Source organism: Triturus cristatus, chromosome 2_2, assembly GCF_964204655.1.
Source record: "Triturus cristatus chromosome 2_2, aTriCri1.1, whole genome shotgun sequence".
Lineage (NCBI taxonomy): Eukaryota > Metazoa > Chordata > Amphibia > Caudata > Salamandridae > Triturus > Triturus cristatus.
Window position 1 is genome coordinate 392,841,323 of NC_140582.1, and position 72,089 is coordinate 392,913,411.

Below are 72,089 nucleotides of genomic sequence, written 5' to 3' on the forward strand. Positions count from 1 at the left end.
TCAATACGCCTTTCCCTATATATATTAAACATATTTCAACTTTACAGAAACACACGCTCACTGGATGATGTCATCAGTGATGTCATCAGTGATGTTATTTGAGATGTCATCAGTGATGTCATCAGTGATGTCACTTACCATGTCATGAGTGATGTAATATGTGACGTCATCAGCAGTGCATTGCGGGGGCATGAGTTATAGTTAGCTGAAATAACTATAAAGGGGGAATTTCACTGGTTTTGTACGAGTGAAATATCCAACTATAACTTTCCCTAAAACCTATGTTTTTCACAGTGAATTTTGAAAGGTTTATTAAATGCTAATTTCTAACTATAACGTGCCTGAAACCTATGTTTTTTTCAGTGAATGTTTATATAAACAACTTTTTTTTTAATTATCATAAAAAACTAAAGTTGCTTTAAGCAATAAAAGAATACATTTTTCTCGAAAGTATGTGTCTGAGATCCTATCTGCAAAAAAAATAAAAACATTCTGCAATGACCACATCTGTTTCCCGACTGGGGAAAACTTTAAAGAGATTCATTTCCATGTGAACCGCTGTTTATATAAACAAGTATCAGTCTTGCCGCCTCATTCTGTACCAGCTGTAGCTTAGCTACAGCGGACTTATTAATATCAAGGCAGAGTGCATTGCAGTAGTCCAGCCTGGAAGAGATCAAGGCTGGAGCCACTTGATTGCATGCCAGCAGATGAATAAAAAGAAACACCTTCCTATCTATGATATTTTGGACTTTCTTCTAGCCCTGCTTTGTGTATTGGGCCTTTTATCAAGTTCTAATGAGTATTGCCAGCCTGGTGCAAACAAACGGTAATTGTGCAGTGTATTTTTATCACCCGTTTTAACATAAGATGAAAAAAACTGCTTTGGACTTTCTTTTGTTTCAACTTGTGAAGGTGAAGGTATTTCAGAAAGCTATGTCTCAGGGCAGTGCTATTGATTTATTTACCATCATTTCATGGTGCAGTGCATGACACACATATTAACTCCATAACTGAAAGTGCATACTAGCAATTGTGATTGCTGAGGTCTGTCAAACCTTTCATCAGGGAGAAAGAAAATAGAGTTGATGCACACGCTTTAAAATAAATGCATAGTTCAATAAGTCAGATGCAGCACACAGCTTCCATTCTTCTTAGTTTATTAGCGAAATTCTTCCACTCCCCAACGCGTTTCGTCGTTTAGAGGGGATTATCCCATACGACTTCCTCAGGGCTGGAAGTAACACAAATAACATATGTATAGAAAGATGGCGGCAAACAAAAACACAGAAAATTACAACAAACAATAACTGTGACTCAAAGCAAAGAGACAAACGGTTCAAGAGACAGGCAAAATTATAAGACAATATCAGTAAGTAGTGTGAAAATAACGGTGTAAAGCATGAATCTAAAACAGCATATCATTAAAGAGAAGCACAAAATAATAAGTAATGGCAGTGAGAAAATACCTCTCGAGAAACTACTCACCAACCCGTGTGAGTCTGATATTATGAATAGTTAAAAAAGAATAATCTGTACCTCAATTATTTGAAGAACTGCAAACCTAAAACAATAAAATGACTCACTTTTAGTCATTGCGTCACACATGAGGCACGATCAATCATGAGACCCAAAAAATCCAAAAATATACCTGTTGAAACTGGAAAATGATCCTACGTTCTAATACCACATATAAAAGCAGCCAAATCATAAGGTGGCCATCCGAGTAAAAAGGCCTGAGTTGAAAGCACCTAAAACAATGATAAATTGAATTCAATAACACTAGAAAAACATAAATATACCAAAACATAGGCTGCAAGACCATTCTATCTCACTTACCCAAAGTAGTATTCTCAGTATAGATTTCACAATTATCCAATCACCAAAGATTCTTATCAAGAGGCCTCCACTTAACGTAGTCAGTGCCCTAAAATTAGAGTATTTCGAATTAGCAATTCTCCTAGTTTTATTACAGTACACGCATACGGGAGGACGCTCGCGCCGTTTAAACTTACCAAAACGTACAGCTTCTGCAATCCCGAGTACAGGAGACAGGCAACGCCGCCGGCTACTTCCGTAGTCTAATAAAAAACACTGGTCATAGAAAAGGTGACTAACACCAAAGTAAAAAAGGGGCGCCATGTTGAAACTTCAACTTATACTTGAAAGTGCATTGGAGGCGCCATACAAACCACAAAATACAATTCTTTGAAATGAAGATAAAGCCTCATTGATCATTTTGTTTACATGATCAAAGGCAAAGGTTGAAACCAATGCACTTTCAGGTATAATTTGAAGTTTCAACATGGCGCCCCTATTTTACTTTGGTGTTAGTCACCTTTTCTATGACCAGTGTTTGTTATTAGACTACGGAAGTAGCCGGCGGCGTTGCCTGTCTCCTGTACTCGGGATTGCAGAAGCCGTACGTTTTGGTAAGTTTAAACGGCGCGAGCGTCCTCCCGTATACGTGTACTGTAATAAAACGAGGAGAATTGCTAATTCGAAATACTCTAATTTTAGGGCACTGACTACGTTAAGTGGGGGCCTCTTGATAAGAATCTTTGGTGATTGGATAATTGTGAAATCTATACTGAGAATACTACTTTGGGTAAGTGAGATAGAATGGTCTTGCAGCCTATGTTTTGGTATATTTATGTTTTTCTAGTGTTATTGAATTCAATTTATCATTGTTTTAGGTGCTTTCAACTCAGGCCTTTTTACTCGGATGGCCACCTTATGATTTGGCTGCTTTTATATGTGGTATTAGAACGTAGGATCATTTTCCAGTTTCAACAGGTATATTTTTTGATTTTTTGGGTCTCATGATTGATCGTGCCTCATGTGTGACGCAATGACTAAAAGTGAGTCATTTTATTGTTTTAGGTTTGCAGTTCTTCAAATAATTGAGGTACAGATTATTCTTTTTTAACTATTCATAATATCAGACTCACACGGGTTGGTGAGTAGTTTCTCGAGAGGTATTTTCTCACTGCCATTACTTATTATTTTGTGCTTCTCTTTAATGATATGCTGTTTTAGATTCATGCTTTACACCGTTATTTTCACACTACTTACTGATATTGTCTTATAATTTCGCCTGTCTCTTGAACCGTTTGTCTCTTTGCTTTGAGTCACAGTTATTGTTTGTTGTAATTTTCTGTGTTTTTGTTTGCCGCCATCTTTCTATACATATGTTATTTGTGTTACTTCCAGCCCTGAGGAAGTCGTATGGGATAATCCCCTCTAAACGACGAAACGCGTTGGGGAGTGGAAGAATTTCGCTAATAAACTAAGAAGAATGGAAGCTGTGTGCTGCATCTGACTTATTGAACTATGCATTTATTTTAAAGCGTGTGCATCAATTCTATTTTCTTGCATCCATATCAATCTTGTATTGAGCTTTGTGGGATTTTGGGTGTTGTTCCCACAGTTGTTGGCATCGCTGTGAATTTGGTTTTCATATGTTTGATTCTGTGCAATTTTGTTGGTAGCGCCATTTGCCTTTCACACCCTGTGATTTGTTTGTACCAGGGAGAAAGGTTTTAAACAGGAAGTAACCGTGTTTGCTCTCATGATTTAATCTATACTCACTGGACATCCAACTGTTCGACGAGCTCCTTGCACTACTAGATGGATGTATGAGGACATAGAACATAAAGCCTAGAAATCTTTTAACAATACTCGTCCACTATCTCTCTCTCCCCTCCCCATGCTGTCCTTACAGTACCTACTCATTTTGATACAGAGCACTCCAACAATGTGTGCCTGAAACTATTATCTACTCACACCCTCCATATTGTATTATTCCCTATGTTCCCTATGTGCAATAGTAAATTGAATTTTTCAAAGTAAGCACAGCCTTTAAGTTATGTTTATTATTTCCTTGAAAAATGTTAAAAGATTATATTCTCTTGACTCGTATATCCACATATTGTGGGGTAAAGAATGCAAATTGTATATTGCATGCACTTGGGCAGACAATTTAGTACTCCAATGGATGTAAAGAACTTTGAGGCTTCCAGGGTCAAGTTCCTGCTGTAGATAACCTCCAAGAATATACTAGCGACATTACAGTTTATTGTCGTGATCTATCGGGATGAAATTTAAGTTCATAGGAAATATATTTTGAATAATGTATTTAATATACTTATTACGCGCTAAGTACCCCCAGTGCATCTTCAACACAGGGACACGTTACACAACATGAAACACATGATTAGATTAAACAAAAGCATTTTTAATTTCTAATATTGTCATGACTGGTTCTCTCAGAGCGGTGAGTTCATCAGAAATATTGGACCTCTTCTCCTAGTTCAACTTAGCAGAAAAAAAAGTTTAATTAGTATAAGAAGCTAGCCACGTGGGTGTTTCCTCTTTTGCATAAATATGTGGCTTTAACCCGGCCACGGCGAGCACCGCTGCTGAACCTTTGCGGATCCGCCCCTGACCACATGGCAGGATTGCGGAATGGGTGGCCTGGAGGTTACCCTGCAGACGGAGAACAGTGGGGAACTGTGGCGCTCTTTTACCCCTTTTTAACAACTTTGCAAGAAAAGGTACTTTGCGGCAAATATCCCACTTGGGAGTTATCTTTATGGACTACTGGTTCCATGATGCAATGGGGCTCACTTGAACCAACTTCCTGTTTAATTAAACTAAAAAAATGGACTAACTTCCTGTTTAATTAAAATAAAGGGTGGACTAAAATGGAACCGAGTTTGTTTGCTGCATTTGCTTCCTGGGATCCATGATTAACGGATGTCTTTCCCGAAACGCGTCGGATCAATGCTTTGAAGGGGGCGCGCATTGATCTCCACTGGCCTGGCAGGGGCCTTTTTCCTATCTGCCCGGGAGTGCTAGCCACGTGGGTGTTTCCTCTTTTGCATAAATATGTGGCTTTAACCCGGCCACGGCGAGCACCGCTGCTGGACCTTTGCGGATCCGCCCCTGACCACATGGCAGGATTGCGGAACGGGTGGCCTGGAGGTTACCCTGCAGATGGAGAACAGTGGGGAACTGTGGCGCTCTTTTACCCCTTTTTAACAACTTTGCAAGAAAAGGTACTTTGCGGCAAATATCCCACTTGGGAGTTATCTTTCTGGACTACTGGTTCCATGATGCAAGGGGGCTCACTTGAACCAACTTCCTGTTTAATTAAACAAAAAAATGGACTAACTTCCTGTTTAATTAAAATAAAGGGTGGACTAAAATGGAACCGAGTTTGTTTGCTGCATTTGCTTCCTGGGATCCATGATGAAGGGATGTCTTTCCCGAAACGCGTCGGATCAATGCTTTGAAGGGGGCGCGCATTGATCTCCACTGGCCTGGCAGGGGCCTTTTTCCTATCTGCCCGGGAGTGCTAGCCACGTGGGTGTTTCCTCTTTTGCATAAATATGTGGCTTTAACCCGGCCACGGCGAGCACCGCTGCTGGACCTTTGCGGATCCGCCCCTGACCACATGGCAGGATTGCGGAACGGGTGGCCTGGAGGTTACCCTGCAGATGGAGAACAGTGGGGAACTGTGGCGCTCTTTTACCCCTTTTTAACAACTTTGCAAGAAAAGGTACTTTGCGGCAAATATCCCACTTGGGAGTTATCTTTCTGGACTACTGGTTCCATGATGCAAGGGGGCTCACTTGAACCAACTTCCTGTTTAATTAAACAAAAAAATGGACTAACTTCCTGTTTAATTAAAATAAAGGGTGGACTAAAATGGAACCGAGTTTGTTTGCTGCATTTGCTTCCTGGGATCCATGATGAAGGGATGTCTTTCCCGAAACGCGTCGGATCAATGCTTTGAAGGGGGCGCGCATTGATCTCCACTGGCCTGGCAGGGGCCTTTATCCTATCTGCCTGGGAGTGCTAGCCACGTGGGTGTTTCCTCTCTTGCATAAATATGTGGCTTTAACCCGGCCACGGCAAGCACCGCTGCTGGATCTTTGCGGATCCGCCCCTGACCACATGGCAGGATTGCGGAAAGGGTGGCCTGGAGGTTACCCTGCAGACAGAGAACAGTGGGGAACTGTGGTGCTCTTTTACCCCTTTTTAACAACTTTGCAAGAAAAGGTACTTTGCGGCAAATATCCCACTTGGGAGTTATCTTTCTGGACTACTGGTTCCATGATGCAATGGGGCTCACTTGAACCAACTTCCTGTTTAATTAAACTAAAAAATGGACTAACTTCCTGTTTAATTAAAATAAAGGGTGGACTAAAATGGAACCGAGTTTGTTTGCTGCATTTGCTTCCTGGGATCCATGATGAAGGGATGTCTTTCCCGAAACGCGTCGGATCAATGCTTTGAAGGGGGCGCGCATTGATCTCCACTGGCCTGGCAGGGGCCTTTATCCTATCTGCCTGGGAGTGCTAGCCACGTGGGTGTTTCCTCTTTTGCGTAGTATAAGAAGATTCAGGAATTTTTCCTTGAAACGCCTGAAAATTCAATTTTACTTTGCATTTTTTCTCTCTATTATAGTTGTACTACTTTCAGATATTTAGGAAAAGAGTGAGAACAGTGGTGTTCTTTTTTAATTGATTCTATTTTTCATAAAACAACTGTCCATGTCATAACACGAGAATATGAACAAACATTGTTTTCTAATGATAACAATGCAGTTGGATACATATGCACATTTCTTGCTGGTACAATGGCCTGCTTATAAACACAGTGGGGCAGATCTATATTGGAGATGCGCCACTTTTACGCCGCCGTTGCGTCACTTTTGTGACGCAGCGGCGGTGTAAACCCTGAGCCACGTTGCGCCATATTTACATCGTGACGCATCTATGGAGATGCATCACGATGTAAAGCCCTGCGCCACGTAAAACCTGCGTCAGGTTTCACGTGGGCGTGTCGACAGAGGGGGGGGCGTTCCGTCGCAGGAACGCCCCTGAAAAGTGACTCAGTCAAATCTATAAGATTTGACTGAGTCACTTTCCCAATGCTGATGCGCCAAAACCCTGCGCCTACTTGAAGCAGGCGTAAGGCTTGACGCACCATGTTAGGGATAGGGTAGGTTGGAACAGTGCTGGAGTTGCGTCGCGCTTGCGACGCAACTGAAGCACTGCGCCAACCTTACGCCATCGGATGCGTCACGCATCTGTTTATTCCTGCACCATGATGCGCCGCATTGTAAATGCGGCGCATCATGTGTGGCGCAAGGGTAAACTTGCGTGACGAATCATTCCTGGCGCATCCTTGCTGATTTGCAGGGATGCGCCAGGAAACATAAATCTGCCCCAGTAGTTGTAAATGCAACGTATTAGATGAGGTCAATTTAAAACAGGGATATTGGCATAGTGTAAAATGACTCACCAGGAGGTCTCCTGTAGCAGAACATTACTCCTAATTCAATCGGTTTAGATACCGCTGTGTTCTTTGTGAGTCGACTACTGAGGTTGTGCAGGACTGGGTGGGTGCAGGGACCCGAGGTGTTTTAAGGCATGAGCAAAGTGAACAATAGCCCTGGGCCACCCAACTTCCAGAGGGCCCCCTGGAAGAGTGAACTTTCCATCTCTCTCTGTCTCGCTCTGTCTCTCTCACACCTCTGTATATTGATTGATACATTTAATATACCCAGGTCATTTTAAATAATGAACTTCAGTGCGTTTTAAGTTTAAGAGACTCAGATGTCACTATGTATTTCAAATGTCCTTTTTCATTACTGATTAAACACCATCACTATTCATCTTCTTTTTTAGTAACTTTACTTAGAAATTTTGTTTGATACAAAAACAATCAGATTAAAAGGCCTATCAAAATTACACCAGGTACATAATACAACATAGCCATAGATTTATTACATCCTAAATTGTATTTATCGAAAATTAACATTTGGAATATATTTGAATGGCAGAGAGACACGGGCATAAAATCACCATTTAACAGAGCATTTTCATTTTTAGTGTTCGCCTACACAGCGCTTGCGCTGTACTTGTGAAATCTCTTGTATTTAATAGAAGGCTCTTATCAGCTCCCAATGGTCGAATTACTGTGTTCATTCGCTTTTGTGTGAACTTCCCCTGGCTGCATGCATTTGCGATACTTCTACTTAAGCTATTCACACTGTTTGAGTCCCATTCACTGTCAAGATAAGATCTCTTCCCATGGAAAAGGCAGACAGCTTCTAACAGTATGCTGGAATGCTTACTTTTTATTACTTAGTTGTGTAAAGCAGATGCGTTAGCCTTCAGAAAGTTTGTAGCATTTCCTGTTCATGCCGCAGTACCTTTATTTGCACTTTGTAGGCATTATCAGACTGATTTATTTCAACCTAATCTATTTGGTCATTAAGATCCAATTCTAAATGTTGTAATACACATTGCACATTAAAAAGAAAGTTAATATACAAGAGCTATGATATATTTTACTACCAAACAGGCGGCCAGAAGTGAAGTTACATTGCAGACAACAGGGTCATGATTTGAATAGTGCAGCAGGTGCAGTAGAATCAGGCCCTCAAGTTGTCAGAACTCCTCTACACAGATAATATTGCTATATTTGCCTTCTAAACAGGCAGTCATAATTGCAGTTATCTTGTAGTTAAAAGGGACTTGATTTGAAAGGTGCAGCAGGTGCAGTGGCACATCATCCAAAAGCACTAGGAACCCCACTAAACCCAGATTATTGCAAAAATGTTAAACTAACCCGGCAGTCACAAGTGCAGATACCTTGCAGACAACAGTGTCATATTTCAATGGTGCAGCAGGTGCAGTGACACCGGGACCAAAAGCTCTAGGTACCCCAAAAAACACCTATAATTGCTATATTTTACTACTAAACAGGCAGTCACAGGTGCAGCTCTGTTCCAGACAACAGGGACAAGATTTGAACGGTGCCGCAGGTGCAGTGGCACAGGGCCCAAAAGTTGTCAGAACTACTCTAAACTACTCTAAACACCTAATACTGCTATAGTTTACTACTATACAGGTAGTCACAATTGCAGTTACCTTGCAGCTGAAAGAGGTTTGATTTAAATGGTGCAGCAGGTGCAGTGGTTCCGGGGCCAACAATTGTCACTTTATTGGCCCCACTAGTAACAGCACAATTTATTGCCTTTTTTTTACATAAACAAGTCATACCACTTTAACAGACTTTCTGTAACTTGTATTGTACAACTACTCAGCAAGCTACAACTTACAACAAAAACAGATTATTAATCGCATAGGATAAACCTATTGCATTTACAAATGCTTGTTCTTAATATAGATGTGGAATGGAGCCAAAATCTTATCACGTTTAGCCATTTTGTCCCTAATTATTGCTATCAGTTTCTCCATCCCGTATATTTTCTACAGCTCTGACCACCATAGAGCTATTAAAAGATTAATCTGTCAGATTCCATATGTCAATTATAACTAGAATGGATGCCAAAGGCGTATGTGATATCAACTTCCCCACCGAGGTTTTAACAGGATACATACTCTCTTCACTCGTGTCACCAAAGAGAAGTAACAACGGATCCAACTCCAATCCAATATTTGTTATTACTTTTATGTCAGTTACAATTTATTTCCTTTCCATTCATTTCCGTTCAATTACTTTATTGTGGTCACAAGGACCACAAAAGTTCATAGTCATAAAAATCACAAGAACTATACACAATTGAATCATAAAATTGTATGTAAGCATACAGTTAATTCAAGACACAATAAAAAAATAACTGTACAACTAAAATCCTATTGGAAAGATGGGAAAACCTTAAATCTGCATTATCTAATAAAGACTTGAAGACCTTCTGGGCAATAGTTAGTTCAGGTAACTCTGAAGGGAAGCCAGCTATTGAGCCAAACATATCATCTAAAGTATGGGAGAATCATTTCCAGTTTCTAATCACCAATAAGGAAGTCATGACTGCAAATGTCGAACTCCCAAGAACACCCACTGAGTCTGCCCAGGTGATGGACTCAGTGATCACTTTGCCCGACGTGCTACTCTGTATTCTTCTATAGCACCCTCTGGCAAGTGGTGTCAGCGTGCATCACATTACAGCAAAAGGTGGAGACGGATTGTCTTGGTTACATTAACATCAACATATTATACAAAACAGTGCTGATGGGATATCTCAGGTTGCATTTAAAAAGTAGAGATAGGTTCCTTTAGTGTCATAATGTACACATAGATAGCCTTTGTGATGGACAGTTCCTTTTACTTTAGAGTGACAGAGAATGGAGATCCAAGCAGTAGCCATTTATAACCATTTGGGGAATTAGCAAAGAGTGGGGTGAACAGAGCAAGATTAGGTAGGAGGGGGTATATTGAAAGAGGAGGTTTGGAGGCTTCATATGAGAGTATTTTAGGAGAGTCCTGGCAGAGAAAAAGCAAGAGGGGGAATTAAGGAGGAGATCATAGGAGCATAATTTAACTGAGCAACACAAAGGGAAGAGAGTGTAGTGACATTGAAAGTAGATTTAGAGGAGCAGGAATGAGCTGATAAGGCTTTGGGTAGTCGAATGAAGGTGAAGAGTGGTAAAAGGAAGAAGAGGCAGAATAGCGGAAAGAGGACTTCTGATAAGGAGGATAGCGGAAGAGACCTTAGAAAGAATTGAGGCAGAGGGATAGGTCGGGGTGTAGCGGGATTTGGAAAACAGAGCATCAAATAGATTTGAGGTGGAGGAAGGGCATAGGAGGAGGAGATAAAATAAATGGAAGAAACCAAAGGGTCTAGGCTCTCATCAACTCATAGATCAGGTTCTGTTTGAAAATAAATGTTTTCAGTTCTTTTTCTGAACATCTGTAGGCATTGTCTGCATCTTATTTTAGCTGGGAGGGAGTTCCACTGAAATGGTATGCTCTAGAATAGGATTCAGAAATGGCAGGATGCTTTACACTACTAAAGCCAAGATGAGATCGAGAAAGTCTTTGCTTTTAAGTGGTTTCCTCAAGAGATTGTTATAGCGGAGCATAGAAAAGTTGGCTGGGTGTAGTGAATGGATTTCTACAGGTCACTCTGAAAATGATGACATCTAGTAGTAGCAAAGGTATATATCACCATCTATCATCCATGGGAAACAACCTTTACAACGCATTATATATATATATATATGTGTGTGTTGAATGTATGTGTTGTAATGTCATACATTCATCATCCATACATTCTTGAATAACTCATTCCGCGAGGAAGATTGGGTCCTATCCAACATATGAAAACAGTGTCTTATGTTCTAATGTTCCAGAAGGAATATCGGGTTTTAAAACTATATGCAACAGTGGGAATCAGAACAAGGCAATCAGTCCTGACCTGCTTCTATTAGTGTTATATTGTTGGAACATGGACGACAAAAGCATTTCTTTAATACATTTCCACTTTCTGCCTCAAATTCATAACAAATATGGTACGACCATTTGAGAGCACTCCTTCTCTACCCTAACCCAAGGCTTAGTATAACGCATTTTGGACCACTCCGTTGCTGACTGCAATTCAGCTACCTGAATATATCCTCTCACAGTGGGCAAACCTAACCAACCTCATAAAGCAGCATATAATGTTTTTGCAACCAGAGGAGAATGAGTGCTCCATAGAAAGGACAACGTTTTTTAACGTCTTCTGAGAAAATACGCAGGATTATATTTGACTCATGGAAAGTATTCTAGGAAGAACATTGATAATTATGCTTTCAATGCTGACAAAACATATAGCTCAAATCCCTATCTATATTGAACTTTATACTGACCAGCCAGCAAGGGGGAAATATTTACTGTATATAATTCACACTTCATGCTCAGGATATTTACCCACAGATGTTTACGCATGCTATTGGTCCAGTTTACACTATTGTTCGTCAACACTGATTCGAGGCTCTCTGAAAAACTCTCTACCTGCATTCTGACTGATATATTAAAATGTACATATTAAAATGTACGTTGAAGCTCAAGACCTTAGAAACGTCATGAACCCCAATATGAAGGGCCAGAAGTGAGCACTAGCTTTCAATTATGTTGTCCCACTTTAATGCTTGTGATGTAAAGATTAGCGTTTATTTGGTATATTATGGGTTCTAACATGAGCATTAAGACCATGGGGGGCAGGAAACGTCCCATTCTTGTTATCCTTAATAAAGTGATAGTGTTAGCAAGTAGGCCATTCATTTTAATCTTAGTCGATGAGGGCAAAATTAGCCAACATATAGATCTTGATGTCATGGCCCAGATTGGTTCTATTTAGAAAATGCATGCTTCAAATATTGCCTACGACCCTGTCAAATAATTTTCTGTATTTATGGCATTATCTATGGCCTTTGTCCAGCATTAGAATAAACGCTAAACAAATATTCTCCCAGAAATGCTTTTCGTTATAAAATCTCCTGACAAGTGATCATCAGCTGAGGACAAACTTCAGCCAGCGTACAGATAAAAATCTACTTAAATATTTTAACATCATAACATTACAAGGCAATAGGACTGTATGAACCACGCATTTTAGGGCCTTTTTCAGACTTAAATAGCAGTGTTAACATGAACTCTAACATCAAACTGATTACATCTTTGGATAGGAGGGAAAGATTGAAAATATTCGACCAATCTTCAACTAGGTGTTCCCAGTATGCTTTATAAAAGGAGGATGTGAAGCCATCTGTACATGGTGCATTTTTGTCACCTAAACGTTTTATGACCTCTTTAACTTCTGCGATTGAGACTCTCTGATCTATAGATTTAACTGTCTTGGGATCAATAGGAGGGAAAAGAAATAAGCTGTCTACTGAAGGACCTCTCCATTGCAGTGGAAGTCCAAGGCTACACCTCCCCAATAGGAACCACCTTAATGTTTATAATAATTGTCTGGCCCAGGTCCCTGGGTTACTGGGTTGGCCCTTTTTCTTTAATTGTGTGCTGAAGGACATCTTTTTCGCAACACACCTGCCAATTTAGGGTTGTGCGAAACGTATGTAATTTTCTGTCGCATAATTAAGCGTAAGAACAGCAAAATTATGTGGCATAATGTGTATTTACGGGAAATGCATCTCACACTCAGAAAACCCTATTTGGGACATTTAGGCAAAAATTCATATTGAAAATGTAATTTCGAGCTGATTTTCAGGCCCCCACATTCAAAACACTGTCTCCCACATTCAGATTTGTAGTTCTGCATTAAAAAATTACCCGAACGATCCATTCAGGTAAAAAAATCTGCCTAAATGTTTGCTGACTGCCCATGTTAAAGGTACTGCTGCTCATGTTCAAAACACTGCCACTTGCATTTGGATTTGTAGTTTTGTATTAAAAAATTACCTGAACAGTCAGCTTGGGTAAGAGAATCTACCTGAAATGCTGCTTGTGTTCAAAAATTATATGGTGCGTTAAAATGTCTCCCTGCATTACACAATGTGGTGTAATGGTGCAGCCTCAGTTATTTCACGTAAAAATCTCATTACATGGAATGACAAAATTATGCCAATTATGCCAGCGTGGTTAAAATTTCATCCAGACCTACTAACTATTCAGAGTAGTAGAAGTGCAAATTAATTTTAATCACTCCTACCATGTGAGACAGTAGCTCTGTTTATAATGCTAGCAATATTTTTGTTCTGATCCTATATGCCAAATGAAGATCTGCTTTCTCATTGTATAAATGCGTAGTATACATTATTTTATGTATATATTATCTTACAAGTATCAGTTCCAGTTCTTCATTCATTTTGCAGATTTCACTCTACTTCTTTTGCAGAAATCTTTAATAAGCTGTTGTGTCAGCAGGGTTAACTTTATTTTAAGTCTCCTCTCCCTCCAATCAACAGTTTCATGAATCTATCGGAATGTGCTGTAAACACTTTGCATTCCAGGTCACATTCCATGTTGTGTCATTTTCTCCAAATTAATATTCAAGCTCTTTCCTAAATGTAGAGCAGTGTTATGGAAAGAAGTATGTTTAATTTTACATTAAGGGATCAACTGGATCTCTCTACCTTTAATGTCAGTCTCCGGAATGGTCCAACAGTGTCCTGTGTCTCAATGACCCTTGGCAGCACCAAAGATCTAAGAATATTACTTAAATAATCTCTCTTGGCGCACGACGTATGGGCATTTGGGTAAAAGGTGGAGCCCCACTCTTTATGATGTCAAGCTTTCCATATGTCAAACAAATCTAGATCTTCCATTCTCTTTGTGAGGTTGGGTGTAGTGCTGGATTGAAACATTCAAGTGAGTGATCCCAAATAGTATTCAAAGCAGCATTCAGGTCTCTTTCCAACAGTTTTGTCGCATAGTGAATTTCCCTATTAGTGGGGATAAGTAAGTTTAGAACCCTTCACTACTCTCATTGGGTTCATGTTCTGTGTTTTAGTTAGGTCCACTTAAAAACGCTGCTATCTTTTACTGTGAACATGTTTCTTACCTTGCCTTCCCTTTCACACAATAACCTTTTACACACATTTACATGCATGACAATGTCGAATAAGTTTCTGTGAAACTGATTTCCCGCCATAATCCGCTGCACTTAGCATTATCATGACTCCTTGAACACCATGTACAAGGCTTTGACACACATGGTGCAAATGTCGCTCTATTTTTCATCCACAAGGTGACATGGCTATCTATAGCCTATAACAATGCTAGCTTGCACAGGACTCTCAAGGGTGCTTTTCAATATATATAAACAACCATTTCTGGGTTTAGTTAGAAGAGCGCTTTGCTGACATTGGTGATGTCTCTCTATGCTGCAGCTTTGACCCAGCAGCTTGCTGATATTTCTGCAACGGTGTCCAGCTCGTGACCAAGATGGGGCCGTGCATTCTAATCCCTTCAGGTAACCGCGCTGGGTCATTCAGTATGGGGATTCTTGGCAGAACACATATATACATGCCCTAGATGTTTAGGTTAGGGACTGCATAGTAGGAGTACATGCAATTTTCTATACTGTTTTATACGCTTGCCTATATACATAGTCTTATCACAATGGTGGAGGTTTTTATTCTATTCAGTATCCTGGTGCTTTGAAAAACGTTCATCTGCTTCTGTCTATTGATCATTGCAGCACATATTTTCTTTACAAGAATCACGTTTGAAAAAACCCCCACTGTGTATTTCTTGCATATTTTTCCAAGAGTAAAATAGAACAAGTGACTGAGCAGAGGGTTTTTTAGATCTGTGACCATGATCTCTGGGGATCATGGTTGTCATGTTCAGTGGTTGCGAGAACCATTTGTTACCCACCTAGGTTTCAGGGTACTTATGGTGGCACTATGATCTAGCTGGTCTAATGGACAACATATCCTGAGGGGGTGCATAGAACCATGGTAGCACGATCCCAAATGTTATGCTGTCCATAAACACGCAGTTCCTACCGTAGGGTGGAAACTACATGACATGGTGCCACCAACATTGGTTAGGTACTTATTATAAGGATCAACTGAGTAATTCCATTGTGCCTTCTTAGCGACCCCTAATTACCTCCAAACTGGAGACGTGTGTGGTGGTAGGGAACATCCTCCTCAGCTGAGTAGGTAAAAGCTATGTATTGGCTGTAGGCTGTTCAAAATTGAAATTTCAAAGGATTTACTTCCCAGCGTGTATACCCACTCTGTAATTTATTCCTATCTCCTGTCTGGAGATGAAGGTCCCCGGGCATTAAACGTAGCAGAGAACTGTAGACATGCAGTCACTCTGAAACTATTACACCATGGTCTCTCAATCAGGGGTGGAGATGTTACTTTCTTGATTGAGGCACACAAAGCATTTAGGACAGAGGTGTTCTATTCTTGGGTTCCATTCTTGACTGCAGACAATGTTACACAATTATTTCACACCAACCCTGAGAATGAAATACCAAATGTGTACACTCCATATGAAGAAATAGGAGTTCCTCTCACATACCAAGAACACATAAATTGGCTTGAAGGTGCCCTCTCACACAACACAAAATGTTAGACTCTGTCCACTCAGTAGTGAATTAGCAAATTGGCCAGCATTAGCCAGTTACACACCGCATCCTAATGTTGATAATTTACACGCAGCAAAGGTGTGAACACTATACAAAGATTTAGTAACAATATATAGAAATATTACACAGTACTTTGAAAATCAGGTCAAAATATTCAGATCCATACACCACACCACCCCCTCGTAGTCCTACCATTTTTCCTCAAAATCAAAATACACACTTATATTATATCTTATATAAAATAGCCGCCCCCTTTGTCTTATTAGGTGCTATAGAATGAATTTGTCCTGGTATCGGTTTCAGCACAGACAAAAAAGATCTTTATTTTCTTAGAGCATTGCTAAATCAACTTTTTTTGAGTATCACAATTTCAGTGAAGTTTTCTTTTTCACATGGAGTTAATGTCTTCCACAGTTAGAGTAATAACCTTGAGGAAAGTCATGCTCTGGGCATTGTGTCACTCTTAATCCCTAACTAAGGCTATCTCGTAATATGTATGGAGTGATACCTCTAAGGCATTAACCTTCCCTGACTGCTTCACTGAGTGTGTTCTGCAACCAATGAAGAATAATAACAATTGTGTTTTAGAAGCACTCAGATATAAAATCATGCCTCTGTATCTTTATATTACAAACAAATCTAGTCTCTATTAAGTACACTCACCAAATATTTTTTCATTAACCACGGGAGAAAAAGCTCACAATTCAAGGCACTGACTCTAGCTACAGCAATCCATGTCACTCACCTACCTTCAACTGTATATCTCAGCCTGGTAGCTTCATCCTTCTCTCTTAGCTTGAATGTCACTCAGCTCAAGGCCTTGGGCATCAGTGGAAGCAACTGGCCAAATACCTGGTGCAGTGTTTGCTCAGGCTCTGCTTTTGGTAGGTCGTCAGCCATTTTGATTATGAAACAAAATGCTTTGGTGATGAACAGGTTACAACACCGACATTCTTGTGTCTCTGCTCACACCATTTAGCATACTGTTCTGAGTATTCCTGGCTGCAGCATTGCCTCCTCCTCATGATCATGTGCATCTTGTGCAACAATTAAAGCATAAACAATGTTTTAGTGGCTCCACCAAGACTTGGTGCCTGGAGCTCAACAAGGACTTGTGTTGCTGTGTCCTAAATTACCAACTGGGAAGGCAATGAATGCACTCCTACAGAGATTGGCATTCAGTGTATACAGTTTTAAAGAGAAATCATATGCCTAGCCCGGTAGCTGTAGCAAACACAAAGAGCCCAATTCATAGAACTAACTTAAGGCAAAATCCTAAACTTACTAACATTTTGGTATTCACAGAAGGCACTTACTCATTTTGGTATTCACAGAAGGCACTTACGCATTTCGGTATTCACAGAAGTTAGGAGTCTTAACTTTAGGACTCCTAAATGCCTTCTGTGAATACCGAAAGTCTTAAAGTTAGGATTTTTCTCAGTTTAGGAGTAGTAAAGTTAGCTACTCCTAAACTGAGAAAAATCCTAACTTTAAGACTTTCGGAATTCACAGAAGGCATTTAGGAGTCCTAAAGTTAGGAGTCCTAACTTTACTACTCCTAACCTTAGAAAAATCCTAACTTTAAGACTTTCGGTATTCACAGAAGGCATTTAGGTGTCCTAAAGTTCTTCTGTGAATACCAAAATGAGTAAGTGCCTTCTGTGAATACCAAAATGGTAGTAAGTTTAGGATTTTGTCTTAAGTTAGTTCTATGAATCAGGCCCAATAAGATGATGGATGGAGTGCTGAAACTTTTAAAGCACTCATCCCAGTCTAGAGATCTGGGTCCAATCCATCATTCTTCTGCTCATTATGCCACCCCAGTTTGGACCAAGCCATATGCAAATCAGCCTTGACCCTGGTCCTCATGGTAACAGTCGAGCCTGAGCTGCCAGGCCATGTCCTCCCTTGACCATAAACAAGCATGCAAAGACCGGTTTTGGTGTATCACCCATCATCAGACAAGTTTCCACTGGGTGGTTCAAGGTAGGCAGAGTCCACAACCTCTGTCCCATCCTGTTAATTTCCATTTCTCAACAGCCGTCATTAGCCCTGGTTTGCCAAGCCCCATTCTCTAATAAAGCCTTCCTTATTTGCACAAGACATTAAGGGCTGTGGCCGAAATTTGAACAACCAATTCATCAATTAAAAAAAAAAATAGGTTAAACAGTAGGCAAATATATTTTCATGGATCTCAGAATATCTTTTGATGGGGAGTGGGTGGTGTTTGGATGTAACACTTGTTTAGTGTAAATCTTTTTATGTTTATTTGATAATTGGAGTCCTCTTTTAAGCAGCATGTTGTATTTTTAATTCTATGCTCTCTATGTTCATGAAACATTTGCATTGCCTTATTGGCATGACATCAAACTGTTAATAAAATAAAATAAAATCAGCAGCTAATTTGGCGAATACAGGTTTAGTGGAAACCTTGGCTCATTGACATTAGCGCTGGCTCAAAAGCACAAACCTTTTTCTTATAGAAATACAATCAGAGTGTTTAAGAAAGAAACAAATGATGTGAAAGTCAAGAAATTGATCAGTGCAATTCCCAAACCTATTTAGTGAAAAGTACAAACATTAATGAGTATAGCAAGACAAAAATGACAACACTTGGACTTGGATTAAAGAACCTGGGGTACGAATATAAAAAATAAAATAAAACAATGATTATATTACTGCAGCATTGTTATTGTAGCATATGTATAGCACTTAATATCCTTGATGATGCCACAAATCTATTCAGTTTCCATTGATTCATTACTGCTCCTTTTAGGAGTGCATTGTTGACAGGATATTGGAAGCAGTATGCCCTATATTGAAGATGTAGATTGAGGTCCATGGGGCCCAGAGATGAACTCCAAACATGGAGTAGCGTGCGTCACAACATGCAAACATTCTGGGCCTAATCACGATGCAGTTTGGACCGCAACTGACAGATCATCGGTTGCGGTCCAACCGGCTTCTACTGCTGCGGTCCGACGCATTACAATGTGTACAGTTGGAGACAGCAGTCGGAGGGACCGATCAATGCTTTCCAACGGGTTGTCAATTGGAAACTCACCATAATCCCTTAAGGACGGTGATTCCCCCATCGGGATTATGATCATTAAGTGTATTGGGGCGACCCCAGTATCCCTCAGAACCTGGGAAATCTAGTAGTATGCAACAACAATTGGTTCTGTAGGTGAGGTTATATTTCTTTTACCAAAACATTAATTAATCCTAAACATTCTTCAATATGAACAAAATAATACTTTAAGACACACAAGAGAGAGAGTTTGTGAAAACAGTATATTATCAATCATATATCGTGAAGTGATGCAAATAATAACATGTCACAGAAACACACAGGACTGTTAAGAAACAAATACAATAATGGAAATGAAACTTCAGGAATGAGCAAAAATTAAGACTAAAACAGAATAAACACATACAATAATACAAAGGTTACACAAATGATTCTTTTTAGGGTGTCCCAAAGAAACAAGTAACTGCACAAGCAGATGTCCTTATTAACTTGGAAAAAAAATGGCTTGACAGGAATCAGGAACATCAATAGTTATCGTCGAAGTTTCAACCCTTTATGTTTATAATTCAAAAACACCACCCCGGTTCTTCATCAGGACTGAGCACAGAAAACAGCCTGTGATTATGGTGAGAAGTAACCTCAACTGTAGGTATCTAAATCTGGCAATTAATGTGGTATCAAGAGGTCAAAATGGGGCCCATATTATTCTGGCCTTCTGTGCCTGGGAGACTTTCTACCAAGGGTATATCGTAATAGAGCTCACAGTCTAGCTCTTAATAGGCATTGATGCAAAGTTTAATTTCTCCGAGATCCGTGTCGGATTCTCGAGTCTGGAACTAGTGCATCGTCTTTAATGAACCCCCGGAGGAAGCCATTCCGTGGTGGCCTTTCCGATGAGGAAAGGCTGTCAGAAAGCAACATTGGAGGCCCCTAGCAGAGCCACCATGAGGTGCCTGCTACAAGGTCCAGGGATGTTCACAAACTTTCACTTCTTAATGGGAGCTTGTGCTGCAGGCGGTGTCTGCCTGCCGCACATGCTCCCACAGAGAAATGGAAGTTTCCAGCTGTACTATGTGCGGTCGCATAGTAATTAGGTGTTTAGAACCGCCAAAATATGGTTGGGCGCTTCCCTCATGGAAACGTTGTCAGCCGGAGGCAACTCCAACCAACATCATAATGAGGGCCTCCATGTTGAGGATAGTGTGAGGATAGATGTAGCCATTAATATAAGCAGACATACTCATGTAATTAATTGACAAAGCAATTGATGATTGATGTCATCTAGATCCCAGTGGAAATTAATTATTTCATTGAAGTATCAGCGCCTTTCTGTTAATTTATCCCAAATGTGTACCACCTTTTTTGTCCTGACTATTGCAGAAGCACACCAAATCAGCTGTAGCCTGACCCTCACTGCTGCACACAAAGAGGCAGTTGCAGCCCACCCCTGGCTGGCACACAGTCTGGCAGTTGCATCTCTGACCTGACCAACAAAGAAAGCAAGGAAGATGAAACCCACCCCAGGCAAATAAACAAGGCACGCCGTTGAAGTTGTGGCCAAGGCAGATAAGCATAGCAAAGAATATGCAGCCCACCTCAGGCCGTGGCACACTGCAGGAAGCTTGTAGAATACCAACCACGGCCGATGCTCATGGAGAATAGGTGCAACCTGCAGCATGCCTTAGGCCAGTATCCTGAGATACGTAGCATTTTGCAGTTCTTGCCAGGAACTGTAGAGAGAGACTTGGTGAACATTTGTAGTACAGGTCATTCCGTGCTTCTCTCTCTCAGGCAGTACAATTTCTCTGGGTGCTCTTAATACCTTTCCCTCTCTCAGCAGGAATACACACTTTGAGGCTCTAGGCAGACCCTCAGTTCCTTCAGCAGAAAGTGCAGGTCTCAGTTGATATTCCCTTACCACTGTGCGAATAGTTGTCAGACACCGGCCTTGGTCACTTAGTGGTCTTTCAAGTACCCTGTGGAGCACTCCCGTCCTGTGTCATGAAGAACATGGAATTGGAGTAAAGTGGAACATTTTGGTTTCCACTTCTATTCGCAATTTCTTGAAAAGTGATGTGGATCCACTGTTACATACTTCAGAGCTGGTTTGGTCTTGCAAGTGTCCTTCTCAGGCTACTCTCAAGTCATAGTCTTTGTGTAAAGTGATACTACTCACAGCAGGTAGCACTTTGGCTGTCAAATCCCAGGCTCAAAGTAGTGGGAGGTTTCTACACCTGACTGTCATCAACATCTCTGAAGTAGTAAATGGAGACAGCTAAAAGGACAAACCTGACCTAGAAACATTGTCAAATAGAACAGCAGAAACTTCAGACTGACCTTTTGCCCATTATCATTCAAATGACAGTGCTCAGGAAGAACTAATCAGTGGTTCGTTGCTAACAAAGCATTCAAGGAATTTCTAAAAGTAGCTCTCCATCCTCCTGACTCATGTATCTGAATCTCCACTCTCAGCTACTTGAAGGCAGGCAATATACTTCCATTATGTGGGGGAACTGTCCTCATTCTCCACCTTGAACCATGATGACCAAGTGGCATCCAACACGAATTCCAATGGCTTCAGTGCTCTGACGTATACACACACAGACCGCTACTACCAAACGTGTGCACACACTAGTCATGAAAAGGCACTCACTATACAAACAGGATGTCAGAGCAAATGTAATGGTTCCACATAAAAGTGGGTCTTTACACAAAAGGATCTAGTCAGCCACACTCTCTCTGACAAAGATAAAAAGATTTTCCCACTTTACGATATCACAAAACATATTATGTTGCCATCACTGCTTTATGTACTAAACCAAGGACTGGCACTGTTGCTCTCAGTCCACTATCAGGGCATGCTTGATGTGCACTTCCAGGTGGTAGGATATGCCCTGTACCTTGCATAGTCAAGGACAGGCGTATGCCTCCTCATATTCGCTAGATTAGTGTGATGCTAGGGGAAAAAATAAAAGTCAAGATATCGAATACACATATAGTTGGACATGCAGTGCATGAATTCACCCCCATATACTATGATGGAGAGATTCACTTCCGAATAGTGGAATTTTAGTTTTGTCATAAATTTTCTGCATTGGATGCAGCTCTTATGTTAGGTGATCCAGATCTTGACTTTGCAAGTAATAATATACATGTATCTTAGTCCTTAGGTACATGCAGTTGTGTTGATGATCTTGTCACTATTCCAATTTGCGACCCTCCCACCTCCCTGGAGCTACTTAATGAAGGTTGCAGCAAAACCCCATTAGCAGGTCCCCAGCCATACTTTGCTTTGGTTCCCTTCTCCTAATTGTTTTTTTCATACCTTGATTGCTGTGCCCTTCTTTGTCTTGTTTTGAGGGCTTTGCATGTTTTGACTACCACTGGCTTCCCTCTGTTCCCTCCTGCACCCAGCTGGCCCATCCCACCAGCTCATAGCAACCCTCCTACAACCTACTTAATGGAGGTCAAAGCGTGACACTTCCACCGGCAAGTCAAAGGCAAGCCAGTCTGTGCTTGTCCATGCCTGGACCACGCCCAGAGCCAGGTACCCTGGTTCTTCAATCCCACAAAAGGTACATCATTGTAGACATCCGAGCCCTAGATCCCTGGTGCATCAACAACAACTGCTTCCACTCATCTCCACACACCACCAGAGGACCATTCCTTTGCCAGCACTCCCAATTCACCTGCAGCACCGAAGAAACCAATAACACCTGAGACACGGCAAACAGGTCTGCATCCATTATCCGGCGAAGATCACCACAGCACAACTCCAGGGCATTCTACTCAATGTACGATCACTCGGCAAACACACCACAGAGATCTGAGACACAATCTAATCCCTCACTCCAGACGTCATCTTCCTCAAAAAATCCTATCTGAACTCTGCCTCCAATCCAGTCATCGCCATCACCACCCAAAAAGGCTACAAGATAACACGCTGGGTCTGCATGAACAAACACGGGGTGGGATTGCCATCATCTACAAGGTCACCATCTACAGCATGACCTCCTCAGTTGACTTCAACCCGAATATGGAGCATCTCAATTTCCAACTTCACCCAGATGTAAAAAGCACCATCAGAGGCACCCTCAACTACAGACCCCCACGACCACGCCTCAGCTTCGGCAACACAGTACCTGACCTCATCACCCCAATCCCCATCTACTCCAAGTACTACATATTTCTAGGGGATCTCAATTTTCGCATCGAAGACCCCGCAACACCAATACATCCGACCTCCTGGAAAGCATGAGCCACACCGACCTCAAGCAATTTGTCACTAACCCTACCCACATCGCAGGACACATGCTTGTCTCGATCTTTATGTCCCCTGACAGAGTCAAGTACAGTCATGTCTCACAGCTCACCTGAATCAATCACTCCAGCTCCCAACTCCCACTTCCCAGACACAAAATCCAACCTAGAATAGGCTGAAAAGAACTTCTCCCAGTCAATTACAGAATTCACTGACATAATTGCCCCTGCCAAGCCAGCCAAAACCAAAGCACCTGCCAGAAGAGCCAGCTGGTTCACTGTGGAGCTGGAATCCACCAAATGCAACTGCCGGCAACTAGAAAGGAAGTGACGTATCAGCAAAGAGATAGAAGACCATACCACCTTTGAGACAGCACTCAACCAGTACCACCACCTCCTGAAAGAAACAAAGAAGAACTCCTTAGCAGATTGCATGGAATTCAGCATAAACTACAGAAAGGAGCTCTTTGCCATTGTGAATGAGTTCTCCAAACCCAGAGCTACAAAGAATTACATCACCCCCTCCCAAGAACCTTGTGACAACCTGGCGGACTACTTCCACGACAAGATCTCAGTCATCTACAAAAACCTCAAACCCAAACCCCCACCGCCAACAGCATCAGCCTGCTCACACTCATAAACACAAACACCAAACAACTGCTCACCCGGTGTGTCCCTTTCACAGCTCAAGCCACAATCTCCATCACGGGGAAGGGCGCACACAGCAAGTGGTCCTCCATCCTCATACCTCCACCTCTAGCCCCCTCAAGTGTGGGGTGCCACAGGGCTCGGCCTTAAGCCCTACGCTTTTCAATGTGTATCTTACCCCTTTGGCTGCAATAATTGAGAAACACGGGGTGAAGGTCATCTCATGTGTGGATGACACACAACTAGTGTTCGCCTTTAAAGATCACAGTGAGACGGCCTTTGTTAATTTTAAGCAGTGTCTTTTGAACATCTCATCTTGGATGACAGAGAACTGCTTGAAATTAAACACTGATAAAACAGAAGTCCTGTTTTTTAATCAACCCATTACCCCACTGCCAGAGCTCTGGTGGCCGGTTGAGCTAAATCCGCCTCCGCTCCCAGCTACCTCTGCCAGAAATTTGGGCTTTAAGTTTGATACACAATTGTCAGGCAAAGTGCAAATTGCCCATGTTTCAGGGCAGTGTTTTTGGAAGTTGAAGGCTCTCCGGAGCTTTCTTCACTATCTTTCTATGGACTGTAGGAAGACTGTGGTGCACGCATTGGTCACGTCCCAACTAGACTATGCGAACAGCCTTTACTTAGGACTCCCTGAATATCTACTCAGAAGGCTGCAGATTATTCAGAACGCAGCAGCTAGGCTTGTGCGGAATGTGCCAATGCGTCACCACATAACCCCCCATCTGCTCAGCCTTCACTGGTTACCAGTGAAAAGAAGAGTTGAGTACAAAGCTGTCAATTTGGCACATAGAGCTATGAACAACACTGGTTCGCATTATCTGAGGCAAAGACTCCGAAAATACAGCAACAAGAGAGCACTCAGATCAAATGACCAGAATCTTCTGGTCACTCCACGATTTGCAAAGGTCAGGACCGGAGGCCGTTCCTTTACGGTTAAAACTGCCACTCTGAGGAACACTATGCCGGAACATCTAAGGAAGATCAACTCCGAACAAGTGTTCAGGAAAGCATTAAAAACATGGCTCTTTGCTCTCCCTTAACTCTCCACCACCGGTTCCCCATGCCCAGGTGAACTAGCACTACTAGCACCGGGACACCTCCGTTGGATGTAGCCGTGCGCTTTACAAGCTATCCATTATTATTATTATTATCATTATTATTATTATTATTGAGTACTCCGTGCACTCAAGATTACCCACAAACCCGTGTCCCTACCACATCTTCAACCTCGGGAGAAAAACGATTAGTGAAGAACTGAAGAAAGTCCTAAACACCTCCATCACCTCATTCCATGAAGACTGGGAACATGCTGAAGTGAGGCCGCATTCCTAAGAAACCATCTGCCGACCCAGCAGACCCGAAGAATTACCTGCCACTCTCCCTGCTCCCTTTTCCAGCAAAGCCTCTCGAGAAAGCTATCAATAAGCAACTCACCGAACACCAGGAACACAACAATCTCCTGTACCCCTCTCAATCCAGATTCCAAGAAAACCACAGCACTGAGGCAACTGTGATCACAGCCACCAAAGACTTCAAGGCCCTCCAGGAATGTGGCGAAACAGCAGCCGTCATCATCCTGGACCTGTGAGCTTCCTTTGACATTGTCTCTGTTGCGGTCCAACAACCCTGCCTGTTACCTACAGTAAATCCCACATAGTGGGATTGCTGAGAGATCATCTGAGGCCCCATCCCATTTCACCACCACTCTGCAAACGCACCTTCTGGCATACCACTGGTTGGGAGATGAAATCCATTTGGCTCCTGAGGGTACCTGGGGGCCAACAATCCCTCCTGTTATCACCAGTAAGTCCCAAACAGCAGGATTGCTGAGAGGTCATTGGAACCCCCCCCCCCTTTCTCCACCACTCTACAAACCTGCCTCCTGGTACACTACTAGTTGGGGGAGGAAGTCCACTTGCATGCTGAGGGTCCTTGGGAGTCGGGAAATACCTCCTGTCACCTTCAGTATTTCCCACACAGTGGGATTGCTGACAGGTCCTTGGAAGCTGGGCCCGATTTCTCAACCACTCTAAATAACATGCCTCGTGGGGCCCTACTGGTTGGTGGATGAAGTTCCCTTGGTTGCTCATGGTCCTTGGGGGCCAAGAACCCCTCCTGCTACCTCTAGTAGGTCCTCCACAACAGGATTGCTGAGTACTGATCGGAGGCCCTGCCCCCTTTCTTCACAACTCTGACAATGCACCTCCTGCCACACTACTAGTTGGGGGGTGATGTTCTCTTGGATGCTGAGGGTCCTTGAGGGCCAAGAACCCCTGCTGTTACCTCCAGTAGTTCCCACACAGCGGGACTGATGTAAGCTGGTCAAAGTCCCGCCACCTTTCTTTACCATTCTGGAAACATGACTACTTGTTAAAAAAATATCGAAATTCACTTAAAAAACCAAAGGTTACAGGGACGTTATAGCCAGGAAATAGAATTAAAATGGATAGAAATTCACTGAAAAAAACAAAGATTATAGAGATGTTATAGTTAGGCTCAGATTTCATTCGTACAAAACCCTAGAAATTCAGCAGTTATAGTTACCTGAGCTAGCCATAATGTAAGCCCCCGCAATGGTAAAGGCATGTTACGGAATGTCATACAACTTTCTGTGGCAGACGGGCCTGCAAAATTGGTGGGATGGGTCTACCATCAATTTTTGGCAACACTCCTTCCTGACAATCTCTAAATGATCCCTTGATCTCTTAGATACTGGTCACAAGAGACTTTCTACTTTCTCCTTTCCGAAGAGTTCAGTGGCCCTTATTCCAGCATGCTGGTACAACGCCTGTCTGACAGTGTGTTACAGGAAAACAACACAGCATAAATTATGAAATATCCTAAAGTGAATTTTGAAGAATATTTATGTGAGAAACAGAAATATGAAAAATGTAGTTTGCATCTGGAGCGCAAAGTCTGACCTGTCCTGAGTGCCCACCACCTCACAACAGCTGTAAGCAACTTGGTTTTACACCAGCAAAGTATTTTCCCTGTAATGATGAGTTCATGTACTGTTACAATCCTTTCATTTATAAGACAAATACTGTGCAAGCAGCAGCAGGCAACAGTTAAAGCAGGAGATGGTTGTTCCCTTCACTGTGATGCTTCAGCTGCTAGTATTGCAGTAATTAGCAAATCACCTAAGCTCCTACACTTCACTCACCTGGTAGAATGCAAACATATTTATAACAATGGTACTGATGACTCTAATAGCAATAACAATTATGCTAACAATACCAAATAATAATAGCAATAACTGTAATAACAACAACAATATTAATAAATAATAATATTAATAATACACTAGGCAGGGTGATGATTACATTTATAATCATGGTACGGATCATTAAAATGAACCCTTCTATTGGCAGTCAAAAAAATAGGTTGTGCCCACAAAGGATGTCTACTGAGGCACTGCTTGGAAAGCTCCTTTACTTTCCCTTGTTTCCTTTCCTTTGGGGACTGTTTCTCATCTTTTATTCATGGAATCACTTACTCTTGCTATTTTACACAGTGTCAGTAGATTTAAACTTTAAGTGCTTTACTAGCGGACTTTGTGGTTCACCCTTCTCCTGTTTATGATTCTGTGACTGACAATTCTTGACCAAATGAGGTAATTATAGTACTTGACTACAAATATACTTGTGATGCTGAATTAAAGCTGCTGGGATGACTGCATTGTTTTCAACTGCAACAGCAGTAAGTGCCTTTTTTAGGTCAAAGCCTACCAGACAGCGCAGCTGTATGGTTTGCAAAAGACATATTGGTGGCATTCAGAAAGCTTCCCTGGGAATGCAATCTGCCCGTTGATTACCATTGGCTTTGTGGTTTATTACTCACATTTTCTGGCCATCTGTGTTCTGGCTTTATATGCTTTATATGTTTCCGGCTGTCCAACATGACTTTGTCCCTCCCACGGAGTAAATCCTTTTCACACCAGCTCCCGTTGTATTCTTCCATGACTGCTCCTTTCTGCAAACCCCCCACTTCACTTTATGCCTCTCTCCTCTTTACCACTCTACTCTATGCCAGTGCACACTATGCCACTCTTCACTATGCCACTGCACTCTACACCACTCCATTCTAGGCAACTCCAGTTTTCTCTCTACAAGCCCACTCTATGTTGCCGTACTCTACAATGCTCTATAACATTGCACTTTAGCCAATAGACTCCATGCCAATGCACTCTACACCACTTTCCTCTATACCATTACACTCTACACCATACTGCTCTACCCCACTGCACTCTGCCCTGCACAACTCCACTCTATTACACTTCAATCTGAAATAACCTGCTCTACAGCACTGCACTTTATGCCACTTTACTCCACTCTGTGACACTACACTCAATGTCACTCCACTTTACTCTAAACCACTGCACTCTATGCCAATACACTCTATAGAACTATACTCTACGCCACTGTTCTCTATACCACTTCACTCTACAGTACTCTACTCTGCACTATCCCCTGTTGCTTGAGTTTGAAATCCCTTAAAATACAGAAGACAAGAGGCGTTTGGAAAAACAGGAACAGTTTGTTTAATTAAACATTACGACCGGGAGAACAGTTTCAGGCACAGGGTCTGAGGACTATTTCAATTTAGAATCTGTAGGTATCCTTCTCAAATGCAACACTTACTAGGTTGGAAACGTTTCCAGTGTACCATGTATGGTAAGGAATGATGGTTGCTGCCTTTGGAGTTATACATTAATTGTCTAATGGTTACAAGAGGTGGGTCTCTACCTCGCATGGACACAATGTGGCCAGTGGTGAAGGTATCCAGATGTCTGGCATGGGGAGCACATGATCACTACATGTGCTAGGTCCTGATTGGCTATGTGTTCCTAACTCATGTGGAATATGACTTTTATGGTGTTTTTGGGAACACACGTACCCCCTTCAGCCATCTGTGCTTTATCGGGGCAATCTCCTTGACCCTTTGTAATGTTGCTGCGCTTATCTGTGGGATTGATCAAGAGTTTCCTGCCTGAGCATTAGCCTGCCATCTACGTACCCTCCCACCAATGACCTATCAATCAGCAATCTCAGTCCTTGGTCTGTTTAACTGCATATTTGCAAGTCGAGGTTGATGTAGAGGTCTCAATGGGAGACTCTATTAAAACGGATGGGATATCATTTTCATCAAGAAATGTATCCATTTCCATAATAACACCTCCACTAAGCTCAACGTGACTCCACTCTGCTCTATTGTACTCCATGTCAATGCACTCTATGGCACTCTACTCTCCATCACTGCACTCTATGCCACTGCACTCTGCATCACTCCACTCTAGGCCACTTCATTCTGCACCACTCTATGCCACTACATTCTCTGCCACTGTACCCTACACCACTTAACTTTAACCCACTGTACTCTGCACCAGTGCAATTTATGAGACTGTACTCTGCACCACTCAAGTCTGCACCATTGCACTTTGCATCACGGCACTCTACTATGGACCACTCTAACCTATGCCACTGCATTCTGTGAAGCTTCATTGTACTCTGTCTACTGAATTTTAAGGTGCTGCACTCTACCTCACTATACCCTGCAACACTCTATGCCATTGCACTCTACACTAGTGCACTCTACTCTATGCCACTGCATGCCGCTGCACTTTACTCTGCACCACTCTGCTTTACAATACTCTGTGTCATTGCACTCTGTGCCACTACACTGTACGCCACTCTGCACTACTCCACTCAAAACCACTGTACTCTTCACTCCATATCTCTCTACTCTGTAAAACTCAACTCTAGGCCCCTACACACTACACCACTCTACTCTACACCATTGCCCTCTCTGCCACTGCACTCCACACTACTCGAGTCTAGGCCACTCCAATCCAATCTGCACAACTTCTATCTATGCCACTCTAATCTACTCTATGCCCAGATGTGAGTCCCGTGCTCACCATGCCACCGGAGTCAAGTTATACTAGCTGATAAAGGGTGATACCCTGAAACCGATCCTAAGGTGTTTGTTTCTAGTCAGAAGAGGACCTGGCCTGGCTGGACTGTTCTTCAGGGCCAAGACTGATTTGCCTATGGCTGGGTCTAAACTGGAATAGCATGGTGAGCAAAATATCAATGGTTCTAGGCCCAGATCTCTGTATCAAAATTAATCTTTATTTGATTATACATTATAATCATAAAAGATAAAAACTTTAAAAAAGACAGAAAAACATTATAAACCATTTTTAAACACAAACCAATACATTTCATTTAGAGAGGACAATTCATGAGCATATATGAACCTTAAAAAATCAGCGGCCCAACCTAGCATATACCATTTAGGTAACCAATAACTGTCGACATCACCGCCTGATCCGGTAATAACTGTAAGTATAAAAAGTCAGATCGAAATTGAGTAAAACCTCTCACTTTTGAAAGTGGTAGTAGGTACCTTCTGCGCAGAAATTCACAGGTGTAAAAGCGTCTGGGGAGAACAGTCATCACAAGGGCAAATTAAAAGGGCAAGTGGGTCAAACTGACCTGGAGGGAAGGAAATCATTGTACGGATAGTCCCCAAACTAAATTTAGTAAGCAAAGATCGATCCCTAGGATGCTTAACTACTGTAAGATAAATTTCAGGACCGATAACAGATTTCAACTGTAGAAAGGGTCTGATTGGAATTTTTCTGCAATGCCCAAGCTTCCCTATCTTCTTTAACCTTATTTAAAAATCGTTCTTTAAGAAGATCACAATCACCGTTTTTAAGGAGGTGTGGCCTATCTAAGATGTCCATACAATCAAGGGAACGGGCAACCGATTTTATGTAGTTTATCCACTGTCACTTTTGTCCATACTCGAATTCCATACAGTCCCCAATCACACTCCTGTTAAATCACAAACTCTCTTTGACCCAAACAGAAATCCAGAGTAGCAATGAAGCCAGTTTAACCGGATCCTCCACATAGTTCAGACCCAATTCCTGATGGGTGACAATTGAGCAACTGTTTGGACCCAACCCCAAAAGTTTGCTACTGAATTGGTCCTCTTCCAGCTGGATCCCCCTACACCTGCGGTACCCCCAAATCGCAGCACCATAAGTCATACCCACTGACAATGAAAATCTAAACAAGGATCAACAGGCTTGTGTGAATTTGGAAAAGCGACTGGAAATGAAGAAAGCCAATTATTCTGATGGTCGAATGACATCCCAAGATAGGGGAAGGTGGACACCCTAGTAATTTTTTGCCCTTTAATGTCAATGGGTCTAGTTTTAGCTGTCTTCCTCCCACAGAATATATAATGTGTCTTTGAGATGTTGGTATCTAGGTCCAGATCATCCATGAACTTCACAAACCGGCCCACCAGGAGTTTTAACCGTTAGCCGTTCTGGCCATCTATACGGCGTCGTCGGCATATAACAGGGAATGCACGCTGACAGAATTTACCCTGGGCAAATCAGCTCCCCAGCGTCTTGAGACCCTTACGGGTGAGTAGTCACGCTCAACAAACACCTGATTGATTGAGCTCCATTTTCACTCAAGCATGAATTCAGGCTATTAATATATAGTAAAAACAATATTAGTGCCATTACGCAGCTCTGCCCAACCCCTCACAGTAGGCTAAAAGAGTCAGTGGTCTCCCCCTTAGTGCCATATCTGATGCGGGCATTTGCATCCGCGTGTAGAGCTCTAAGAAAATTAATAAGTTGGGTTGACAGTCTGATTATCCCAAGAATATCCCAAAGCTGACCTGATCAAAGGCGCTACTGAGGTCCGTGAATGCAAGGAATAAGGATCCCTGCTTTGCCACAACATATTTCCCTATCATAAGGTTGAGGTTCCGGCATTTTTCCACAGTGCCCATCCTTCCCTAAATCCATATAGGACAGGGCAGATAATATCATTGGACTAGGCCCAAGCTTCCACTCACTGAAGGACGATACGCCCAACCACCTTTACCACTGAACTTAACAGGGAAATTGGTCTATAGCAGGTAGGGTCCTTCTTGAACAGAGGGACTATAGTAACTGATTTCCAAGTAAACGGTAGGCCTAGCTGGGTCGCGGCATTAAGAACCAAAGGTGAGGTTCAGCCTTGTATGGGTCCATAGGTTTACCATCTGGCCTGGGTGCTTCATTGGAAGGACTACCCATTGATTGCATAGTATACCTCCTCATACTCAAACCTGATCTCAAGTGGGTACAAGTTATCAGCATCACCCTGGTTAGAGAGGAGATCTTTATCCAGTGCGTAGACCTTATGATAGTGGGTGACCCAGAGGGCTGGAGGGATGAGGGAACCTATATCTTCTTGTGCAGCCACATTGGGCTGACTTCCATTAACCACCACCCAAAAAACCCTGTATGAGCAAGTGGACACCAGACGGTTCCAAGACCTGTGTGGTGACCATTTGTTGTGTTGTCACTTGATTACTGTATGTGTTCACAAATGCTTTACACACTGCCTCTGAGATAAGCCTGTCTGCTCGTGCCAAGCTCCCAAGGGGGTGAGCAGGGGTTATTTTAGGAGTGTAACCCCTTACCCTGACTAGAAGCAAGAATCCCTATTTGGTCAAATGTACCTACCCCTGCCAACTAGAGACCCCCAGTTCTCACAGTTAGATATCTACATATACTACTGTTTTCCCAACTTAGTTGACTTCAGTTGTCCTGGCATATGGAGGGGTTTGATTTTTGTTATGAACCTATTTCTCCTGCTTGATGATGGATATGGGAGCTGAGGGTACATATCATTCCCCATTTGCATGAAGGCTTGTATAGTCTATATATTATATGGATGGTATGCTGGCACTGTGGCTTACTGGAAGGTCAGAGGCAGAGTATTACCTGGGCAGCATCATTGGCATTGAAGCCCAGATATAGAACCCAAATAAGTGAGGACGATCTCATTTGCCTGCACGTCAATTCTGGGAGGAAGATGTTCATTGTTGGTTGACCAGCACATGGGGTGTCTCAAAAGGTCGAGCCCAGGATGTAGTAGGTTCTGAGACCTTGAACACCTTTAGATGCCAAAGCTCAGATCATCAAAAGACAGAATAAGACTGGAGGGAGCATGCTTAATAGAGGACACAACAAGCCTTTTCCAAAGACACCTGTGGGTACTAGTTCAACAGAGCGAATCTCAGAAACCATGAAAACATCGATCATAAAATGTTGTTGATGCGCTATGCTATAAAATATTTATGAATTTGCCTCTTTTAAAAACCTCTGGAAAGAGAAGAGATCTAATATAGAACTATCCTTGAAGTCGAAGCCTCCTGAACCATATGTAACGTTGTGACTAGAGATACAGAACAATAGAGAAACATGAAAGCGCCTATTCGCATCATACCATTGGCATTGAGCATGGAACCTTGATGAGTCACCGCTTCTACAAAAAAACATTACCACAAATGTGATCACCAAGACCGAGCTGAGGACAGAGAGGAGAATGGAATGACCCGACTGTCCACCTGTGAACTTCTTGGGCTTCTGTTTACCTTCTCCGCGAGGTATTTTCTTAACATATTCCATATATTGTGTCTGTCACTATGCAGCAGCAATAGCATTCTTTACCGCATCTCCTGTTATTCTTCTCACCAAGGTGATTCACACAATGCAAGCCATCCTTTCCTGCTTATTTCAACAATGTCATTATTAAACTGCAACATCTTCGGGTACTTTAATGATTTTTGCTTGTGGTAAAAAAGCAAGAGAAGAAGCTGAAAGCTTCACATCCAAGCAATTTGTTTCAAATGGATTCGAATGCAACCCATTCTAAGTGATTCGACATTCAAGGCTCTGTACTAACTTGTCTTGCCTCTTACACAGACGCAAACAAATGGAAATCTATCGTTAATACACATATTTGCTATTTTTGTGGGTTCATACGAGTGAAGAGCATCAGAATATTACATGCAACCAAGGCAGAGATGGATTGGAATTTCAGTAAAAGCCTGAAAGTGCATTTCTGAATAATTTTCCGAATCTTTGCATTTTTGCTTGCATAGCTATAAAAACTTATGTACATAACTACATAGCAATAGCAGAGGCGTTGTGTAAAGGAGTCTGTGCTCTTGATTTCACCTTTCTTCCAAATTCCAACAAGCACTGCCAAAGCCAATAGGCCTGGTGTTGCCTGAGAATTTTGTTTTTGAAGCAATAACATTAAAAAAGGGGAAAGAGAAAAACAGCACTCGTAGTCAAGCAGAAATTCGTGGTTCCATAGTACAACCAAATACGAAATTTGTTTACTTGAAGAGGGAAAGAAGTCATAGGTAAACTCTATTATTCTTGTTACTATAACATCCTTAGGGGCCTATTTACGAAAAATGCGTGCAGCAAGTCACCTTGGAATGCTGTGCTATGTGACAAGGATGAGCAGGAATGCACAGTGTTTAACATAATACGACACATTTCTGCCTTTTTCCACAGCTGGTGCCCAATGTGCTGCCTAGGGACAACGCAGGCACTCTTGCATTGTGATGCGAAGGTGCCTGCATTGTAAGCAGTATTGTTTTGAGCAGAAAGAGGCACCTTTCTGCACAAAAGCAATCCTCTGAGGCATTTTCCTCTTTCTATTTGTGCTGCTCAAATAGGAAAAAATGAGGAGAAATAAACATATTTCTCCTCATTACTCCTCTACTGGAGAGGAAGAGCAGTTTTGGCATATTCCATGGTCCACAACTTATGGTAAATCTGGTAATGTGTCAAAATTCATGGGTGCTGTGTGGGAACACCCTCTTACCACCCATGGAAGACCTACCTGGGGCAGAGTAATGCAAAGCAGCTTATTGCACATTTCTCTGGATTTTTCAAGCCAGCCACTCAGGCCACACAAGGTGAACTTGCATGGCTTGATAAATCACACTTAAGAGTTATGTCACTCATGCAGCCTGTTACATGGTACAAAAGCAACGCAACACTTTAATGTATATGGTCCTCAATTGTTTTACTGTCTCACACTTGCGTGCATCTGCTCATGCTCGCCCACCCATGAACACAAACATATGGAGAGGGTTTTGTCCAAAATCAAACAGCTTCATTATAATGACACAATGGAATTGCATATTACTGACCTTTACCATATGATGTCTTTGTTTTTTATGTTAGGAACCTTTAAGGGAAATAGAGACACACTTGACCTTTCAGTAGTGTTTTCTGCTACTGATTGCCAGAGTGTTTGGTTCACAAGAGCTATTGCTCACAATTAATTATCCTCCACAGGACACATGCAAGCCAACACCTGAATGCAATGTAACATGCTAGTTAAAAAGTTAAAGTTGCCAGAAAGTGTCATACTTGGTAAGGTACAACTTGCCAGCTACTATTATTTACACAATATCAGCACCACTTCCAAGATGGCAAGGGTAGAGTTCAGAAAAGTAGCTGGAGGCATACCGCTTTTTACAAGCTCCAAAGGGAGTCTTGTCAACCATGGGGTACACATTAGTATGAAGTAGACATCAGAAGAGGGAACTCTAATTGTGCAGAGGTGCTTTATTTTTTTGATATTTGAACATATAACATCTTGGGGGAGATTTACTAAGATTTTGTGTGTGTTTGTGTCCCAAAAGTGAGGGAAATTCGGTGCAAAATATTGTTTCCCAATTTCAAGTTTAACGAGGTAAATAAAAGAAAAGTAGTGCAAAGAAGCACATAGCACTGCTTTGCATTACTTTGTGCCATGGGGACGTACCTAGAGTGGTGCATGGGCGTTCCCATGCAACCACCCAACGTTTCTCATGCAACACCCAATTTACTAAATAAAGTATATTGGGTGTAGTGGGAGAAAACTGCTTCCTTTTCAAGTAGGAACAAGGAAGGAGAAATGCTTTAATTTCTCCTTCCTTTTCCGACTTTGCATGTGTGCTGTACTCTACAGCACCCATACAAAGTGGGAAAATGGTTAACGTGAGTCTGTGCATTGTATTTTGCACCTTGGCACAAAGGTGTCTCTGTGGCGCACGACAGCTGATATAAGCACCAGCGCTAGGGAGAGGGGACGAGAGTGTCTCATTTTAGCAAATAGGGCGCTTTCTTCCACTCTCCTTTTCATGTAGCGCAGTCATTTTACTACTTTTGAAAGTTCACCATTTATGAGTGTAAAGGTACTCAAAAGTTTAGACTTACATATCCCCTCCATTAGAATTCATGGGTTTGAGTATCATTTACAAGTGGACAGTTATTGTATGTAACTTTTTGCATGTGGGTGGAAGTCTCCACCTCTGGGTACAGCTCTCCATATAGTAAATTACATGGAAAAGTTTAAAGGTTTATTGAATTTAAAAACAAATTAGAACATATATTTTAAAGTCAAATATAATAGTAAATTGGTTTATAATATTTAGTTTAAATGTGGAACAGTGGAAAAAAATAAATCAATGATAAAGTTTTATTAAATACATTTATAACTATACATTAATTAACTTTTATTCAAGCAAACACATTCTTTCATTTACTGTATTTCTAACCATTAAGTGACGATAGTTCACCTTTAAATTTATTTAGAGAAAGGTTAATGTAATGTTGCTGGGTGCCTGGTATGTGTTGCTCACCCCCACAGACTCACAGGAGACGTTCTATGTGCTGGTGGAACCTTTATTGCAACTGCAAGAACACCTATCGAGAGAGCGCCGGGCAACACGCTCCGATCGCGTCTCTCGTTCGCGCGCTATGCCTCGCGCATGCGCAGTAGCGTCCGAACGGCCGCTACGCGCCTCTACGTCACTCCGTAGTGCGCGCGTCCACTAGACCGCGACACTACATATCTCCCCCTTTTCATACCACTCACACAAAGTCCCCGACCCGGAGGTCAGTCCATTTCAAAGTCTCTGAACTTGGATGGTCTCACCACTGCTCTTCCCCCCCGGGTGTGTCTTACCGGAGTGGAATGTCCTTCTCGGCTTCCCTCTGTGACCAGGCCTCCGTCGGTACCTTTCGGAGTGCCCGGACTCTCTCTCTCTTTTACCTCGCCATCTTCTCTCGTGGTCTCCCCCAAGGGTCTTCTCCCTGAGTTGTCTCTCTCTCTCTCTTGCTCACCGCCCATGTCTTCTCCGGGGCCTCCTTCGGATGAGTCCGTGTCCTTTATCGCCCCTTCTGCCGGGGCTTCCCCTTCCGTGCACTCTCGGGGCCACTGTAGGATCTTATTGCATTTGGCCATGCGCTCGTGTGACCACACGTTACCGTCACTGAGCAGTGCCGCCCGGTCATACACTTCTTCTACTTTGAGGGGTGGGGAGTACTTGCTTTCTCCTTTCCGCTTAAGGACAGCCAGCTTCACTCTGACCCACTCCCCTTTTTCCAACGCCGTTTCTTTTGTCCTCTTGTGGCGGTTGTAGTGCTCCGTATAGATGCGTTGTGCCTTCTGCAGGTTGTGCTGCACCACTGCTGGAGACCATTTGCTGGTGATGGTCTTCTCCTGCCACGCCACATTGTCTTTGGTAAAGGGTTGCCGTCCCCGTAAGATCTGGAAGGGACTGTACCCCGTTCCGGTGGGGGTGATGCGGTACGCCCATACCGTGCTGAGCACCTCCTTCTCCCAGTCTTTGCCTCTTGTGATGGCCGCCTGTATGGAGCCCATCAGCACCCTGTTAAACCTCTCTACTTGTCCATTACTGGAAGGGTGGTATATCGAGGTGCGTTTGAGTATTATGCCGTTCCTGTTCGCAAACGTGACCCACTTGTCCGAGATGAACTGGGGGCCATTGTCGCTGATAATGCTCCTGGGTATGCCTTCCCTAAGGAACACCGCCTTGAGGAAGCGTAGTATCTCGTCCGTGTCCATGACCTCGTTGATGTGCACTTCTGGCCATTTCGAGTATTTATCCACTATTACGCATAGATATTTGGGGATACCTTGGTCGTCCAGTATAGGTCCCAGGATGTCTACTGCTACCTCTTCCCACGGGTTGCTGGGGTTAGTGAATTTCCCTAAGGGTGGTCTCATCGGTTTGAGTGTCTTGTCCGCCCCTAGGCACTGCGCGCAGTCCTTCACGTGCCTCTCAACATGCGTGTCCATCCCTGGCCACCAGTAAGTTTGTTTTGTCCTGGCCTTTGTCTTCACAATTCCCAGGTGGCCTTCGTGAAGTATGGCTAGCAGGGTGGGTACGATGTTCTCCGTCGGCACCACCCTGTCACCCCTGTAGACGAATACTCCATCGTTGCCCACCGACAGCTCTTCTCTGACTTCGTAAAACTGCCTGATTTTTGATCCTTGTTTCCTCCTGTCCGGCCATCCCCGCACAATGCACGCCTTGATTTCCTCCATGTCAGCATCCGCCTCATACGCGTTCTTCCAGTCCTGCCTGCTGATGGCTTTTTCCGGATCGTCCGTCAGAGCCACCATCTCGTCGTCGTCTTCCCTGTCGTTGGAGGCGCTGTCCATCGCAGATGCCATGCTGAGGTAGTCCGCTATTTTGTTTCTGGAGCCCGGGATGTACTCCACGTCGTACCTGTACTCCAGGAGTTTCAGTGTCATCTTCGCGATCCGGGGCGTGGCGCTGGCATGGCCATCTGATGTCAGTACTTTCACGAGAGGCTTGTGATCTGTCTTCACCTGGAATCTGGTTCCCCACAGGAACTGACGGTACTTCGCCATGGCCCACACTACCGCTAGCATCTCTTTCTCTATCACACTGAACTTTTGTTCCGATGTTGTCAGCGTCCGGGACGCGAAGCTGATCGCCTCCGTTCCGCCTTCTGGTCTTTCCTGCATGAGCACGGCTCCCAGCCCCTTTTCACTCGCGTCCGTCATCAATATCGACCGCCCCTGGGGATCGAATCCTTGCAGCGGGATCGCTCCGTCAATCTCCCGTTTCACTGTGTCGAACTCCTCTTGCGTCTCCTCAGTCCATCTGAACGCCGTCTTGTCCCTCGTGAGCTGCCTCATGTGGTGGGTTTTCGTGGCAAAGTGGTGGACGAATTTACTATAGTACTCTGCCATCCCTAGAAACGACCGTACTTCCTCCTTGGATGTGGGTGGCGGTGCTTCGCAGATGGCCTTTACGTTCCCTCTCTTCGGCGTTATTCCTTGTGCCCCTATCTCGTGTCCCAGGTAGGTGACTGATGTCATCCCAAAATGGCACTTCTCCCACTCTGCTGTTAGGCCTTTCTCTTCCAGGATCTTCAATACTGCCGACAGTTTCCTGTCGTGGTCCTCCAGCTCCGTCCCCATCACTAGGATGTCGTCCTGAAAGTATTGCACTCCCTCTATGTCCTTGAATAGGCGGGCCATTAGCTTCTGGAACACCGCCGCTGCCGAGGCGAGACCAAAGGGCATGCGGCAGAATTGGTAGCAGCCGAACGGCGTGATGAACGATGTCAACTTTTTGCTTGTCGGATGTAGTGCTACTTGATGATATGCCGATTGCAAGTCTATGGTGGAGAACCATTTCACTCCTTTCGTGCGGGCCAACATTTCCTCGATGCGTGGCAAGGGGAACCTCTCCACCACTATGCACTTGTTCAACTCCCTGAGGTCCACACAGAGGCGCACTTTGCCTGACGGTTTCATGGCCACCACCAAGGGAGCCAACCACTCCGCGCTGTCAATGGGCTCAATGATTCCCCCTTCTTCCAGTCGGAGGAGCTCCTGTTGCACCGCTTCCCTAACGGCAATCGGGATGTTCCGTACCTTGTGCGCCACTGGCCGGGCGTTGTCCTTGAGGACGATTTTGTGGGAGAACTTCTCCAGCCTCCCAATCTTCCCGCCGAAGACCTTCGGGTGCCCGCTCCGCCATTTTCCTGCTGTCGACTCCTCTCCGTCCAGCGTCACTAGCACTTGGGTGTCCCCTCCTGAGTTCAGCTGTATTCCCAACACTCCTTGGTCCATCCAGCCCAGGACTGACGGTCCTTTCTCCGCGACGTACAGCTTGCAGAGCGCACTCCGCTCCTTGAACTGGAACTTCATTGTCTTGAACCCTACCATCGGGATAGGGTCCCCTGTGTAGGTGACAGGTCGAATGTCGGGGGGTTCTAGGTGTGCGCCCCACGTGGGTCTGAACTTCTCGCTCCATACTGAACGTTGAATGATCGTGTAAGGAGATCCTGAGTCCGCCACGATGGTGATGGGTATGCCTCCTATGATCATGTCGCATTGGGGTTTGCGCGATCTTCTCTCCTCTATGCCCAGTACCTGGTCTTCAATACACAGGACTTCCTCGTCTTCTTCACGGCCTTCTGCTTCTTCCCCCTCGTCCTGTGCCACGAACTTCACCGCCTGCTGTCTTCCTTTCCTGCGGCATACCTTTTCGTAATGGCCAACTAGGCCGCAGAACGCGCACTTGGCTCTGAATGCGGGACACCGTTTGTCGTGCGCTGCATGGTTCGAGCTGCCGCACCTGTAGCATTTCATGGCCTCGCCTTTGCCCTGTTTCCATGTCGGTCCGGGTCTTGGTTTCCCTGTGGCCGCTCCTCTGTACTCCCCCGTCGTTTGTTTCCCCCGCACCTGGTGGTCCGCGTCGTCCACTTTGTTGACTGTGAGTCTGGGGGCCTGTTCTCTTTTGGCTGCTTCCGCACAGCGTTTTGTTAGCTCCGCTCTCTTCACTATGGCGATCACTTCGTTCAGCGTCGCATCTCCATTCGCCCATAGTTTGTCCTGTACTGACTTGCTTGTCGTGTGCATGACGATCTGGTCCTTGATGAATTCGTCCTGCAGTCCGCCATACCTGCACGTCATCGCCAGCTTCCGCAGTGCCGCCACGTAGTCATCCACGGATTCTCCTGCTTCTTGCTTCCTCTGCTGGAAGTTATAGCGGTCGATGGAGGTGCACACTGCTGGTCGGTAGTGGTTGTCCAAATCTTCTATGGCGTGGGTGAACACGTCTGTGTCCCCTACTGGTCTGGTGATCGGTGTGAGATTTTGAAACACCCGTATCCCTTCTGGTCCTAGGTTGTGTAGAAGTATCCTCTTCCTCCTGGCGCTAGAGAACGCCTCCTCGTTCTCATCTTCTAGCGCTTCCAGGTAGTTTCTGAAGTACTCCCTCCAGTCTTCCCACTTCATTATGGGTTCTCCCGGGCGTGGTAGGAAAGGTATCGGCGTCGTCAGAGTCGCTGACTGTGCACTCATTTTGGCGTCCACTTGCTTCCTCGGGTTACCTGGTGCGTCCGTCCCCGCTCCCCTGCTTCGGGTACCTGGGACTGCGTTCGAGCCGGCTGCTCCGTCGTCCCCTGACTCCGCCAGGATCTCTTCTGCGGCTCCGCTGTCCGCCTGCGATATCCTCTACCACGTGGCTGGCTCCTTCGTTGCCCACGTGCCACTCTCCGGCTTCTATCTGCCTCTGCCGCGCTCTCCCGGTGTGTAGGTGTCTGCTCTTAGTCCCTCCGGTCTTCTCACCGCGTATGGTGGTGTCTCTCCTGGTGGGCTTCTTCTCTGATGCAGGTTAGGGGGGCACTTTCCGCCTGTTGCACCTGGGGTTCTTCTTGTCCCAGTCTCGTCGCCACTGTAATGTTGCTGGGTGCCTGGTATGTGTTGCTCACCCCCACAGACTCACAGGAGACGTTCTATGTGCTGGTGGAACCTTTATTGCAACTGCAAGAACACCTATCGAGAGAGCGCCGGGCAACACGCTCCGATCGCGTCTCTCGTTCGCGCGCTATGCCTCGCTCATGCGCAGTAGCGTCCAAACGGCCGCTACGCGCCTCTACGTCACTCCGTAGTGCGCGCGTCCACTAGACCGCGACACTACAGTTAATCAAATTGATTTTGTTGTCATGGCTATTTTATGAACATACATACAATAACAGAGATTTACAGAGTGCTATAGCTTCCACATCGAACTCCGTAACTGAGTGACTGATTACAGTGTGCTTCATCCCTTTATATAGAAGCACATGTGTAGCAAGACGTACATGGTGGGTGCAACCAGATCAGAAAAACTTTTAATGGGGTATGCTAGACTGACTGCTAAGCTACAATTAGCTGGTAATCCAATCACTTTAGGAAACAGTGGTTGCGGGAGAATGGGTAAGGCCATCCTAGATATGTGAGCTTTCAACAGGAAAAAACGTATTGTACATTTACCAAGTTGTCTACAATTGTTCACTATAGGGTCTGTTACTGGTAGTGATATAGTAATGAGGTGTTGGAAGGGAAATGTTGGAATGCATGGTGATGTGAGCAACAAAGACTAGGTTAGTATACCACAAACTAATACCACTGACATAATAATTACTAGGGGTGAGAATAACTTGTGTAGTGCAGTGTAGCACAATAACATGGAATCACCTAAGAATTCCAAAAGATTACGTATAATTATGTCGGAAGAGTAATTCTTTGTTTAACTCTAATCCTTGGCAAATAAATGCTCCCTTGTGTCTAAAAGGGGTGAAAGAATGCATTTTGCATTGGGAAATAGCGCTAAATGCTGCAGAACACAAATAGCATGCATGTACAGCCTCTTGAGCTCTCTAAATGTGTTCTTGGGGTAGTATTTCCCCAACTTACTCCTAGTATTTAGCACCATTTTCGTAGTCAAAAATGCATCTTGGTATCCAAAATGGGTAGGAAAATGCTTTCTGCCCCAAGAATTGGCGCTAAATGCAATGGAACACGAATAGGATGCGCGAGCAGCTGCTCACACTCACTAAGGGCCCAATTACGAGTTTGCCGGTGTGGGAGAGTGCAACCACGCCACCGGCATGCTCCCACATGTCAAACAGGGCCACTGCCTGCCTGCCAGATTTCAAGTGAAATCCTGGCCTGGTGGACGGGTGGCGTAGTGGTCCTGCGGCAGTGCTGTAATAATGCTCAAATGTGAGCCTTAATGCTGCATTGCTGTGGGACCACCACAGCATGTTACAGCATAGAATTGACTGTGAAGTCCATGCTGTCCTGGAACTGGGGGTGAATGCATGAAGGAGTCACAACGTGTGCCCTCTTGCATGCACCAACATGCATGGGGGGGCCTTGTAGGGTCCCTTTTGTTCCTTGACTGCCAGCAGTTTCATGGAGTAAGAACTTCCATGAGACCACTGGTGGTCAGAAAACTCGTAATATGCATGGCAGTGGCACCGTCAAGATATTATGAGTCCTTGAAGGCCGTGCCACCGCCAGGGAGCACAGTTCCCTGGCAGTGGCGGCGGTCCAATAGTGGTCTGACCACCAACGTTTTAATACGGCGGTTGGATTGCCAGTGTGGCGGTGGTTGGACCACCACTGCTGCACCAATGTGAGTTTGTTGGTCCAAGGACTGCCAAACTCATAATCAGGCCCTAGATGTGTTCTTGGGTAGGATTTTCACCAAACATATTCTCATCATTTAGCGCTATTTTCTTAGTGCAAAATGCACCCCCACGTCCAAAATGGAAGCAAGGATCCATTTTGCACTAATAGCGCTAAATGCAGCAGAAAAGGAACAGTGCTCTTGCAGTAAAAATGTTTCCCCCAAATTACTTTATATTGCGCAAACAGGAGTAATCACATTACTACTCCCAGAAAAAAAAAATACTCCCAGTGGGATTGAAATTCGCCCGGGCTTAATAATTACATTTCCCTTGGAACAAACCCATATCTATTCTGCTCTCTCTTCTACCTCCCAGAAATGGAGCAAATGTTATCATTAATCAATAGCTTTTTTTACAGTTTCTAATCAAATTATTTACACAAAATGTGTGCATTTATAAAAACAGCCCTTACACAGGACTTTAAAAATAACATTTCTTTTTTAAAACTACGGGGCATATTATCAAGGTCCGGCGTTAAAATTATCGGCACTTTATCGGCAGAAAACTGCTGCTAAAGCGGCGATAATGGGATTGATAAAATGATCTTGGGAATTCCAATAGAAGTCCATGGGGCATATTATTAAGGACGACGTTAAAATTATCACCGGTTTAGCGGCAGAAAACTGCCGCTAAACCGTCGATAATGGGCTTGATAATATGCCGTGGAGAATTCCAATAGAATCCCATGTTGACACCAGAACATGGACTTCTATTGGAATTTTCCAGGGCATATTATCAAGCCCATTATCGCCGCTTTAGCTGCAGTTTTCTGCCGCTAAACAGGCGATCATTTTTAACACTGTCCTTGATAATATGCCCCCATGTTCTGGTGTCAACATGGGCTTCTATTGGAATTCTCTGCGGCATATTATCAAGCCCATTATTGCTGCTTTAGCGGCAGTTTTCTGCCGATAAAGCGGCGATAATTTTAACGCCCTGCTTGATAATATGCCCCTATCTTTGTATGATGGGAACAGGATTGGCAGTATAAAGGCACCAGAGAACACAGCATGAATGCTAGTTCCCTTAAATGCACAGTTCTGTACATTAGAAAAACTGAAGACAACTGTAAATGTAACTTAGGAGAGTTACATTTTGCTGAATTAAAGCCAATAACATTTTACTAAATATTGTTATCGTTCTCCAACCCTAACATGTCTCTGATTTAATATGTACTTTGTCTGCATTACTATCAAACACCGTTGCCAGATCATCAAAGCTTTTTTTTTGTTGAAAGTAGGCTGGAATGAAGAAATAGTGATGTTTTTATGCAGAACATGTACATAATTCATCAAGCAAGCAGGGTGTAATACTTCATCCAAAATAAAAGATTTTTTCATTACCGCCCTCTCTAAATGAAGCCTTAAAAAGTGATTTGTTTGTGTCGTTATGATCAGGCACAAGCTAGATATACAAAGGGACCTGGTTATTGTGTGTAATTAATTAGGCCACTAGCAGAAAGTTGAATCCTGAGTTAGAAACCTTTCTGGAGCGCATCGAAATCAACCAAGACAAAAGCACTGAAGGTGTCCAATGCAGTTGATGCCTTCAATCAGTTCAACCTTTGCTTGAAGACACTTTGGGCCTGATTTACATACTTACACTTTTGAGTAATTTGCACCTTTTGATATCAAATTGTATTGTTTTCAGAAATCATGATTAAAAAACGTACTTAGTACCGGCATAACATGACAAGCCATGCTTCCACATTTTACACTTCATATGAAGTCCAAAGCAACTCATCCCAGACCATAATAAGCCCCCCATTCCCCCTTAAATTTGTGCATGTTTTCCAGGGCATTCCCTAGCTACATATACAGGTCCCTTCTTTTTTCTGTCTCTAAGTCATACCAGATCGCCATTCAGTCAAAGAGGGAGGGTTTACAGAGTTTCAGTGCTTAGCAATCTCCCTTTTAGCAATCACGGTTAAAATCCCCAACAAAGTGTGCTCTCGCCAGTCCCCTCCCATATCTTCAAGAACATATAACAGAGTCTTTTCCGAACCCTGGAAATCGTGGTAAGATACCTCACCAATATCTTGCTGTGACCAAGCATTTGTAGACCATGTGATAAAAATCCCCAGTGTGAGTGGGACAGCAAAAGCATGTGGGTTGTGGGATCCTATTGACCTTTCACAGCTGCTTGGGAATAAAATAAGTTTGGTGGAGGTAAATGTGCTTGATTAGCTGCAGTCTCACCGGAATGATTAGTGTGCATTGGGCCATATATGCGTCCCACCAGCCACTATCATGCAGGGTACTCATCACCTTTCAGGTGGGTCTGCAGTCTCTGCATTAGGTTGGGTGAGTTAACAATGAGTGTCTTAAAAATCTGGGATATCGTCCCTTTCTCCATCGAACCCAGAAGAAGTTTTGCTTCAAGTGGGCTATATTCAGGTGGGTCAGCAATGGATTACCCATGGCAAGTGAGGGCACAACACAGCCGTAAGTAATAAAACTGAGATTTAGGTAACAAAAGTTTGCCTGTAAATCTTGGACGGACTTTATCGGTGCCCCCTGAACAAACAACATCCTCCACCTTTAATATCACAATTAGATCCATCCCTCAGAAACCCTCAGGGAATGGGAATGCGTCAATCAACAGCCTTTCCAGAGGGGCATTGCCTGAGTCACTCTGCAGTCACATACATTCCATCCTGTGTGGACCTCCATGCAAGTAGGACTTCCGGAAGGACTCGGGTAATGAGGTCACCATAACGAAAACCTAGGATGTTCTCATGGTTTATCAATAATACCTCCCCTGGGAGCTTGAGATCTTCCTGCCCCCCCATTTAACCAATCATTGAAGGTCAGGGTTTTTGCCTCCCAATAGTACAGACCAATATCCACCATGGCCATTCCACCATCAAAAGTAGACTACATAAATTTATTAGAAGCCATTCGGGGAAGGCGGATCACCTACAGGAATGTATTAACCCCAGTCATCAGCTCACAGAACCAAGGCTGATGAATAAGTATTGGGACATTCTGGGGCACATATACTATTCATGAGAGGGCCATCATCTTGAACAAGGCCATCTTGCCCAAAATATTGAGCAGTAGTTTAGACTATCTATCCAGGTCAGTATGGGATTGAAGCATCAGTGGTCAAAGATTAAGGCTCCAGGTGAGTCCTGGCTCGAGTGTGATATGAACTCACAGTTATTGAAAGCAAGGTGATGGATCAGGAGGCGTGGCTGCCATGTCTCATCATTGCCATAGCCCTTCAGGGGCACCAAAAGGGATTTAGAATAGTTGACCCTAAGGCTTGATGCCTCTTATAGTTCTGGGGCATGTATGTCAGATGAGGTTCCATTATAGAGGGGCGGGAAAGAAACAGGAGAGTGTCCTCTGCATATAGAGCAATGTGGTCTTCAACAGTCAACCACAGGTCAAAGCCTCACATGTGGGCGTTGCAATGGACCCATACTGTCAAGGGGTCTATCACCAAAGTGAAGAGGAGCGAAAGGAGGCACCCCTGTCTAGTGCCCCTACAGATTGGATATAGGGGTGAGAGGGCTTCATTCACCTGAACTTGGGCCTGTGGGTGATCGAATAACACCTGAACATATGATCTAATGTTGGGATCAAACCCTAATTTGAACAGTACCCCATCGAGGAAGGTCCAATCCAGGGAGCCAAATGCTTTTTCTGAGTTAATTAGCATTAAGTCACTCAGGCACCCTAGGTACTGAACTTGTGAAAGGGCTATGTGGACCCTACGTATGCAGTTGCGGATACTGGGGTGTGGAACAGACCCACATAGATATTGGTGAACCAGATGTGTCAGCAACCAAATGAACCTCTTTGGCAAAGCTTTTGCATAGATTTTAAACTCTTTTTTGATAAGAGAGATCAAGCCAGTGGAGGCACACTTGTCCAGTTGTCACCTCGGTTTATGATGAAGCACAATAGGTGCCAGGACTATCTCTGGAGGGAAGGTGCCTTTGTCCATTGCTTCATGATGCATTGCAAGGAGGTGCGGTAGCAACATCAAGCTGAATTTCTGGGAGTGCTGAACTGGGTAGGCACCCAGAACCAGAGTCTTGTCAGGATTCATGTCCTTGGGGGGTTCTTCTATCTCCACTAGTGAAGAGGGTTCAATGGCTGTGGCTCCATATTCATGAGCAGAGTGTGGCATTGCCATGCATAGTAAACTGTAGTAGTCTAAAAAGGCAGAGGAAATCTCTAAGGCTGCAGACATGTGTCTCCTACCCTCAAGTATGAGATGGAACACATACAGATCGCAACATCTCTCGTCACCAGACAGTATAGAAGTTTGCCAGACCTATCTCTCCATTCATACACATGTCTGGTGGACGTCATCCAACACTGACTTGCCTCCTCCAATCAGAACTGCCACATGGAGGCCCTATTTTCCTCCAGTTGATGCTGTATCTGTCCGATTGGTGCCCATGATTTTCCTATTCCAGGTCAAATACAGACATTTCGAAATCAGTGATCTGAGCATATTTTGCCCTCTTTCAAGCCTGTCAAGTATGACTGGGCCGGCCCATAGGGTGGCCTTTCCTGCTGCCTATGGTATCCTAAGGATTCTACTGGTTCCTGATTAACTTTAAAAAATACCTGAAGCTCCTGTAGTCAGAAGTGTATAAACTACGCAAACACCATGCATTAAGGTACCATAATAGTTGACAGCCCATCTTATCCTCCACCAGGTGGGCCAACTAGGAATTACCTGGGAGCCTGTACTGTCGATGATGACAGTGGCAAGGAGCAACAGAAAATCTCTAGGGGACACTGATTTGTAGGCTGGTGAAATGTGAGTATACCCATGGGTCTGTGGATTCAAAACACAAAATGCTTTGCACAGTCCCAAGATGTTTGCCTAGTCTGCCCACCACCCCTCCTCTCTGCCCCATTCCAGATGGTCTCAACAAATCTAGCAGACTAATATTGTCATTAAAATACCCCCTGACCACCATGACATCCTGTGACAGTCCCAACAACAGCCCCTCAATAGTCTGAAGGGTAAACCTGGCAAGAAATGCAGGACATAAACACTCAAGAAATGTTAATGACTGCCCTCCATGGAACCCTTAATAGTCACTTATCACCCTGAAGAAGAAGGGAAAATGAAGGGAAAATTGGGATCTGTGGAAGAGACTTGCGACACGATCAACAGAGAAGATCTGTGGAAGAGATTCACCCTTTCCCCGGACCCCCTGTATACCCGGTGTGATACTCCCTATAATCACCATAGCAGGCCAAGAATGGGCATGCGGTTCCAAGAAGGTTGGCCTTAAGGAACAACGGTACTGCTGGTGCCTGGAACTTTGTTAACTGGAGGCTGGTTCCTCACTTAATCCTTCCAAGAAGTCCATTCACATTCAAAGCCATGACTGAAAAAACAAACATATATTTTACTGGGTGAACCTATATAGTACACTCGTGGTACTATGTAAATGTCCCTTGGTCCTCCTGTGGAGTGCCTAGCTGAGCGGTATGACATGCTTGAAAGAAATAGCCAAAATAAGGATGGATGGTATGAGCAAACCAAAGCTAAATGAAACTAAAATAATCCATCCTACAAAGAAACCCCTTCTCCTCAACAACCCACTCCCCATACTTTCTTCTCTGAAGCATCTGTTGCCCCTACGACCAAGAGCAATGAAACTAGATGAAAATGCTCCTCAAACTTCACAATTACCACCTTTCCAGAAGAAACCAATGTGTAGAGGATACTGTGGTGCTGGCACAGTACACATACATGAGTGACCTGATACATTACAGTACAAGGCTCATCCTTCCTCTTCCTGATCTGGGGCCTTAGGGGAGGGTGGGTCTCCAGACAGTACTGGGTCCAGCTCCAGCATCGCTCCAACCTGCCCTCAGAGCCAGACTCCTGTGACTCCAGAATCACCCCACATCTCCCATAAGACACTTCCTGTACCCCACAAGCTTTACTGGATTTCTAGGTTAGTGGACCTCATGAGTTGGGCCCAGGCCTGCCCCATCCTGGGACAGGGTTGCCTTGGAGGGGGTTGTTCTGTTAATCAGGCCCATGCTGCCTCAGGTGAGTCAAAGAAGTATGTTTTAGAGCCATGAGCTATTCTGAGGTTTGCCGTATAGAGGAGCCTGTACTGGAGCTGCATAGCATGGAGTTTCCGCTTGACCTGTTTGTAGGATGTCCATTGCTGTTGTACTGCATGCATATAATCCAGAATAATCAGGATAGAGCCAGCCTGAAAGGAGAGCCACTCTGAAGTCCACACCCCCCACTCTCTGTCCCTGTAGTTGAGAAGTTTAGGAAACATAGGCCATAGCAGGGGGCTTCTGGGCATGTGATCTGTGCATCCTTACAATAGTGAAGCATGGTGAGAGTTGCTCCACAGTCATCCATAACCGAATCCATTGCTAAAATAAGCCTCTACAGATCCGAACACTCTGCACCCTCTGGGAAGCTGGCAAAACATAGATTATTGCCTACGGGAGTTATTTTTCATGCTTTCTTAGATGTCATTGAAAAATGGGAGACCTCAGCTTTAATTTTTCATTGTGTGTCTTCAAGTTCGGAGATGCAGACCTCTGCGACCCATACCCTGCCCACCGCATTCCGTACTTCATGCTGCAGCAGGACAACGTCGATTTGCACCTGCGCAATCTTGGCCTCCAGCACTGTTCTTGGATTCTGGATGGGCTGTAGCATCACACTGGTGTCTCTGTCCTCCATTGGGTGAACAGGCTGGGCATCTCCCTTTCAGCTCCCAGTGGGCCGGTCTCCTGGGCCTCAAACTGGTTGATCATGGTTAGCACCTTGGAGGGGTGGTGTCTGTCATGGGCCATGACCTAGGGGAAACAAGAGGGGCACAGGCCACCAAGAACCCGGATACCAAGAGCAAAATCATTTGTCCAGGGCCAAAACACGGGAGTCTCCCCTCCCCTTCCAGCATTAGGCTGAAGCAGCAGCATGGGTAGGCAGGTGTTACACCATAGATCGACTTCAGTCCCAGACCCCATCTAGCCCACTTGCTCAGTTGGTGTAGTATGAGCAGTCGGGCCTACCCTCAGTGGGCAGCTCAGTCAATATAATGTTACCTCTGCTACCGCTGGACCAGTCAGTCCAGTTGGAGGGGAGAGCAGCAGGAATCCAGAAGGAAACCTTCAACATCCAGCTGCTGGTTCTTCAAGAAACATACAAAAGGTGACGAGAGGAATGCTTTCAATTTTTCTAACCACTGCCAATCACTCGGAGTAAGGTAAGTGCAGTGGACAACCCAATATACCCTTGAGGGCTCGGGCAAATATGAATAAACAGGTAGAAAGGTGCCTTCAAGGGATTCGTTTGGTAAATAATTTGTATAATTTCGATTCTTAATTAAAGGTAGGGCAGTTATATACCTACAAATTTATTAATTATCACTTTTTCAATACTTAAATCAGCTTAGTTTGTCAGAATCAGGATTGAATAAGGTGTGGGTGAATCATCACATATTAACCTGAATACAATAAATTCAATAAACCAAAAGGAGGAGAAACAAGCGGGTGTATATATAAAAATTGAATTTATATTTCTAGTTCAAAAAACGGTACTTCAAATTACAACAATTAAATACAGTGAAAGGAATTATTTCAATATTTGATGCCTTCACTTTCAAATTGATCCAACACTTTTTCACAACAATATATAGCCATTTCTCTGGAAAACAGTGTGATTGTCGACGTTTCGGTCTTTAGGTTTTCTTTACCAAGACCATCCTCAGGACAATTTTATTTACAAGGTTGACCTCTAATAAAATAAAAGAACATTGTCTAAATTAACGAAAAATCAACACCCTAAATAACGATACTTTTCCTCCAAAAAGTATATGTCGTTTCCTTAGTGATATTCTTAATCATGCATCTAGGATATTACTCTAGACTTGTAGTCACAATTATTTCGCATTCCTATTGAAAAACATACTTGTTTTACATAAATGAATAAACAAAGCAATGATCCAGAACGAGTCATAATAAATAATGAAAAGCGTCAGCATAATATTATAAATCATTTAAACTCATTTATCAGTTGTGCTTTTTGATCATTGTTGTCAGACATATAAAATGTAGGTTAGTCTTTATAAGCAATGGTAGTCCATTTTTTCTTATCCTCATCGTATTGATCTTAAATGTTGTCCCTATGGCTTTTTATGGGGGCAACATTTATAGAGGTTGTTAATAAACATTTTCAATCTATTCCAGACCTCAAGGTATATGTATCTTAGTATCTTGACACTATCCCAGTGCAAATAGTCAGGATATTTAGCTTAGTCCTACCAAGAATATTGTAGTATTTAACTGAAATGAGGGCACCAGAACATTAACGTGTCTTTGTTTGCAAAAATAGAAGAAAATAATGAAATCTAGTCATTATTTGATCTAATCTTTGTGCTAAAGTTGATACGACTTGTAAATACGTAACATGAGATGTGTTTGCACTTCTTCTAATGTTGTGAGCCCAAGAAGGTGATCAGGAGATATCAATAATGAATAAACATATTAATCTTGGTATTTCTAGTTCATAATAGGAACGAGCTTATCCAGATATTGAGAGACTGAGGTATATTAATCAATGAAGTCATACCTCAAATCACTGCAGGTTATTTTATCCACTGAAAATCAAGCGGGACGTCCTAAATTCGTAACTAATCAGTATATTGTAGTCAAAGAAATTCAGTTGATTGTCAAAAAGCTCCCGTCTTAATCTAAGATCAAACATATATTCAATCAATTATTGGGTCAGCGGTAAACAAAGGATCTAGATTTTAGGCAGTGAGCTACTTAGAACATACCTGTAGGTTATTTAAATCTCAAAAGAGCCTCTGTGTGGCAAAACTACTCTTGTGTCTGTTTACCGACACCGTTAACCCCTTCGCTGCTAGGCCTTTTCCCCTCCTGTGCTAAGCCCTTTTTGGGCTATTTGAGGTAGTGCGCGCTTAGGCCCCTGTAACTTTTTGACCACATTAGGTATCCACGCCAAATTTGCGTCCTTTTCTTCCAACATCTTGGGGATTCTAAAGGTACCCAGGGTTTGTGGATTCTCCTAGAGGGTTCCCAGAAATTAGTCAAAATACAGCAATTTTTTTTTTTTTTTGTGAAAAATGTGAAAAATGGGCTGCAAATGAAAGCTTCTGGGTTTTTCTCTGCAAATGGTATCAAAAAAGGGTTTGTGGGGCTGAAATCACAATTTCTCCAGCTTTTAGGGAATGACAGACTTTTGTTAGAAAACCAACATTTTTTACACAGTTTTGGCATTTTTCTGGGACATACCCTATTTTTGCTATTTTTTGTGCTTTCAACCTCCTTCCAGTTAACGGTAGAAAAGGGTAACAAAACAATAATGGATCCTGGAAAGCTATACATTTTTGAAAAGTAGACAAAATTCTGAATTCAGCAAGGGGTCATTTGCGTAGATCCATCAAGGTTTCTTTATAGAAATTTACAGGCAAATATATGAGAAATTAAAAATTTGTTGAAAAAAGCAGCCTCTTGAGTCAACGTTTTTACCTGTAACTTCTTCGAATTATGACATCTCTTTGAAAGCAATGTACCGTTACATCCGGTAGACCTTCCTGGTTGTGTGGACATATAGGACTTGTAGGTTCATCAAGAGCCCAACGAACCCAGAGTAGAAAAATGAGCAGCATTTTGTAATGTTTTTTTTTTTTGGTCCGGGTATATAGCAATTATTGTGGGAAAATGTATACTTGGAAAAATCGGTATGAAAGTCACCTATGTATTTCTGAAATGGGAACAAATTACAGAGTTCAGAAACAGTGCATATTTGCACATTTTCGAAATTGGGAATACTCATATTTGCATGACAATTATTGGTCATTTTTCAAAATGACTTTTTTTTTACACAATGTCTTTCATTTGGAAGGGAGAAATGCATCAAAAATCAACAGGTAATAACAGTAGCTTTACAAATTTGAACTACCCTAAGTCTCCCGAGAAAAATGGTACCTCACTTGTGTGGGTAGGCATAGTGCCCACGACAGGAAGTGGCTCAAAACCTAAGGTGAACACACCACATTTTCACACTGAAAATTTACACTTTTTTTGCAAAGAGTCTAGCTGTAGTTTTTGAACCCTAGCCCTGCCGGCACCTAGGGAAACCTAGCAAACCTATACATTTTTGAAAACTAGACACCCAGGGGAATCCAGGATGGGGTGACTTGACTGCCTCCCACCATGGTCTGTTACCCAGAATCCCTTGCAAACGTAAAAAATTGAAAAAAAAACCACATTTTCCCCACATTTCTGTGATGCAAAGTTCTGGAATCTGCGTGGATCCACAAATTTCCACCCACCCCGCGTTCCCCAAAGTCCTACGAGAAAAATGGTACCTCACTTGTGCGGGTCGGCCTAGTGCCCGCGACAGGAAACGGCGCAAAACGCAACGTGGTTTTGGAGTGAAAAATGACCCTTTTTTTGGCAAAGTGACTAGCTGTAGATTTTGTACCCTAGCCCTGCCGGCACCTAGGGAAACCTAGCAAACCTATACATTTCTGAAAACTAGACACCCAGGGGAATCCAGGATGGGGTGACTTGACTGCCTCCCACCATGGTCTGTTACCCAGAATCCCTTGCAAACGTAAAAAATTGAAAAAAAAACCACATTTTCCCCACATTTCTGTGATGCAAAGTTCTGGAATCTGCGTGGATCCACAAATTTCCACCCACCCCGCGTTCCCCAAAGTCCTACGAGAAAAATGGTACCTCACTTGTGCGGGTCGGCCTAGTGCCCGCGACAGGAAACGGCGCAAAACGCAACGTGGTTTTGGAGTGAAAAATGACCCTTTTTTTGGCAAAGTGACTAGCTGTAGATTTTGTACCCTAGCCCTGCCGGCACCTAGGGAAACCTAGCAAACCTATACATTTCTGAAAACTAGACACCCAGGGGAATCCAGGATGGGGTGACTTGACTGCCTCCCACCATGGTCTGTTACCCAGAATCCCTTGCAAACGTAAAAAATTGAAAAAAAAACCACATTTTCCCCACATTTCTGTGATGCAAAGTTCTGGAATCTGCGTGGATCCACAAATTTCCACCCACCCCGCGTTCCCCAAAGTCCTACGAGAAAAATGGTACCTCACTTGTGCGGGTCGGCCTAGTGCCCGCGACAGGAAACGGCGCAAAACGCAACGTGGTTTTGGAGTGAAAAATGACCCTTTTTTTGGCAAAGTGACTAGCTGTAGATTTTGTACCCTAGCCCTGCCGGCACCTAGGGAAACCTAGCAAACCTATACATTTCTGAAAACTAGACACCCAGGGGAATCCAGGATGGGGTGACTTGACTGCCTCCCACCATGGTCTGTTACCCAGAATCCCTTGCAAACGTAAAAAATTGACAAAAAAAACACATTTTCCCCACATTTCTGTGATGGAAAGTTCTGGAATCTGCGTGGATCCACAAATTTCCACCCACCCCGCGTTCCCCAAAGTCCTACGAGAAAAATGGTACCTCACTTGTGCGGGTCGGCCTAGTGCCCGCGACAGGAAACGGCGCAAAACGCAACATGGTTTTGGAGTGAAAAATGACCCTTTTTTTGGCAAAGTGACTAGCTGTAGATTTTGTACCCTAGCCCTGCCGGCACCTAGGGAAACCTAGCAAACCTATACATTTCTGAAAACTAGACACCCAGGGGAATCCAGGATGGGGTGACTTGACTGCCTCCCACCATGGTCTGTTACCCAGAATCCCTTGCAAACGTAAAAAATTGACAAAAAAAACACATTTTCCCCACATTTCTGTGATGGAAAGTTCTGGAATCTGTGTGGATCCACAAATTTCCACCCACCCCGCGTTCCCCAAAGTCCTACGAGAAAAATGGTACCTCACTTGTGCGGGTCGGCCTAGTGCCCGCGACAGGAAACGGCGCAAAACGCAACATGGTTTTGGAGTGAAAAATGACCCTTTTTTTGGCAAAGTGACTAGCTGTAGATTTTGTACCCTAGCCCTGCCGGCACCTAGGGAAACCTAGCAAACCTATACATTTCTGAAAACTAGACACCCAGGGGAATCCAGGATGGGGTGACTTGACTGCCTCCCACCATGGTCTGTTACCCAGAATCCCTTGCAAACGTAAAAAATTGACAAAAAAAACACATTTTCCCCACATTTCTGTGATGGAAAGTTCTGGAATCTGCGTGGATCCACAAATTTCCACCCACCCCGCGTTCCCCAAAGTCCTACGAGAAAAATGGTACCTCACTTGTGCGGGTCGGCCTAGTGCCCGCGACAGGAAACGGCGCAAAACGCAACGTGGTTTTGGAGTGAAAAATGACCCTTTTTTTGGCAAAGTGACTAGCTGTAGATTTTGTACCCTAGCCCTGCCGGCACCTAGGGAAACCTAGCAAACCTATACATTTCTGAAAACTAGACACCCAGGGGAATCCAGGATGGGGTGACTTGACTGCCTCCCACCATGGTCTGTTACCCAGAATCCCTTGCAAACGTAAAAAATTGACAAAAAAAACACATTTTCCCCACATTTCTGTGATGGAAAGTTCTGGAATCTGCGTGGATCCACAAATTTCCACCCACCCCGCGTTCCCCAAAGTCCTACGAGAAAAATGGTACCTCACTTGTGCGGGTCGGCCTAGTGCCCGCGACAGGAAACGGCGCAAAACGCAACATGGTTTTGGAGTGAAAAATGACCCTTTTTTTGGCAAAGTGACTAGCTGTAGATTTTGTACCCTAGCCCTGCCGGCACCTAGGGAAACCTAGCAAACCTATACATTTCTGAAAACTAGACACCCAGGGGAATCCAGGATGGGGTGACTTGACTGCCTCCCACCATGGTCTGTTACCCAGAATCCCTTGCAAACATAAAAAATTGACAAAAAAAACACATTTTCCCCACATTTCTGTGATGGAAAGTTCTGGAATCTGCGTGGATCCACAAATTTCCACCCACCCCGCGTTCCCCAAAGTCCTACGAGAAAAATGGTACCTCACTTGTGCGGGTCGGCCTAGTGCCCGCGACAGGAAACGGCGCAAAACGCAACATGGTTTTGGAGTGAAAAATGACCCTTTTTTTGGCAAAGTGACTAGCTGTAGATTTTGTACCCTAGCCCTGCCGGCACCTAGGGAAACCTAGCAAACCTATACATTTCTGAAAACTAGACACCCAGGGGAATCCAGGATGGGGTGACTTGACTGCCTCCCACCATGGTCTGTTACCCAGAATCCCTTGCAAACGTAAAAAATTGACAAAAAAAACACATTTTCCCCACATTTCTGTGATGGAAAGTTCTGGAATCTGCGTGGATCCACAAATTTCCACCCACCCCGCGTTCCCCAAAGTCCTACGAGAAAAATGGTACCTCACTTGTGCGGGTCGGCCTAGTGCCCGCGACAGGAAACGGCGCAAAACGCAACGTGGTTTTGGAGTGAAAAATGACCCTTTTTTTGGCAAAGTGACTAGCTGTAGATTTTGTACCCTAGCCCTGCCGGCACCTAGGGAAACCTAGCAAACCTATACATTTCTGAAAACTAGACACCCAGGGGAATCCAGGATGGGGTGACTTGACTGCCTCCCACCATGGTCTGTTACCCAGAATCCCTTGCAAACGTAAAAAATTGACAAAAAAAACACATTTTCCCCACATTTCTGTGATGGAAAGTTCTGGAATCTGCGTGGATCCACAAATTTCCACCCACCCCGCGTTCCCCAAAGTCCTACGAGAAAAATGGTACCTCACTTGTGCGGGTCGGCCTAGTGCCCGCGACAGGAAACGGCGCAAAACGCAACGTGGTTTTGGAGTGAAAAATGACCCTTTTTTTGGCAAAGTGACTAGCTGTAGATTTTGTACCCTAGCCCTGCCGGCACCTAGGGAAACCTAGCAAACCTATACATTTCTGAAAACTAGACACCCAGGGGAATCCAGGATGGGGTGACTTGACTGCCTCCCACCATGGTCTGTTACCCAGAATCCCTTGCAAACGTAAAAAATTGACAAAAAAAACACATTTTCCCCACATTTCTGTGATGGAAAGTTCTGGAATCTGCGTGGATCCACAAATTTCCACCCACCCCGCGTTCCCCAAAGTCCTACGAGAAAAATGGTACCTCACTTGTGCGGGTCGGCCTAGTGCCCGCGACAGGAAACGGCGCAAAACGCAACGTGGTTTTGGAGTGAAAAATGACCCTTTTTTTGGCAAAGTGACTAGCTGTAGATTTTGTACCCTAGCCCTGCCGGCACCTAGGGAAACCTAGCAAACCTATACATTTCTGAAAACTAGACACCCAGGGGAATCCAGGATGGGGTGACTTGACTGCCTCCCACCATGGTCTGTTACCCAGAATCCCTTGCAAACGTAAAAAATTGACAAAAAAAACACATTTTCCCCACATTTCTGTGATGGAAAGTTCTGGAATCTGCGTGGATCCACAAATTTCCACCCACCCCGCGTTCCCCAAAGTCCTACGAGAAAAATGGTACCTCACTTGTGCGGGTCGGCCTAGTGCCCGCGACAGGAAACGGCGCAAAACGCAACGTGGTTTTGGAGTGAAAAATGACCCTTTTTTTTGGCAAAGTGACTAGCTGTAGATTTTGTACCCTAGCCCTGCCGGCACCTAGGGAAACCTAGCAAACCTATACATTTCTGAAAACTAGACACCCAGGGGAATCCAGGATGGGGTGACTTGACTGCCTCCCACCATGGTCTGTTACCCAGAATCCCTTGCAAACGTAAAAAATTGACAAAAAAAACACATTTTCCCCACATTTCTGTGATGGAAAGTTCTGGAATCTGCGTGGATCCACAAATTTCCACCCACCCCGCGTTCCCCAAAGTCCTACGAGAAAAATGGTACCTCACTTGTGCGGGTCGGCCTAGTGCCCGCGACAGGAAACGGCGCAAAACGCAACGTGGTTTTGGAGTGAAAAATGACCCTTTTTTTGGCAAAGTGACTAGCTGTAGATTTTGTACCCTAGCCCTGCCGGCACCTAGGGAAACCTACCAAACCTATACATTTCTGAAAACTAGACACCCGGCGGTTTCCAGGGAGGTATGGCTTGCGTGGATCCCCCAACGTTTCCTTACCCAGAATCCCCTGCAAACCTCAATTTTTGCTCAAAAAATCACTTTTTTAACACATTTTGGGGTGGGAAAGTAGTGGCATCACCGGGCTCACACAAATTTACCACCACCCAGCGTTCCCCCAGGTCTCCCGGTAAAAATGGTGCCTCACTTGTGTGGGAGGCCCAAGTACCCGCGGCAGGCAAGGGCCCCAAAGGTAGTGAGGCCACCTCAAGATGGCCTATCGCCAAACCACCTGGTTTTGCAAGGGGGGTCACTTTGGTTTTTGGCCCGGTGCGCGGCGGCCATCTAGGGAAACCTACCAAACCCAGGCATTTTTGAAAACTAGACACCCGGCGGCTTCCAGGGAGGTATGGCTTGCGTGGATCCCCCAACGTTTCCTTACCCAGAATCCCCTGCAAACCTCAATTTTTGCTCAAAAAATCACTTTTTTCACACATTTTGGGGTGGGAAAGTAGTGGCATCACCGGGCTCACACAAATTTACCACCACCCAGCGTTCCCCCAGGTCTCCCGGTAAAAATGGTGCCTCACTTGTGTGGGAGGCCCAAGTACCCGCGGCAGGCAAGGGCCCCAAACGTAGTGAGGCCACCTCAAGATGGCCTATCGCCAAACCACCTGGTTTTGCAAGGGGGGTCACTTTGGTTTTTGGCCCGGTGCGCGGCGGCCATCTAGGGAAACCTACCAAACCCAGGCATTTTTGAAAACTAGACACCCGGCGGCTTCCAGGGAGGTATGGCTTGCGTGGATCCCCCAACGTTTCCTTACCCAGAATCCCCTGCAAACCTCAATTTTTGCTCAAAAAATCACTTTTTTCACACATTTTGGGGTGGGAAAGTAGTGGCATCACCGGGCTCACACAAATTTACCACCACCCAGCGTTCCCCCAGGTCTCCCGGTAAAAATGGTGCCTCACTTGTGTGGGAGGCCCAAGTACCCGCGGCAGGCAAGGGCCCCAAACGTAGTGAGGCCACCTCAAGATGGCCTATCGCCAAACCACCTGGTTTTGCAAGGGGGGTCACTTTGGTTTTTGGCCCGGTGCGCGGCGGCCATCTAGGGAAACCTACCAAACCCAGGCATTTTTGAAAACTAGACACCCGGCGGCTTCCAGGGAGGTATGGCTTGCGTGGATCCCCCAACGTTTCCTTACCCAGAATCCCCTGCAAACCTCAATTTTTGCTCAAAAAATCACTTTTTTCACACATTTTGGGGTGGGAAAGTAGTGGCATCACCGGGCTCACACAAATTTACCACCACCCAGCGTTCCCCCAGGTCTCCCGGTAAAAATGGTGCCTCACTTGTGTGGGAGGCCCAAGTACCCGCGGCAGGCAAGGGCCCCAAACGTAGTGAGGCGACCTCAAGATGGCCTATCGCCAAACCACCTGGTTTTGCAAGGGGGGTCACTTTGGTTTTTGGCCCGGTGCGCGGCGGCCATCTAGGGAAACCTACCAAACCCAGGCATTTTTGAAAACTAGACACCCGGCGGCTTCCAGGGAGGTATGGCTTGCGTGGATCCCCCAACGTTTCCTTACCCAGAATCCCCTGCAAACCTCAATTTTTGCTCAAAAAATCACTTTTTTCACACATTTTGGGGTGGGAAAGTAGTGGCATCACCGGGCTCACACAAATTTACCACCACCCAGCGTTCCCCCAGGTCTCCCGGTAAAAATGGTGCCTCACTTGTGTGGGAGGCCCAAGTACCCGCGGCAGGCAAGGGCCCCAAACGTAGTGAGGCCACCTCAAGATGGCCTATCGCCAAACCACCTGGTTTTGCAAGGGGGGTCACTTTGGTTTTTGGCCCGGTGCGCGGCGGCCATCTAGGGAAACCTACCAAACCCAGGCATTTTTGAAAACTAGACACCCGGCGGCTTCCAGGGAGGTATGGCTTGCGTGGATCCCCCAACGTTTCCTTACCCAGAATCCCCTGCAAACCTCAATTTTTGCTCAAAAAATCACTTTTTTCACACATTTTGGGGTGGGAAAGTAGTGGCATCACCGGGCTCACACAAATTTACCACCACCCAGCGTTCCCCCAGGTCTCCCGGTAAAAATGGTGCCTCACTTGTGTGGGAGGCCCAAGTACCCGCGGCAGGCAAGGGCCCCAAACGTAGTGAGGCCACCTCAAGATGGCCTATCGCCAAACCACCTGGTTTTGCAAGGGGGGTCACTTTGGTTTTTGGCCCGGTGCGCGGCGGCCATCTAGGGAAACCTACCAAACCCAGGCATTTTTGAAAACTAGACACCCGGCGGCTTCCAGGGAGGTATGGCTTGCGTGGATCCCCCAACGTTTCCTTACCCAGAATCCCCTGCAAACCTCAATTTTTGCTCAAAAAATCACATTTTTAACACATTTGGGGGTGGGAAAGTAGTGGCATCACCGGGCTCACACAAATTTACCACCACCCAGCGTTCCCCCAGGTCTCCCGGTAAAAATGGTGCCTCACTTGTGTGGGAGGCCCAAGTACCCGCGGCAGGCAAGGGCCCCAAACGTAGTGAGGCCACCTCAAGATGGCCTATCGCCAAACCACCTGGTTTTGCAAGGGGGGTCACTTTGGTTTTTGGCCCGGTGCGCGGCGGCCATCTAGGGAAACCTACCAAACCCAGGCATTTTTGAAAACTAGACACCCGGCGGCTTCCAGGGAGGTATGGCTTGCGTGGATCCCCCAACGTTTCCTTACCCAGAATCCCCTGCAAACCTCAATTTTTGCTCAAAAAATCACTTTTTTCACACATTTTGGGGTGGGAAAGTAGTGGCATCACCGGGCTCACACAAATTTACCACCACCCAGCGTTCCCCCAGGTCTCCCGGTAAAAATGGTGCCTCACTTGTGTGGGAGGCCCAAGTACCCGCGGCAGGCAAGGGCCCCAAACGTAGTGAGGCCACCTCAAGATGGCCTATCGCCAAACCACCTGGTTTTGCAAGGGGGGTCACTTTGGTTTTTGGCCCGGTGCGCGGCGGCCATCTAGGGAAACCTACCAAACCCAGGCAGTTTTGAAAACTAGACACCCGGCGGCTTCCAGGGAGGTATGGCTTGCGTGGATCCCCCAACGTTTCCTTACCCAGAATCCCCTGCAAACCTCAATTTTTGCTCAAAAAATCACATTTTTAACACATTTGGGGGTGGGAAAGTAGTGGCATCACCGGGCTCACACAAATTTACCACCACCCAGCGTTCCCCCAGGTCTCCCGGTAAAAATGGTGCCTCACATGTGTGGGAGGCCCAAGTACCCGCGGCAGGCAAGGGCCCCAAACGTAGTGAGGCCACCTCAAGATGGCCTATCGCCAAACCACCTGGTTTTGCAAGGGGGGTCACTTTGGTTTTTGGCCCGGTGCGCGGCGGCCATCTAGGGAAACCTACCAAACCCAGGCATTTTTGAAAACTAGACACCCGGCGGCTTCCAGGGAGGTATGGCTTGCGTGGATCCCCCAACGTTTCCTTACCCAGAATCCCCTGCAAACCTCAATTTTTGCTCAAAAAATCACATTTTTAACACATTTGGGGGTGGGAAAGTAGTGGCATCACCGGGCTCACACAAATTTACCACCACCCAGCGTTCCCCCAGGTCTCCCGGTAAAAATGGTGCCTCACTTGTGTGGGAGGCCCAAGTACCCGCGGCAGGCAAGGGCCCCAAACGTAGTGAGGCAACATCAACATTGCCTATCCCAAAGGTCGCCTCACTACGTTTGGGGCCCTTGCCTGCCGCGGGTACTTGGGCCTCCCACACAAGTGAGGCACCATTTTTACCGGGAGACCTGGGGGAACGCTGGGTGGTGGTAAATTTGTGTGAGCCCGGTGATGCCACTACTTTCCCACCCCAAAATGTGTGAAAAAAGTGATTTTTTGAGCAAAAATTGAGGTTTGCAGGGGATTCTGGGTAAGGAAACGTTGGGGGATCCACGCAAGCCATACCTCCCTGGAAGCCGCCGGGTGTCTAGTTTTCAAAAATGCCTGGGTTTGGTAGGTTTCCCTAGATGGCCGCCGCGCACCGGGCCAAAAACCAAAGTGACCCCCCTTGCAAAACCAGGTGGTTTGGCGATAGGCCATCTTGAGGTGGCCTCACTACGTTTGGGGCCCTTGCCTGCCGCGGGTACTTGGGCCTCCCACACAAGTGAGGCACCATTTTTACCGGGAGACCTGGGGGAACGCTGGGTGGTGGTAAATTTGTGTGAGCCCGGTGATGCCACTACTTTCCCACCCCAAAATGTGTGAAAAAAGTGATTTTTTGAGCAAAAATTGAGGTTTGCAGGGGATTCTGGGTAAGGAAACGTTGGGGGATCCACGCAAGCCATACCTCCCTGGAAGCCGCCGGGTGTCTAGTTTTCAAAAATGCCTGGGTTTGGTAGGTTTCCCTAGATGGCCGCCGCGCACCGGGCCAAAAACCAAAGTGACCCCCCTTGCAAAACCAGGTGGTTTGGCGATAGGCCATCTTGAGGTGGCCTCACTACCTTTGGGGCCCTTGCCTGCCGCGGGTACTTGGGCCTCCCACACAAGTGAGGCACCATTTTTACCGGGAGACCTGGGGGAACGCTGGGTGGTGGTAAATTTGTGTGAGCCCGGTGATGCCACTACTTTCCCACCCCAAAATGTGTGAAAAAAGTGATTTTTTGAGCAAAAATTGAGGTTTGCAGGGGATTCTGGGTAAGGAAACGTTGGGGGATCCACGCAAGCCATACCTCCCTGGAAGCCGCCGGGTGTCTAGTTTTCAAAAATGCCTGGGTTTGGTAGGTTTCCCTAGATGGCCGCCGCGCACCGGGCCAAAAACCAAAGTGACCCCCCTTGCAAAACCAGGTGGTTTGGCGATAGGCCATCTTGAGGTGGCCTCACTACGTTTGGGGCCCTTGCCTGCCGCGGGTACTTGGGCCTCCCACACAAGTGAGGCACCATTTTTACCGGGAGACCTGGGGGAACGCTGGGTGGTGGTAAATTTGTGTGAGCCCGGTGATGCCACTACTTTCCCACCCCAAAATGTGTGAAAAAAGTGATTTTTTGAGCAAAAATTGAGGTTTGCAGGGGATTCTGGGTAAGGAAACGTTGGGGGATCCACGCAAGCCATACCTCCCTGGAAGCCGCCGGGTGTCTAGTTTTCAAAAATGCCTGGGTTTGGTAGGTTTCCCTAGATGGCCGCCGCGCACCGGGCCAAAAACCAAAGTGACCCCCCTTGCAAAACCAGGTGGTTTGGCGATAGGCCATCTTGAGGTGGCCTCACTACGTTTGGGGCCCTTGCCTGCCGCGGGTACTTGGGCCTCCCACACAAGTGAGGCACCATTTTTACCGGGAGACCTGGGGGAACGCTGGGTGGTGGTAAATTTGTGTGAGCCCGGTGATGCCACTACTTTCCCACCCCAAAATGTGTGAAAAAAGTGATTTTTTGAGCAAAAATTGAGGTTTGCAGGGGATTCTGGGTAAGGAAACGTTGGGGGATCCACGCAAGCCATACCTCCCTGGAAGCCGCCGGGTGTCTAGTTTTCAAAAATGCCTGGGTTTGGTAGGTTTCCCTAGATGGCCGCCGCGCACCGGGCCAAAAACCAAAGTGACCCCCCTTGCAAAACCAGGTGGTTTGGCGATAGGCCATCTTGAGGTGGCCTCACTACGTTTGGGGCCCTTGCCTGCCGCGGGTACTTGGGCCTCCCACACAAGTGAGGCACCATTTTTACCGGGAGACCTGGGGGAACGCTGGGTGGTGGTAAATTTGTGTGAGCCCGGTGATGCCACTACTTTCCCACCCCAAAATGTGTGAAAAAAGTGATTTTTTGAGCAAAAATTGAGGTTTGCAGGGGATTCTGGGTAAGGAAACGTTGGGGGATCCACGCAAGCCATACCTCCCTGGAAGCCGCCGGGTGTCTAGTTTTCAAAAATGCCTGGGTTTGGTAGGTTTCCCTAGATGGCCGCCGCGCACCGGGCCAAAAACCAAAGTGACCCCCCTTGCAAAACCAGGTGGTTTGGCGATAGGCCATCTTGAGGTGGCCTCACTACCTTTGGGGCCCTTGCCTGCCGCGGGTACTTGGGCCTCCCACACAAGTGAGGCACCATTTTTACCGGGAGACCTGGGGGAACGCTGGGTGGTGGTAAATTTGTGTGAGCCCGGTGATGCCACTACTTTCCCACCCCAAAATGTGTGAAAAAAGTGATTTTTTGAGCAAAAATTGAGGTTTGCAGGGGATTCTGGGTAAGGAAACATTGGGGGATCCACGCAAGCCATACCTCCCTGGAAGCCGCCGGGTGTCTAGTTTTCAAAAATGCCTGGGTTTGGTAGGTTTCCCTAGATGGCCGCCGCGCACCGGGCCAAAAACCAAAGTGACCCCCCTTGCAAAACCAGGTGGTTTGGCGATAGGCCATCTTGAGGTGGCCTCACTACCTTTGGGGCCCTTGCCTGCCGCGGGTACTTGGGCCTCCCACACAAGTGAGGCACCATTTTTACCGGGAGACCTGGGGGAACGCTGGGTGGTGGTAAATTTGTGTGAGCCCGGTGATGCCACTACTTTCCCACCCCAAAATGTGTGAAAAAAGTGATTTTTTGGGCAAAAATTGAGGTTTGCAGGGGATTCTGGGTAAGGAAACGTTGGGGGATCCACGCAAGCCATACCTCCCTGGAAGCCGCCGGGTGTCTAGTTTTCAAAAATGCCTGGGTTTGGTAGGTTTCCCTAGATGGCCGCCGAGCCCTGGGCAAAAAACAAAAGTAACCCCCCTTGCATAACCAGATTACCTATTGTTACTACAGCGTGAGAATTTAGGAATAATACTGCAAAGAAAATGTGGCAGACAATTTGAGGTTTACAGGACAATGGGGATAAAAAATATTTTTCAAATCACTAGAGAGACATCACCATGAACTCCCAAAGGTTTTCGACAATATCTACAGTTGGTGGGTTATTCTTACATGGAAAGTGTACCTTGGCAGAGAAACAAAAAAAAAAGATTCCTGCACAACCATCTATTCCTCAAACACACACACATACTGGTTGGATTTGGCACGAGGGCAAGTCATGGTTCAGTGTATTAAATTTTATTAACAAGAGATTTCACAAATATGAAATGCACTGTCAATAATTAAATTCACAAAAATCCAAACCAATGACTTGCAGCTCGTGAGCTGTAAAGCCACGTCAAGGCACCAACCGCTTTACAGGCCATTCACACACCTTTCATACGTGATACAAACAAGACCATTCGCACCACCAGGTACAAAAGCAACACAGTACAAAAATCACCAAAAAGGGACAAGGTACACCCTGCTTCAAAAAAACAAATATTACTGCACAGTCATCTAACCCGCAAGCACACGCACATACTGGTTGGATTTGGCACGAGGGTGAGTGATGGTTCAGTAGATAAAATTGTATTACCAAGTGATTTCACAAAAAATGAAATGCACTGGTAATAATTGAAAGGGCAAGAAACTGAACCATTGACTCACAGCTCGTGAGCTGTAAAGCCACGACAAGGCACCAACCTCTTTACAGGCCATTCATACACCTTTCATACGTGTGAGACATACAAAACCATTCACACCGCCAGCCGCGGGCCCATCACATAACAAAACTCACACCGGCACACAGCGCCATTCAAGGGCCCATCACTTTCACACGCCCACAATCCAGACACAGCAACTACACAGGCAGAAGGATTGCGTGGAGTGGCACTCAGCTAGCAGTGTGTGTAGTGACCAGCAGAAAGTCACTACTCACACACAGCCAGCCAAGCACCGGTCGACACACACCGCTAGCCAAACGCCAGTCCACGCACACCGCTAGCCAAGCGCCAGTCCAGGCACACCACCATCCAATCGCCAGTCCAGGCACACCGGCAGCCAATCGCCAATCCACCTACACCGCCAGCCAAGCTCCAGTCCACGGACACCACCAGACAAGCACCATTCCACACACACCGCCAGCCAAGCTCCAGTCCACACACACCACCAGACAAGCTCCAGTCCACGGACACCACCAGCCAAGCTCCAGTCCACGGACACCACCAGCCAAACACCAGTCCGCACACACCACCAGTCCACACACACTGCCAGCCAAGAACCAGTCCACGCACAGCGCCAGCCAAGCACCATTCCACGCACACCACCAGCCAAGCACCATTCCACGCACACCGCCAGCCAAGCACCATTCCACGCACACCACCAGCCACGCACACCACCAGCCACGCACCAGTCCACGCACACCGCCAGTCCATGCACACCGCCAGTCCACGCACACCGTCAGCCAAGCACCATTCCACGCACACCACCAACCAAGTGCCAGTCCACACACACCAACAGCCAAGCGCAAGCCTACACACACCGCCATCACATTTTGGATTTTTTTAGAAAAAAATAAAAACACAAACAAATTGCAAATAGATACAAATTTTCTAACAGAAAATCAGCAACTAAATACATTGCACTAACACCAACCTTGAAACAGAATCAAATTATCCAAAGAATACAGACCAGCCAGTTCACTTTACCACTCAAGAATCCTCCCAAAAATTTTTTCGCGTGTGGTACGCTCTAAAACAAGCAGAGAGACACAGTGCAGGATGAGAGGGACAATCGGGGCAGTACATACGACACTCCTTCCGCGTACCTCTTCGCCAACAGACTCTACATCTCCTACTGGGAAAATCTTTTGCGGGTGTGGGAGGAATGTGATCTGGAAAGTGGCGTTCTTTCAATCTAGCAACATCCTCCACCAGTCCAACTCTAGGAACACTTGCCTGTTCCACTACAACAAGGCTGCCTATTACAGACTCCTGAAACTTAGCAAAAGTCATCTTTGACTCATGGCAAGAATCCTGGAACACAACAAAAGCATTAAACATTGCCAAGTGGAAAAGATGGATAGCCAACTTCTTGTACCAAATGTAAGCCTTACGAAGAGCAGTGTAAGGTTCCAACCTCTGATCTACTCTGTCAACACCACCCATGTACCTATTATAGTCTAAAACACATACAGGTTTGCGCGCTTCAGCGACCTGACCCCAAACAGTCACAGGTGCAGTGCTTTCATCATGGATGGAAGTCAGCATGTAGACATCTCTCCTGTCTGTAAACTTCACAGCAAGAAGCTCCTGGCAACGCAACGCACTGCACTGTCCCCGCACAAGCTTTTGACAAACAAGTTCTTTCGGAAAACCTTTACGGTTACAGCGGACTGTGCCACAAGCAAAAGTGTCCACTTTGGCCAATTCCCTGAACAACCGTACACCAGTGTAGAAGTTATCTACATATAAATGGTGGCCTTTGTTAAAAAATCCTCTTCCAAGTTCCCAAACAATTTTCTCAGTCACTCCAAAAGTGGACGGACAACCAGGGAGGTTAAACCTAGATTCCTTACCGGTGTACACCCTGAAATTGGAGACATATCCAGTCCTACTGTCACACAGCATATACAGCTTTATTCCATAGCGTGCCCTCTTACTAGGAATGTATTGCCTAAAAACCAAGCGGCCCTTGAACAACACCAAAGACTCATCCACTGCAATTTCTCTACCAGGGGCATAAATCTCAGAAAATCGATCAACAAAGTGATCAAGGACAGGCCTAATCTTAAAAAGACGGTCACAATCAGGGTGATCTCGTGGCAACGCTAAACCATTATCTACAAAGTGCATCATCCGAAGCAGAAGCAAATACCTGTCACGACTCATGACTGCCGGAAAAATAGACGTTGCCATCAAGGGACTGCTAGACCAATATGAAGCCAATGATGGCTTCCTTAGCAAGCCCATCAAAAAAGTTAAACCCAAGAACTTCTTCATCTCTTCAACATTTGTGGGAGTCCACCGGGTAGCTCTAGAGTGTGGCTTAAGACTGGCACTGTTGTCCCTCAAAAACTGTTCGGCATACAAATTAGTCTGCTCAACAATCTCTGCCAAAAACACATCGTCCATAAACAACTGAAAAAAATTTACAGGCAAAAAGTTCTCGGTATTCACTCTAGACCCTGGAACACCAGTAAACTCAGGAAATTCCGGCTGCACCATGCCAGGGGCAACCCAGAGGTCATCACTTTCAACGGGAAGACTTGCAGCCCCAGCCTGCAGCCCAGATGTCTCTTGCCGCACTACACCAACGGAAAGGCTTGCAGCCCCAGCCTGCAGCCCAGATGTCTCTTGCCGCACTACACCAACGGGAAGCCTTGCAGTCCCAGCCTGCAGCCCAGATGTCTCTTGCCGCACTACACCAACGGGAAGCCTTGCAGCCGCAGGCTGCAGCCCAGATGCCTCTTGCCGCACTATCGGCACATCAGTCTCCTCCTCTAACACAGGCACTTCATCCGCACTAAGAGTATCTTCATCATCCGATGACCCCATACGGAGAGAAAACTCACTGCCAGAATCTTCCCCTGCCCCCTCTCCCTCAGAAGCAGAGTCAGTCTCTGACCCAATATCAGAGGAAGACTCAAACAGCAAACCAACAACCTGCTGAGCAGTCATCCTGCGGCTAGCCATTATACCTACTAAGATGGAAGACTGCACAAACAAGTCAACAACAACCAACAATGTGCACACCAAGTAAGTAAAGAATTGTGTACCTTTATCACAAAGATCAATGTACTCAAAAACTATACAATCCAATTACAAGAGACAGCTGCACTCACCAGAAATAAACTCTGCAGTGACACAGCAAAGACCAACGATATCAAACTAGAAAGAAGAAAAAAAAACAAATTACTCACAAGACAACAAAATACACATCGAGCACCAATGCAAAAAGTTTTTGACACTCAAAAACCAAACATACTGCTATTATTACACCATTTGCAAAAAAAAAACAGGCAGAGAAATCAAACACATTTACATTGTACAAAAATAAGTCTCTTACCAAACTACACAAACAGCAGAACCACCAGCCACAAAACGGCAACGTGAAAAGAAGAAAAGCCTTCACCTAGAACAAAAAAGTAAACAAAAAAAAAACATTACAATTGGAAATCACAAAAAATATAACAATAAACATTCTAACATGCTATGTCACTACCCAAATGGTCAATCGGGTTGTGTGCCAGGTGGGGCAGAAAACAAATTGCACCCTGGAAGCGAGGGGTCACTTCTATTTTTATTTGAACTAATTCCCTGGGGTCTAGTGGGCTTTTCTGCCCCCCGTGGGAGCAGAAACGGCGAAAAAATAAAACCGATCCCCCGGGCAGAAAAGTCTTCAAAAAATTTAGGGGCCCAAGGAAGCGACCCTTGCCCAAGGGGTCGCTTCCTACAATAATATTTATATCCCTGGTGTCTAGTGGGCTTTTCTGCCCCCCCCCCCCCAGGAGCAGAAATGGCAAAAAAATAACACCGATCTGCCCCCAGAGGGGGCAGAAAAGTCTTCCAAATATTTAGGGGCCCTAGGAAGCGACCCTTGCCCAAGGGGTCGCTTCCTTCATAAATACTGATATCCCTAGTGTCTAGTGGGCTTTTCTGCCCCCCCTGGGAGCAGAAACGGCGAAAAAAAAACACCGATCTGCCCCCAGAGGGGGCAGAAAAGTCTTCAAATAATAAATGGCCCCAAGGAAGCGACCCTTACCCAAGGGGTCGCTTCCTACATAAATACTAATATCCCTGGTGTCTAGTGGGCTTTTCTGCCCCCCCCTGGGAGCAGAAACGGCGAAAAAAAAACACCGATCTGCCCCCAGAGGGGGCAGAAAAGTCTTCAGATATAAATTGGCCCCAAGGAAGCGACCCTTACCCAAGGGGTCGCTTCCAACATAAATACTAATATCCCTGGTGTCTAGTGGGCTTTTCTGCCCCCCCTGGGAGCAGAAACGGCGAAAAAAAAACACCGATCTGCCCCCAGAGGGGGCAGAAAAGTCTACAGAATAATAATTGGCCCCAGGAAGCGACCCTTACCCAAGGGGTCGCTTCCAACATAAATACTAATATCCCTGGTGTCTAGTGGGCTTTTCTGCCCCCCCTGGGAGCAGAAACGGTGAAAAAAAAACACCGATCTGCCCCCAGAGGGGGCAGAAAAGTCTACAGATAATAATTGGCCCCAGGAAGCGACCCTTACCCAAGGGGTCGCTTCCAAAATAAAAAAAAACACATCCCTGGTGTCTAGTGGGGCATCCCTGCTCCACGATCGCGACGCTGTGCGCGATCGTGGAGCAGGAATGCCCTGTATTGAGACATCAGGGGAGAGGAAATACTCTTTCCTCTCCCCCGACGCCTCAATACACTCTACAAGGCCCCCGCCACCCCACCGGAGCAAACACCACTCACCTTCCTCTATGGACGCCTGGAAGCAAATGGCTTCCAGGCGTCCGAGCACTTCCTGATGACGCCAGCGCGCGCTGTGCGCGCTGACGTCACCAGGAAGCGTGGGGGGGCTCGGGGGTGGCAGCGGAAACTCTTCCGCTGCCATCCCCGTCTGTGGGGGCACGATCGGTGCCCCAGGGGGGGAGCGCCAGCGCTTCCCCCAGGGGCTGTCCTCATGACGGAGCGGTTCCGTCATGAGCACAGCCCAACTGATGCTCATGACGGAACCGCTCCGTCATGAGCATCCAAGGGGTTAAACACTCAAGTGGTCGTGAAGATGTCAGCGAATTAATCTAAAACGAAGAAAATATCTAATTTAGTTTGAGGTTAGAAGTTGGAGAAGGGTCTTACACTCCACTGCTTAACTACTTATAACATACCTGGCTGTTCTGAAGGTTTGAGTCTTGCATGCACGTCTGGACGTCGAACCAACTGTAGTGTTCGTTTGACGACAGCATTTATGCTGTTTAGATAGCAAAAAAGGACTTGGGGAAGTTTGTCAAATGACTAAAACGCTAAAAGGTGGCCATCTTTGAATGGAGTGATTGTTCTGTTCATTCAAGATCTTGAGTGCCAGTATATGTTAAAAATCACGTTGTCTTCTCGCATTGTGAATATTTCATAATGAATAATCAATTGGATTGGTTATTGTTGTTATTGATCATATTGTATCGTCCAATATAGTTGGAACTGACCAAACATTGCCATTTTTAGGAGTAATGTTACTTATAGTTCGATGTATAGAAGTGTTGAAATTTAGTCTTTCTAAACATCGATTTGTAAATTCATTCAAATAGTGATTTAAATATAGGATCAACGTGATTGCCCTTTAGTATGTTAAATGGGACATTTACTCGACTTTATAAATTAATCAGAGTCATTTCACGACTCAATATTTTCTTTTTTTGCACTGATTTACTCTTAGAGCATATAAAACTGCCTATACAAATCTAAAATGTACATAACAATAGTCACTATGCTACAAATCGTATTTAAACATGCGTTGTTAACCATAAACATGTTAAATCAATTAAATGATGAAACATTGCTATAGTCAAAATCTCTATTCCATACATCAACTTTGGTAGACTTCGTGAGAGAAAACACAAAATAATGATGAATCTGCTGTACACTGGAGAGAAGTATTTCATCAGAATAAATCTGTCAGACATAATCAAAAAATAGATAGTGACAAAGGGAATTGTTGTACATAGAGACTCATATGATTAATAGTCATTCTCTAGAGTAACCCTATTTCATTTGCAGTAGTTATGATCTTTTTATAAGTGGTCACTTGATGAATATTTAAGTGATACAGGCCAGAGTATGCCATTCCATTGCTGAGTTCAGTCCCCGGTTTACTACATCAGTCTGACAAATAAGTCTACCCTCTTTGATGGTTAGTAGTTGATCCACATTATTCTGTCTCTTAGTTGGTTTAACTACTTCCAAGACCCACCAGCGCATTTCTTTATCGGTGTGACCCTGGCTTTGGTAGTGTTCTACCAGGGGGGCATTTGCTGTACGACATCTAATGCGAGACTGATGTTGTAAAATTCTTTTTTTGACTGGTTGAACTGTTTTTGCAATGTAGTATAGGTTGCAAGGACATTGTATGCAGTATATCACATTTGGTGTGTTACAGTTCGAAAAGGTTTTGAGGGTGATAGTCGTGTTGTTAATGACACTAGTTTTAGTTGTTTGAGTGGTATTGCATGCCAAACACATGTTGCATTTATAATGACCAACAATGGGAGATAGTTGTCTCATATTGTCTATTGTGTCTTT